This window comes from Staurois parvus, unplaced genomic scaffold (genome assembly GCF_062004578.1).
Source record: "Staurois parvus isolate SC_StPar_1 unplaced genomic scaffold, SC_StPar_1.0 ptg000298l, whole genome shotgun sequence".
NCBI lineage: Eukaryota > Metazoa > Chordata > Amphibia > Anura > Ranidae > Staurois > Staurois parvus.
The window spans coordinates 10,571,381-10,632,328 of NW_028318094.1; the positions used below are offsets into that span (position 1 = coordinate 10,571,381).

A 60,948-nucleotide genomic window follows, 5' to 3' on the forward strand; every position below is an offset into this window, starting at 1 on the left:
AAAAAATAAATTAGACTGTTGCTGTGAAATGTATCCTGTCCAGAATGTATTCATTTGTTCATTTTATTATTTATTCATGTATTTGTAAATTTACTGAAGATCCACTTTAAAAAAAATTACATTTGTATTTAGTCCACCAACCTGATACCTTATTAGTTCAGTTGACCTCCCCCATTCAGTTCTAGGGCTAATTTAATATTGGCAGATATCATGCACAGCTTTACATGACCTTTATTACAGGCACAAATCAATAGAGAATTTGCATTACAATTGGGCATGAAGCTGGTGCCAGTTCACCCCAATCCGCTGTGAGTCACAGGAAAACAAAATGGCTGATGCCGAGATAATTGTGCGTAATGATACATTCAAGTAACGCTGGAATTTTATGACTGGGAATTATTCATACGTATGCCAGGCTTCCAGGAAAAAGTCCCCGCAAGTACATTTTTGTTTTCCCACAGGAATTTGCCCATGAGGATTAATACTTTCCAGACAAAGCTGTTGAAGGGGGCTGCCTTCCTGATTGACCTGACAGCAAAGATGAGGTGTTATCCAAGGTGAAAAGTAATTCTGTTAAGGCAATCTAGTCTGGTATTCAAGTGATCTTTATTGATCTTCTACTGTATCAATAAATATACAAATGTATCAGTTTTGTTCCAGTCTCTTGAGAAATTAAAGCATGATTTTAGTTCTTAAAGTGTTACTAAACCCACAACAGTAAAATCAGTCTATATATGCAGTAAATCATGCTTGTAATACTCACTGTGGAACCTAAGGGGTTAATTCTCCACATTGTGTAAAAAGGATGTTTGATCCTCTCTTCTCTGATCCTCTCCTTCTTCCATTGTCCCCTAAATATCTCCTGATAGAACAGAGGTTTTGGAGTCCCTCTCCACATGCTCAGTTTGGTGTATATTGCTAGTTTTATTTTTCTTGGGAGAGTGCATGTGATCAGCAAAGGGCCAATCAGCACTGTCCAGACAGAGGTCAGGGGTCCTGTATTCTCCTAGAGGAGAATGAACACTCCTCCTACAAGCTTTAACCAGTGCTCTGCTGGACACTGATAGAAGTCACAAGACTGCTCTAACTGCTGATGATAAAAGGTGTTTCGCAGTCTATATTTACTACAATAATCATGTCCTGTGTGCCTGTGAGAGACTAGATATAGTGAATGCAGGGTCCTGGTTTTAGTAATACTTAAGTGACTGTAGTTCACTTAAGTATATATATATATATATACACACTTTATTAGGTAAACCTTGCTAGTGCCAAGAAAATATCCCCTACACCATTACACCAGCACCACCAGCCTGAACCGTTGATACAAGGCAGGATGGATCCATGCTTTCTGACCCCACCATCTGAATGTTGCAGCTGCAATCAAGACTCATCAGACCAGGCACTGTTTTTCCAATCTTCTATTGTCCAATTTGGGTGAGCCTGTGCAAATTGTAGCCTTCATTTTCCTGTTCTTAGCTGACAGGAGTGGCACCTGCGGTGGAGACATACTGTGAACTTCACCCATCTCCTGATGAAGCTATTGATGTGAAACATTTCCAGCATAAGGCGTCCTCCTATTAAGTTACCAGTTCCATTTTGTTGACATTGAGTCATTTTGACTATTTCTGTTCTCAATATAAATTTGTTTAACTGGTTCCTGATATTGCCTCTGTAGGGTGTTTACTACTTACAATTGATGTGCACCGACATACTTCATTAGATGTTTTAATTTATGTTTTATCTTTTTTTTGCACAAATAAACATATGGGTTTTTATCTAAATTTGATGTGTAATTCACTGACTGAGGAACCATACCTTTAAAGTTCAGCTTCATTTTTTCTGTTTGATGCTAGGGCCTAGCCCTAGCAGTTGCAAGGGAATGCAGGAAAATCAGGTACATAGGTTTGGAGGGCTTTGCAGAGACATGTCACTTTGCACCGCATGGTCAAAGTGCCAGTATCGCTTTGTAGTTGTTTTGACTATGCATTCTACACATAGCTGCAGATCACTATAGATTCCTGAAACCTATTGCAATGGCAAGTGTAATTCAATCACCTCTCTTTGTACGTCCAGATTTAGCTATGAAGTGCTCTTAGTGCTCTTGACTTTTACAAGATCAATCACTAGTAAGGTGGATTTAACCATCAAAAGGTATGCCTAGGTTTTGCAGAATAAGAAAGATGGACAAAAACGACATAATGTGGTGTAGTTTTGTGTCCCTCTAAAAATAAAGAATTATATCTTAACATACACTTAGCATAAATACCTGAATTTATCCAGAACCTCAGCCTCATGCGCACAGCATTACTTAAACTGGGAAAGGGAGGAGCAACACTGGGAGCCAATCAGGTTCTGCTGCACTGTACATGTGTTGACAGGGAACATGCTGACATAAGAAGAGAGCAGAGAAATGGCATATCAGTGCGTTGCTGCTCCTTCATGGTTCAGTCATCAGGCTGCAGGCGAGTAGGTGACACCAATGTATTCTGTAACACCAAGTTGTGCTGTGTGGCTAAGGAATATATGAATCACACTGCACTGAACTGCAAATCTATTGGCAGATAATACAGCTCATATTTAACCACTTTCCATCCAGCCCATGTACAGTGGGGCAAAAAAGTATTTAGTCAGCCACCAATTGTGCAAGTTCTCCCACTTAAAAAGATGAGAGAGGTCTGTAATTGGCATCATAGGTAGACCTCAACTATGAGAGACAAAATGAGAAACAAAATCCAGACAATCACATTGGCTGATTTGGAAAGAATTTATTTGCGAATTATGGTGGAAAATAAGTATTTGGTCAATATCAAAAGTTCATCTCCATACTTTGTTATATATCCTTTGTTGGCAATGACAGAGGTCAAACATTTCCTGTAAGTCTTCACAAGGTTGGCACACACTGTTGCTGGTATGTTGGCCCATTCCTCCATGCAGATCTCCTCTAGAGCAGTGATGTTTTGGGGCTGTTGCTAGGCAACACGGACTTTCAACTCCCTCCAAAGGTTTTCTATGGGGTTGAGATCTGGAGACTGGCTAGGCCACTCCAGGACCTTGAAATGCTTCTTACGAAGCCACTCCTTCATTGCCCAGGCGGTATGTTTGGGATCATAGTCATGTTTGAAGACAAAGCCACGTCTCATCTTCAATGCCCTTGCTGATGGAAGGAGGTTTGCACTCAAAATCTCACGATACATGGCCCCATTCATTCTGACCTGTACATGGATCAGTCGTCCTGGTCCCTTTGTGGAGAAACAATCCAAAGCATGATGTTGCCACCCCCATGCTTCACAGTAGGTATGGTGTTTTTTGGATGCAATTCAGCATTCTCTCTCCTCCAAACACGACGAGTTGTGTTTCTACCAAACAGTTCTAATTTGGTTTCATCTGACCATATGACATTCTCCCAGTCCTCCTCTGGATCATCCAAATGCTCTCTAGCAAACTTTAGACGGGCCCGGACATGTACTGGCTTAAGCAGGGGGACACTTCTAGCACTGCAGGATTTGAGTCCCTGGCGGCGTAGTGTGTTACTGATGGTAGCCTTTGTTACGTTGGTCCCAGCTCTCTGCAGGTCATTCACTAGGTCCCCCGTGTGGTCCTGGGATTTTTGCTCACCATTCTTGTGATCATTTTGACCCCACAAGGTGAGATCTTACGTGGAGCCCCAGATCGAGGGAGATTATCAGTGGTCTTGTATGTCTTCCATTTTCTAATTATTGCTCCCACAGTTGATTTCTTCACACCAAGCTGCTTGCCTATTGCAGATTTAGTCTTCCCAGCCTGGTCCAGGATGGCAGCCGTACTTCCTGGACAGGCGTGGAAAGCACATGTCGGGCGTGACATAACGCGTTTTGGAGCATGCGTAGACACTGCTTCCTCAGACCGTCCTCATAGTCTGAGGAAGGAGTGTCTGCGCATGCTTGGAAACGCGTTACAGCCCCCTTGACGTCACGTCCAGCGTGTGTGTTCCACACATCTCCTGGAAGTACAGTCGCCATCTTGCCCGTTCGTTCCACCACACTCACTACCGCTGGTCGGCTCAGTGTCCCCCCCGGCACTATACCTGATGAGCTTTTATCTGACTGCTATCTTGTAAGTGCTTTTAACCTTTTACTATTTAACAAAAACTGCTGCATACTGCACTTAGAGGTGCCTTCTTTGCAATTTAATCTGAGGGACTTATTTCTTTTATATTACAAAGAATACAACAGTAGGAGTGTAAATGCCCTGGTCATAAGGGTAGAACATCCAGGAATTACAGCAAGGACATCTTAATGTAAACTGGACAGCACAGTGGCTAAATGGTTAGCACTTCCGCCTGGCAGTACTAGGGTTGTTGGTTCAAATCTCAACCATGGCACCACTTGCCTGAAGTTTGCATGTTCTCCCTGTGTCTGCATGGGTTTCCTCTGGGTACTCCGGTTTCCTCTTACACTCCAAAGACATGCTAGTAGGTGAATTGGATCCTGTCTAAATTGGCCCTAGTATGTATATGTATGAATGTGAGTTAGGGACCTTAGATTGTACACCCCTTGAGGGTTAGGGACTGATGTGAATGTACAAAACATATGTAAAGTGCTGCGTAAATTGACGGCGCTATATAAGTACCTGAAAAAAAAAAAATAATAAAACTGGTCATGACAGAAGCTACTGTGTCAGAACTCTTCTGAAAATGCTAGTTGCCTGGCTGTTATGCTCATCTTCTGGTTATAATAACTATCCGAGTCACTGACCAAGAACAAGTTACATAGTAAGTCAAACTGAAAAAAAGACACAAGACCATTTAGTAAAATCAACAGAAAAAAATTACACCTGCGTACATAAATAAATTGAAACCCTTCACATACAGAATCCTATACCCAAAGTTGATCCAAAGGAAGGCAAAAAACGACCATATAAAGTGTGATCCAATTTGCTCCACTAGTGGAAATAAAATTCCTTCTTGCTCTCCTAAGGCAAATGGACATGCCCTGGATCAACAATCGCTGTTGTTATTATTTTATTAGATATTCTGTGCATTTAGGAATGCACCCAACTGTTTTAACAATCAACTTAGCTGGCAAAAACATATATGGAGATCAGGAGAGTAAAAATAGTCAGCGGTTCTTATCTATATAGTTATTCTAGGTAATCAAAGTACTAAAGATAGCATGACAGCCAGGCAGCTAGCATTTTCAGGTGGGTTCAGGAGTTTTTTTTAATGTTGAGTCCCTGAGAGCCAAAAAAGTGATTTCATGTATCAGAGTTCAGCCACAAGTAGAAATATTAGAAACCACTATGGAAATATGAGAACAGTAATCTTCTGACCCATATAAAGGGAACAAGAAGTTTCAGAGCTGCAATACCGGCACCACGGCAACTTGGCATTAAATGCTGTACAATTTGGCACAGGGCGGATATTTACCTAATAGTTTGGAGGATAGTTATGTTACGTTTAATAGTTCAGGTGGCAGTTTGGTCTTAAGGGCTATGGGTTAAAATAGTTAGGTCTAGGGTCAGAGGTTGGGCTCGGAAATAAAATAGATTTAAAGTGTTACTAAACCCACAACAGTAAAATCAGTCTGTATATGCAGTAAAGCATGCTTGTTATACTCACTGCGGAACCTAAGGGGTTAATCCTCTGCATTGTGTAAAAAGGCTGTTTGATCCTGTCTTCTCTGCCCCTCCTCTTGTTGAAATGACCACCTGATACAGACTGAATCCGTAGTCACATGCACATGCTCTGTTTGGTGTGTATTGCTAGAGAGTTCTTTCTTTCTTTCTTTCTTCGGTGAGTGCATGTGATCAGCACAGGGCCAATCAGCACTGTCCAGACAGAGGGTCAGGACTTTCACATCTTCCTAGAGCAGAAAGAAAACTACTCCTACAAGCTTTAACCAGTGATCAGTCGGACACTGATAGAAGTCACAAGACTGCTCTAACTGCTGATGAGAAAAGGTATTTAGCAGTTTATATTTACTAAAATAATAGCATTTCCATGTTGTGTGTACTGTGGGAGACCAGATATAGTGCATGCAGGGTCCTGGGTTTAGTAACACTTTACGTATTAGGGCTCACTAGGTAAGGTTTTAAAGTGACCCAGTGCCCAGACTATTCACATTTTCTTCATTGAACTATTTACAGTTTTCTGAGCAAGCAATAAAAGCCCTGGGCATTTCTAAGCTGTTAGATACAAACTAAAACCAACTTTAGAGTCTCTGTTGTGATCTTTGAGCAGGATTTACTTCACAGTACATGCAACTAGAGAGATCAAAGAGATCTTTTATAGATTTTTACTGCTTGTTAGTGAATATGTTAAATAAATATATATATAAGGGCCAGGGATTTTTTTTCCTCAGAGAATGGGTGCAGTACTCCCCCTTTCCACTCACCCTTTGTCTCCACCCTCTACCCACCTCTAAGCAGTTTCCCTTGATTCCAGCCCTACCCACCTCCAAGCAGTGTCCCTTGGTTCCAGCCCTACCCACCTCCAAGCAGTGTCCCTTGGTTCCAGCCCTACCCACCTCCAAGCAGTGTCCCTTGGTTCCAGCCCTACCCACCTCCAAGCAGTGTTCCTTGGTTCCAGCCCTACCCACTTTCGAGCACTGTCACTCAGTTTCACCCCCTACCCATCTCTCCACTCTTTTAGAGAAAACAGAACCAAGTATCATTTTGTGGTGATAAGTAATTTGTAAAACATTTGTTAATGACAGCAAGAGAGACAGTAAAATAGATCCCCTGCAGGAAGCAACAAATGATCCCCTCAGCAACAATGGACCCTCTTGCGACAAAATACCCTCCAACAACAATAGATCCATCCCAGCAACATATAGACCCTCACGATCAACAATAGATCTCCTAGCAGCCAACATTGATAGCCCATCCAGCAGTCAGCAACAATAGATCTTCCAGTATACCCCACCACCCCTCACCACTACAGACATGCTGGTGCTGAAGGTGCTGGAACTGCATTCCCCATGTTCCCGATGGAAAAAAGCCCTGATGAGGGCCCATTTACACTTCTGAGTTTTAATGCACACGTTATAACATATTTAAACTTTATGCCCAACTTCTCCATAGTTTTTTTCGGTATTTTATTGCATCAGCAGTCTCATTGAAGTCAACGACAACATAATCAAAATGCAAACCTTGGTCAATGGCTTTAAAACTCTATCCATTCTAACGTGAAAACACATTGGAAAGGCATGACAACACGCATCATTAACACATCAATGAGCAAAGGAAATGCATGTCCATGTGTGACTATGCATTTGCCTAATCCTACATATGTCCAAGCATAGAGGCATAGATCTAAATGGGGCCCTTAAAGTATATTTAAACCCTCACCTTGTAAAACATATATGTAATATATATATATATATATATATATATATATATATATACATATATTTTATTTTTTTTTTTATAAATGATCGCATTCCCTCTGTTCTCAGCTGCATGAGGAGCTCAGGGAAGAGAAACAGCAGCACACTGATCTTCCCAGTGAATGACTGCTCATGGAAAGGAGGGGCATATCAGCAGAAGTCCTATTATTGGAGGAAAGCATGCTGAGTACACAGCACAGCTACAGAATCTGACCACGCTGTGCTCTCATGCCTAGTGTGGTCAGTTTTTAATAGGAAAGCAGAGGGACTGTCAGGAACACCATGGATTTCATACAAAGGAAGCAATACAAAGAGAACAGGATCTTTCATGGTACAGCAGGCACATATCAGGAATATGCAATATTGGGTTTACAAATTCTTTAAAGCCCAAGGTCTAGGCACAGAGCCACTTTAAGGGCTCCCTTTAGGAGTTAAATGTCTGGAAGGGATGAGTGTTAAGGGCTCCATTTAGTGGTTAAAGCAACCCTGTCAGTCTGTGAAAAAATTGTAAATAACAGCTCCCTGCAATAGCTAGTATACTCTCCTGCTCATTTATTTCACGTTCCATCCATTTCAGTGCTGCAGAGTCTATAAGATTACTTTGCAATTAACATTTCTTAGATGCCTGGGTCCCAGAAGTGTTGAATGTTGGAATGGAGGGAGAGAGGAGACATAGGCATTCAAAGAGGTGAGTATAATTACTATTATATTGTTTAAAAAACTGACAAGATCACTTTAAGGGGTCTATTTATAAAAAAAAACTCAATGCACACTACACATCCTATAGTCCATAATCCATAGAACATTCCTACATACAATGGGACCATGGACAACGAACATAGCCACCCAATAACAAGAGGAGAGATCACAACAGCAAAAAAAATATTTTGGATATCTGGAGGAGTTTGAGAGCAATATACAGAACTTTTATAAGTTAAGAATACATACTTGAATAGAAGTTAAGCCAGAGTTTAGTGTCACTTTAAATATCAGAAGTTAGGATTTCCAAAGGAGAGTTCATCATTGTCAGCCTCCATGAACCTCTCATGTCTCTTCAATAATTAAGTGGGGAGCTCAGGAATCAGAATCCAGAGCTCAATTGCTGGTGTGGGGTATTTACCCACATTCTGGATATAGGATATACTTAAGCCGGCCATAGATCAAATCTCAGCCGGTTCAGCAAGGTACAGCCTGAGGGCAAGGAGGGGGTGATTGGGTTCTTCTAGACCAGGCACTGTGGACAGGGCGGCCCTCCAGCTGTTGCCAAACTACAAGTCCCATGAGGCATTGTAAGATTGACAGTTACATGCATGACTCCCAAAGGCAGAGGCATGATGGGACTTGTAGTTTCGCAACAGCTGGAGGGCCACCAGTTTGACACCCCTGGTGTACACTGAGTGAATAAGTCAGGTTCCAGTTAACCTTCAGTAACAGAATGATGTCCCGCAGGGCACCTACCGTGAACCTAATGCATGCACTTTGTTCCTCTTACTCTTCCATACCTGGTGGCTAAGTCAAGGGCCTCCGTGATGCAGATCTGCTCCCATTGCTGTGAGAGATGGACCACTGGGAAGGGGGCCCCAGAAGCAACCCCCTCTCTACCGGAAGACACCTCACCTAGCACAGGTACCACGCTTCGCAAAAGGCTGCTTGTACTGGATACTAGCCTACTAATAACTAGCCTAATAACTCTTAGCAACCACTTCATTCTCTTCCAAACCATGTTGACTCTCAAAGAGACTGACTTCATACCCCAATGTGCTGTCTATGTGTGTAGTGTCAGTTACTTTCATACACCGCTTTAGAATTACTTCAGACCAGGCAGGACAATGGTTCAAAAGGCTTTGCTGATAAAACTCAGCATAACAGTTTTAAAGGCAAGAGTCCTTTCCCTAACTAATCCTAACTGTGACTGTGGCTGCTCCAGCATACCTGCATAGGTAGAGTCCATAAGTGGTAAGCCCAGAATGTCAGGAGTCCTTGACAACGGTGTTCTAATGAGTCATTGTACCTCAGACCCCAAGTCCCAGCAGCCCCACTACATGGTGGCATTGCGAAGTCTCTGCTAGCAGAGTTCAGCTGCAGGCTTAGATGACTCTCTGCAGACCCTCTGGACTTGGAACTCTCTGACCACCTGAAGCTCTCTGTACTCAACCCCTTGCCCCTTTTATAAACACAAAAGACAGGGGGCTGGACCCAGAAAAGCCCACGAACTTAGCCCAGAGAAGGCGGCAAAAGCATTAACCCCTTCCTAAATTAAAATAACTACAGTAGGCAACCTGCCTACAAGCCGAGATTCAAACCATCTATGGGCAGGCTGATTGTATCCCATTTGATTGTTGTACGACTTGGGTACAACCAGCATGTCAGATTGTTACATGCAATTATTGCCCATGGCTGCTAGCAATAATCACTGTGTTCTCCTGGAAGGGATGGCTCCCTGCACCCCCCCCCCCCCTCTCCCGAGCCAGAACACAATAGCTCCCCAGGAAGGATTCCCTCCGTCAACACGTTATTCTTTCCTACAACCTGTAGTTACAGGAATGAAGATCGCATCATCTATGTCCTGTCTTAGTCTTGTACTCCCTGCTGATTAAAGTTATGTCTTCTCCAGACCCCTATTGTGAGAACAGGTATTCGTTGGTCAGTCATGTAGATCATCTGACTCATTTACACAGTTTTTATTGATTAGTTATACATATAAAATATGTGCTATAGAGGTTGTTGATTACATTTTAAAAGTAAAATGATCTTTTAAAGGGTGAGTGTATTTTGAAAAGAAAACCTAGTGTTGAAATCCTGCCCTGTCCACCCTGCTCTGTCCACTGTACTTACACCCTGCTGGCCTATGACATAGTGTGCAGGTATCATCACTAGCCTAAAAAAATAATGACTGTGTCCATTTAAAGCATGATGCATGTGTCTGGGTCTGCCATTATTTTCAATCGCTGGTGCATGCCTACTATTTCAGGGGTTTCTTATATAGAATATGCTGGTTCTTGTTGGTGAAGTTCACCGCTAATAGGTCTGGGCATGGGGCACCAGCAGCTGAGAACAAATGAACATTGTAGCTTCTTCCAGTTTTCCTAAAATAAAAAGTTTATCTTAAACCCATAACACATTGGGGTTGATTTACTAAAGGCAAATAGACTGTGCACTTTGCAAAGTGCAGTAGCACTCTGCAAGTGTAGTTGCTCCAGAGCTTAGTAAATGAGAAGCTCAGCTGACTTCCATCAACCAATCGTGCAAGCAAAAATGCTGTTTTTTTATTTTCCTTGCATGTGATTGGGTATTCTTGGCAAAGGGAAGCTTCAACTCATTTACTAAGCTCTGGAGCAACCGCTCTTACAGAGTGCTATTGCACTTTGCAAAGTGCACAGTCTATTTGCCTTTAGTAAATCAACCCCATTACCTTTAACATTCTCCTAAAATGAGCCTTTAACCTGTTCCAAAACAACTAACCCACCTCAACTCTTACACTTAGGGGTCTATTTATACAAAAAAGTTGTTGCATGAATGTCATAGCATATGACAGTAATATCCTTGCGTATGTTTTAATAGCTTGACATTTTTCACATACATGTTAAAATCAGCATTTTTTAGCGAGAAAATTACTTAGAACCCCCACACATTAAATATTTTCTGAAAGTAGAGGGCTTGAAGAATAAAATGGTAGTTTTTAAAATTTTTATGTTGCATGATAATTTGCACATTTTCAGGAAAAAATGCATTTAAATGAATTTCAGTGCACACAATATAATACTTACATTTTTGTAAGATATAAAAGATGATGTTGCATCAAGTAAATATATACAAAACATATCAAGATTTAAAGTTCTGCACTCCTGTGATGTGGCAACAAACTACGGTACCTAAAACTGACCATAGGCGACAGTTTAAAGCCTTTACAGGTTATCAGTTAGAGTTAAACATAAGCTATGGCACTTGAATTATTGTTCTCACTCCAAAGTTTTTGGTGATACTATACATGTGTGGTGCAATCACCATTTACATATGTGTGCCGGACCTATGTGAGCGTTTTCATTTTCACATTTTAAATGTATTTATTTTACACTTTAAAACATTTATTTCCTTTAACTTTATTGCTGTCACAAGGCACAAGATACCTTGTGATAGCTTTGGATAGTTTCACTCGACCTATTAAAAAAAAAAAGTCATTAGCTCCAAAAACTGTAGCTGCTGACTTTTAAAAATCAGCCACTTACCTGTCCCTCAGTCCCGCGGTGTGTCCCCTGCAGCTCATTTCACCAGCCGTCCTGGATTCCAGGAGGCCGGCATCTTCAGTGTGGGCACCCGGCTGTGATAGCTTGCGGCTACACAGCCGGGTACCCACTGCGCATGCGTGAGTAGCACTGCGCTTCGTGAATGGTCCTGTAGTCTTCTGGGACCTGTCATGTGTCCCAAAAGACTACAGGGAGGGAGGGAGGACACCTTCCATTTCCGATCGCCTAGTCGATCGGACCGGAAGTGGGATTGGGTACCTGTCACATTCGGGTACCCTCTACCCCCCCTCCCCCCCCGCTCCCCAAAGGTGCCAATCCTTAATGGGGAGCAGTCCTTAAAGCAGAACTTCCCCTTTTGGGTGGAGCTCCACTTTAAGTCTGTATGAAGACATCAGGGACCTATTAGACCCCTGATATTTCCCTTACCCTTCAAAGCATCTAATCAAACAGAGACCATGTTTGTTCAGAAGCTTCCAAGGCTCTAATAGCCAGAAAAAGGCAGCACTGAAACCGGATGTGACTAAATCCTCATCATTTCTGACTTCATCACAGAGAAGATCAGGGAACAGATGTTCCTTCATCTTGTCTGTGGGCATCCAACCCAACTGTTTACAACAGTCCCAGGCACCCTGGTGAAATGGGAAAGCCAGAGAATGGTGATGGGCAACTTTGGGGTAGTGGGGGCCTTCCAAGCACTGTAAAAGAGAGCAGGCGGGTGTAAAGCCACTCGCATCAATTTTACTGGGAAGCTGATCGCTGGCTGTAAAAAATGATACCAGGATCATGGTTGCAGCTGTAGTTATGATCCTGGTATAACCACTTGAGGTCCAGGCCATTTATATATACACATTGGACAACAAGTGTTTTAAATATGTGCAAAATGGTGTTTTCCTGGCTGTTATGATTATGCTTTAGCTTCAATGTTGTTTGAATAGCTAACCTGGTAAAAGTATAGAAATAAGGAGGTCTACTCTGTTGTGGCACGTATATAGAGCTTGGTTGTTCTGGGTCAGTGATTTAAAAATACATAAGTCACACAGAGCCAGGCAACTAGCATTTTTAGAAGAAGACCAGATATGACAGGCCCTATACTTGCCCCATGACAGAACAGAGTCTCTTTGAGAGACCTGTGCTAGAAAGGTTTCAGAATACCCAGGTGTTACTTCAGTGATAAACTCATGACTTCTCTAATGTATGAATGGGATTTATGGCACCATATCCATGTCTACTGCTATTGTAATACTGGGATGTGTAGCTCTGCATTCACTGTGTGCTGCTATTGGAACACTGTGTGGGGGGGCATTCAATTATATATCCAAAGGGATGTTGGGGCTAAAAAGTAGTTCTATATCCACTACTATTGGAACACTGGAACTTCTAGTTTCTTATCTGCTGGGTTCTGCTATTAGAACATTGGGACTTGTAGTGCTTTATCACTACTACAGTATATTTAGTGTGTGCTATATGAAAAATATTATTAAAAATATATATTTTTTAAATATATTCTTCAGATTTTTTTTTAACATATAAAAAAGTAATTTTAACATATATTTTACATATATTTGTAAATGCATTCCAAAAATGTAGATTTGTATTTTTAAAGACATACAGTATATTTGAAATGTATTTTTAAAAATATTTTTCATATATTATGTAATAAAAACACATTGCAACATGCAGTGTATGTTTATATATATATATATATATATATATATATATATATATATATATATATATATGTTTTGTTTTTTTTATTGACATATATTTTGAAATATATTGAACATGGCCAAAATTTCAGCATTTCAAATATATGTAAATATATTTGGGAAGAATATTTTTAAAATATATTTTTCTTCCATATGAGATATTAGCTGGAGTTTGACTTCAGTAAATGTATCTAAATCTGCAAGTGCATCTAACACTACTTTCCCCCCCAGACTAACAATGCTGCTGTCCAATTGTGCCACCTGTGCTCCTTCATCCAGAGCGGGAGCACCCTAAAACAGGTGTATTACTCGGCAGATCACTAGGTGAAAACAGGGGAAAAGGAAAACAAAGGCAGCCACCTGATCTAATGATTGGTTAATAGTAATACATTACATTTTTGGTTTGGGGTTTAATAGAGCTTTAAGCCTTCTATGACAGGGACTTGTGTTTCCAACACCTTCCAACAACCACAATCTTCCATCAGATAGAGCTGAGAAGTAGAAGGATTACAGACAAATGTCAACTTTTAAAAGTGATCCTTCAGGTGTGATTTTGAGCCAAGGAGCTCAGTTAACCACTTCATACCTTGGGTGGCCCCAGCAAAGCTCTCTGTACCATTTAATGGGTCCCCTCCGGCGAGGAAGATCATAATTAAAACAGACAATCCAAGTCCTGCCTGCAGCTGGCAGCGAACTCTCAATGCTTGCAGCCACTTTGCTGGGCTTTCTTTTGGACAGCTGCGCCCTCTAGTGTCTATTCCTATCCCTGCTCAGTCCTCGTGATGTCGCTGGTAAGAAAAGCAGCTGCTGAAAGAGATTTCCCCCGGAGATGGTTAGTGCAAGCAGCATGCCATGCCACTTACAGAGCAGAGGTCCCGATCTCCTGAGATCAAGCTTTCACTCTTTGGTCTCAGCATCTTCACGTGATCCAGAGGAGGACATCAACATCATCATCATCAGGACGCCTAGGGATTGAAGCAACTCTGCAAAAGTTGGGTATGAGAGTTTCCCTGGACTAAATGATGCTCTAGCTGCTGGTGGATTACTTGCTTGGTGATCTCCTGCTCCAGCATCCACATTGTAGTGCCTATGGATGACCTTTTAAACACAACTGTGGGTGAGAACTTTTCAGTTCTTCCCTTTTCTCCAAACTTCTGGGACAATGGAAGTTCCATAGTCCACAACCAAACCGATGCTAATAGGACTCACCTGCAAGTAGACTTTACAAGGGCTATGGTCCTTGGATTCACCTTGGGAGCCTTTATATCTGTGGCCATTGTGGGCAACATCATGGTTATTATCTCAGTGGTGGCCAACAGGCAGTTGAGGATCCCAACCAACTATCTGATAGTCAACTTGGCCATTGCTGACCTTCTCCTCAGCACCACCGTTTTACCTTTCTCTTCAGCCCTTGAGATTGTCGACGCTTGGGTATTTGGGAAGATATTCTGTGACATTTGGGCTGCCATGGACGTTCTGTGTTGTACAGCTTCAATTTTCAGCCTCTGCGCCATTTCCATCGACAGGTATATAGGAGTTCGCTACTCTCTTCGGTACCCTACTATAGTGACCAGGAAAAGAGTCTTGCTGGCTTTACTCTGTGTCTGGATATTGTCTATAGTGATCTCCATAGGACCCTTACTAGGATGGAAGCAGCAGACAGCTACTGATGAGTATGTGTGTGATATTACAACAGAGCCTTTCTATGCCATCTTCTCCTCCCTGAGCTCCTTCTTCATCCCACTTGTTGTCATTCTGGTGATGTACTGTCGAGTCTATGTGGTAGCCAAGAGGATCACCAAGAACTTAGAGGCTGGGGTGATGAAAGAAAGGATGGACTCCAAGGAGCTAACACTCAGGATCCACTGCAAGAATATGAATGATGGCATGTCTAACAATAAAAACAAAAACCAGCAGACTCGCAGCTCCTTGTCTGTGAAACTCCTTAAATTCTCCAGGGAGAAGAAAGCTGCCAAGACATTAGGGATTGTGGTGGGCTTGTTCATCCTGTGCTGGCTTCCATTCTTCACGTCTCTACCTTTAGGTAAGCATCAAATATAAAAGAAGTGTGCTCAGTCAACACTTACTCCAAAAAATACTGTGTATTTTTGTTTGATGCTAATGCATTAAAGTGGAGCTCTATATAAAACTTTTTTTTTTAGTTTTGGATACAATGAGGAAGGTTTAGATACTCTGTCAGGACTCGGTGACTGGTGGAAATTTCCCCAAAACCACATAGCTTGCTGTGATGGCAAGAGATTAGCACCTAGTTTTATAGTTCCCCTCCCTGAAATCTGTATATTACTATGGACAATCAGCTAGAAGTCATCAATCAGGGTTTTATGTGCCTCCTAATAGACTGTTCATAGGAATATATGGAGGGCACTTAAAGCAGACCATCACCCCCTTCAATAATTTAACATAACCCCCCCCCCCAAATCCTGTTACACAATTGGAATTTTGTGCCTCCTGGGATTCCATGTCTCGAATGCCAGGAAGATTTGGGGCAATTTCCACCACACTGCGCAATATGCCCCGCGCTGTGCATGCGCTGAGGCCATCAACATGGGGTGAGCTGCAAGAACCAGTAAGAGAAAGCCAGCCCCCTGATGGCGGTGCAGGGCACAGCATGCAGAAGTAGCTCAGTGGGTTACACCAGACAATGCTGGATTCATTGGGCATGTATGTGTTGTGGGGACAACCCAGCAGATAAGATTAAAAGGGAAATAAATAAAAACGTATGGAGGAGGGTAGAGTGAAGTTTCTTCTCAAGTGTCTTGACTCTGTGCTGTAGTTATGTGTAACAATAAAAACTTGGTTAGGGGTCAAACCGTTTTCACTTCAAAAGAAAAAGAAAAAAAAAAGAGGTAGAGTTTTGCTGTACTTATGACTGAGGTGAGAGATGAGCCAATTATATGGTGTCACGAGTCTGCATGTATCATCAGCTGTTTATTTAAATAGTATCTAAAGCCAAAACTTTATTTTACATTTTTAGTAGGGAAAGTTAAAGTGTTTTTTTTTTCGCTATCTTGGTCTCATTGTGGAGATTTTTTTTCAGAGACACAGCAGGAAGTGAGAGGAAATCTCCTCAAAGTAAGAGACAGTTGTTACCTGAACAGTAGTCCCTACTGAAAGATCTTCTGTTACCTCCCGTTCCTGTGACAGTCAAAAAATGTTCCATTGCCCATCAATGTCTGCTATTTTGCATCAGCACTTTTATTCCTTCTTTTTTTTTTTTGTCACTTGCACTCGCATGACAAGTCGTACCAGTATGACCAGGGTCTCAATGATTTTTTTAGGTGCCTAAGACCCCGGTCATACAGGTGCGACTTGTCATGCAATTTGATCGTTTCAATTCGCACGAGAAGTCGCACCCTATTGTCTTCAATTGAAGCGGTCATATCGGTGCAATTTTGGCTTCTTCTGAGTCGCACTGATTTTGAAACTAGCATGCACTACTTTTTGCAAGTTCAGGTGCGACTTGCAAAGACATCTGTGCATGAAGTCGCACAGCTGTCTTGCAAGTCACACCTGAAGTCGCACTGACATCCAACTTTGAAATCGTGCGACTTCAAGTAAAGTTGCACGATTTCAAAGTCGGATTCAGTATGACCGAGCACTTAATCACAGATAAGAATTGAATCTAGGATTCAAAGGGATTTGATTGTACAGGTAAAAAGTATTAAAGACCAGGGATATTTACAGGAACAAAACTGCACAAGAAAAAAAAGCTTAAGGCTGGCCATACACTATACAATTTTCTGCCATTAGATTTACCTTCAACTATGTAGTGCAAGGGTCTGCCTAACTGGATACAATTGAAAGTGTTGTTTATGGTTTGACCTCATATTATATGGTTTTTGGTAAATTTAAAGTTAAATTCTCAAGAAAATTGTATAATGTATGGCCAGCCTTAGACTGGCCTTGTCTGATTTCCTGGGCCAAGGGGAGAACAAATGTTTCTCAAATTTTAAATGCAAAGTTTTTACAAAATAAAGTGTCTAGAACTAAGTGGTCGTTTTTTTTTTTTTGACCAATACATCAACCATTTGGATAGATAGATAGATAGATAGATAGATAGAGTACGATAGATAGATAGATAGATAGATAGATAGATAGATAGAGTACGATAGATAGATAGATAGATAGATAGATAGATAGATAGATAGATAGATAGATAGATAGAGTACGATAGATAGATAGATAGATAGATAGATAGATAGATAGATAGATAGATAGATAGCTATTTTTATAGAATATATATATAATCTTTATTTTTTAAATATTTATTTAGCATGTAGATGTTTCCAAAAATTATTGGCTAAAAATCGATGATGCCTTTAGCATCCAATCCAAGCTCTCCTTTGTATCTTGTTATGGAGGAATAACATCTGGAGTTTGTTTGGTATGGGTAGCAAACACCTTGTTTTTTTTTTACAATCCTTTTTACAATCCTTGTGGTTTACGTTCATTTAGAATATCGATACATTTAGCATAGCTACAGGAAAGACAACCTCTGAGTTATGTAACAGGCGTAGTGCATGGAACAAGGATGTGCGATAATTCGTAGCAAAAGGAATTGAACTTTTATTTCGAAAAATGAAAGCAATGAAATTGCATGATAGACTGGCTACTGTAAGTTATTCTACTAAAATACACTTCACTGTTGGGAAAAGGAGAAATTTCACTGAAAAATATTGTTACATGGCATATATAAATATTGGTGTGGCAAAAGGCAGCTTTTTTTAATAAAATCATTTTTTCTGTTTATTTAAAAAAAAAAAAGTTTTCTCCTTTTAACCTCTTGCTGTCTGCCGAACATACAAAACCATCCTGGATGCAAGTGGTTATACCATAACTTATGGCTGCAGCTGCACCCATGAGCATGGTATATTTTTTATTTTTACAGCCAGCAATTTACTGTTCAATAAAAGTGATCTGGGCTGCTCAACAGCCACCAAATCACTTTTACTGTAGGGTGAAGGTCTGCATCTGCAGTCTCTGCTTGATTAGCTGCACTGGAGGGCAGGGAAAACATTGAGGGGTTAATAGATCCCTGATGTCTCCAGAAAGAGTACCTGTTACCTTCCCAAAACTATCACATAGGGAACTTGTTAGCCTCTTGTGATAGCAATAAAGATAAATGAAATAAATAAGCAATACGAAGTGTAAAAGAAAGACATTTTAATAAAATAAATAAAAATAGATGTCACTCTACTACACTGTGTTCACTGAGGTGGGATAATCTTTAGCTGTCCCATTTATAATTGAAGCTTACTGCACAGGAACACGCCTGGGATGCAAGTGGTCTTTCTCCTCATTGCTGAGTTATGTAATACATGTTTCCTCACACTGTATTCTGTTGTAGCTGTGACATAGTACAATGACTGGAATGCTTGATGTTATTCCTGTTATTCCTCTTCTTTTCTATGTAACTTTATATTTTTGTATTTGAAAAGGTTTTTGCAATAAAAAAAGAGATTATCCAAAAATGAAATAAATAAAATAAAATACATAAAAGTAATAACAAGCAAATCTAAAAGCACCAACTTCTTTGACTTGTTGGATATGTATTAACTTGATGCAACATCATCTTAGTTTACCAAAAAAATTGTGGTTTTTTTGTGTTTCTGTGCAGTAAAATTCATTTTAGTGTATTTTTCCGGAAAATCTGCATTTGATAGATGGCTGCACAAATATTGTGCGACAAATAACTCCAACAGTCTTCATTTCATACTTCAGAGCCTCTGCTTACAGAAAATATATATAACATTTGGAGGTTCTAAGTAGTTTTCTAGCATAAAATGCTGATTTTCCCATGTGTGTAAAATTTTAACGAATGCCCTGGAGTTTAATCAGCAAGTGGTTCAAGCAGATTCCCCTCCCCCTCTTCAAGCCACATTCCTGGTGCATGTGTTCTTCCTGTACCCCAGTTCCTATACCGCCATTTTTAGAATTAATGTCATCGGTGGCTGGTTTCTTCTGCATTTATGCTGCCACCAATGACGTTAGAGCCAGAACTATGAGAAAAGTAAGAGTGGTTTTTTTCCCAAGCCCCCGAAAAAAAGCCCATTCATTTTTTTTCTACCTAGGAGAAATGTTTTACCTAGGAGAGTTTCCTGGAAGGCACAGGTGACTACCAATACAGACCTCACTGGTGGACTTCTTCCAAGTAATTTGGACTATGCTTTCTTTCATAAGCATGAATCTAACAACTACCTCACTGGCTCAGTGGAGAGTGAAAGCACTCTCCCAGCCTTTGCATCTAGTTCAGGGTTTCTCAACCAGGGTTCCATGGAACTTTATGGTTCCCCCAGAAGTTGTTAGGGATTCCTTGAGCAATGAGCAATTTCACCCTCTTAGATAAGTTCCCACTGACACCATTGATCTTTTTAGCTATCTGTAAGTGGGGAATTCTTCCCAATGACCACAAGTGTAAGGATCATTCTTCCCAATGACCATCACACTAGTGTCTCATGAGTTGTAGATATAGTCATTTTTAGCAGGGGTTCCCTGAGAGCGGAGAGTTATTTAAAAGGTTCCTCTGTGTTGAATAGGTCGAGAAAAGCTGGTCTAGAAGATGAGGAGAGCCATGAGCCCCTCATGTTGAATAAGTATATCTAATGGGAAATACTGAAGTTTATGTATGAAAAAGCCCTGTGCCCTGGTAACCATAATTCATTACAGTATGTTGGATGTGAAGATACTTCGGGGGACTTTGTGGGCAACAGACCAAGTATAATGTTTCTTCCTTTATACATATTTTTTGTTTAAAGTACAATTAAAGGCAAAAACTTTTTCAGATTTGAATAGAGTGGTAAGGGGCTAGAACTACTGTCAGGTTTTTATTGTTGCTTGGATATTCACAATATCTAAGGCTAGGTTCAAACTGTAGCAGGTGGTTGCAGGTGCAGGAATCGCAGCTGTTTCCACACCCGCAACGAATTGCTCTATAGAGATGCATGGGGCTGCTATTCATTCATGGCACCATGAAATTTCCCTGCTGCTGCATGTTTAAAATGATGCAAGTACCTTTTTTTGGGGGGAAATGCAGGTACAGCATCCAATTCAAATGAATTGGCTGCCATGCCTATGCAAATGCAGGCCGCAGACCTGCAATGTGAACCTAGCCTTTCTGTCCTAATCACTGTTACCACAGGGAATGAAGGTGTGGGTAAATCCAAAATGTTGAGCTGTCACAAGAATAGGAATAGAAAGGGAATCTTCCAATGGGGACATGTATTCCTCACATCGAAAATATATCTTCTCGCCTACTGTTGAGTCTGCAGGACACGAAGGGAACCAGCATCTCTATAACAAGACACGGATATCTCATAAAAAAAAAAGAAAACAAAGCTGACAATGGTTTAACCCAGGGGTGGGAAACTGTGGCAGTTTTGCTGTTGGGGAACCACATGTCCCATGATGCATTGCAAGACTGACAGTTACAAGCATGACTCCCAGAGTCAGAGGCACGATGGGACATCAACAACAGTTGTCCATCTCTGGAAACCCACCCCTACTCCATTCATATGGAAACAAAAGTTTTGACTGTAAATATACTTCAAAGTAGAATTCTGGGATTTTACTAACTATACTTACAAACAATCCCTCCCTCTCCTTACAGCTATACTCACTTCCCTGTGAAGAAAGCTGTGTATACGTACCTATTCTCAAGATGCTCTGGACCGGTCATGCGATCTCCCCTGTGTCAGGCTGCTCCGGTCCAGTCATGCAATCTCCCCATATCAGGCTGCTCTGGTCCGGTCATGCGATCTCCCCTATGTCAGGCTGCTCCAGTCCTGTCATGCGATCTCCCCTGTGTCAGGGTGCTCCAGTCTGGTCATGCGCTCTCCTCTGTGTCAGGGTGCTTTGGTTCAGTCATGCGATCTCCCCTGTGTCAGGCTGCTCCGGTCCAGTCATGCGATCTCCCCTATATCAGGCTATTCTGGTATGGCCATGCAATTTCCCCTGTGTCAGGCTGCTCTGGTCCTGTCATTCAATCTCCCCTGTGTCAGGCTGCTCCAGTCCAGTCATGCGATCTCCCCTATATCAGGCTGCTCTGGTATGGCCATGCAATCTCCCCTGTGTCAGGCTGCTCCGGTCTGGTTAAGCGCTCTCCTCTGTGTCAGGGTGCTCTGGTCTGGTTAAGCGCTCTCCTCTGTGTCAGGGTGCTCTGGTCCAGTCATGCGATCTCCCCTGTGTCAGGCTGCTTAGGTCATCATGCAATCTCCCCTATATCAGGCTGCTCTGGTATGGCCATGCGATCTCCAATGTGTCAGGCTGCTCCGGTTCTGTCATGCAATCCAATCCCCCCTGTGTCAGGCTGCTCTGGTCCAGTCATGCGCTCTTCCCTGTATCAGGGTGCTCTGGTCCAGTCATGCGATCTCCTCTGTGTCAGGCTGCTTCGGTATGGCCATGCGCTCTCCCCTGTGTCAGGGTGCTCTGGTTCAGTCATGCGATCTCCACTTTGTCAGGTAGCGGCATAGTAAGCCTATGTGTGATGTCATCACTCAGGTATTACCAGCCATTGTTGAGTGCTCTTTCCTCTGCCCTGTAGCTGGCACTGGCTGACACAGGAGGGATCACATAACCAGGCTGGAGCAGCCTGAGAATAGAATAGAATACACATCTTTCTCTTTCTTCCACATGTTATTTAGTATAGGTGTTAGGAGGTGGGAGGGAGTATTTTTAAGCATAGTATAAGTCTAGAATTCTACTGTAACATATTATTTTTTAATGCCAGGACCACTTTACCTGTGCATTGTGGGAATGTGCATGTTAACGAAAAGTTCAACATTACATTCTACTTGCGTTGGTGCCAATCATTCTGAATGTCACCGCAACACAGCTTGCCAACGGGTGTATTGTGAGTTGTGGCCAGTGCCAGAAGAAGTGATGGTCTAATTTCAGGGCCATTAAGGTGCTTTGCGAGTGCATTCATATTGACTAGGCTGCCCAACGCAGCACTCATTAACCAAACGCAGTAATGTGTGACCGTATCTTTAAGGCATAGCTCCAGGCAAGGCTTGGCAGTTCTCCATGCAACTCCAGCGGTTGAGCTACAGCTCCATATCTTTTCCAGAAACCCTAAGCTCCTTGAAGCTCAAAAACACCCATTTCAATCTCCAGAGCTGCTCCAAAAATTATTTCTCCAGCTTCAAAACTGCAGTTCAGCTTCAAAAGCTATACTTTATTAGCAGCTATGTTGCTGAAATGCAAAAGGAAAGATACTTTTACATAAATACTTTTTGCTTTGATATAAATATACCAGTCTAAGTTTATCTTTTACACTTGAAAATTGTTTAATACAATTGAATTGTTTAAATACTGAAAGACAAACATTATTTTTTTAATACAATTTGGAAAGTGAGTAAAGTGAACAGAGTACCTAATAATAAATAACATTTAAAATGATTACAGTAGAACTGAATTGTTATAATAAGATGTATAAAAACTTAAATTAATGATTATTTAAATCTTTAAAAGTAATACTATATATTATATTTAAAAATTACCCAACGTAAAATGCAGTCAGTAGTACACTTTAACCCTGGCACAGAAACTCCTTTTCCTGCCTTCATCTGCTCTGCAGATTTCATCTTTCTTTCTTGTTTTAACTCTACATACCTATCAGCACAACCTCATTGACCGGAATCACTTTTAAACCCACCCATGTGGATCTCTGGAAATGTAGATACTTGTGAATGAGGGTCGACAACAAACTGAAGACACAAATGTATAACAGACCGATCATACCACTCCCCTCCAAACGCAGGGAGGTAGGTGGGTGGGTCATCAGCTACCATAAGAATAGATACACAGCCAGACCCAATCATATCAGAATACAAAATACAAAAATATAAAGATATTGCAGGGACAAATCAAACCTTTGCAACATAATATATATAAAAAATATAAATAGTATAAGAATAGAGGAGGGTAGAAAACACATACCACTGATAGCAAAGGTGGACCAAATGTTAACCCAAATGCAAATCAAGGTCCCACCTGAGGTTCAAACCCAGAGGTGACCTGGTACGCAATCGATTAACACACTAAGCCTCTCTCTGCAATAATCTGTGGTGTCTGTTTCCTCCTTTTTGCAATGCAACTCTTTATATGACACAAAATCTAAAAAAGTACTTGTCTCCTTCATGCACCTCTCTAAAATGTCGTGAAACACTTGATATTTGTTTAGCTTGTGAATTCATTGATTCTCAAAAATGTTCTCCAATACAAGTTCTTAAACGTCGTATTGTACAGCCCACGTACTGAAGGCGACATGTTGTACAGTATATCAGATATACCACATAATGTTATGTCTAATTTCAAAACATTCAGCTGTGGTCAAAGATTCAAAACTTTGTAAATAAGTTCAGTATACAAAATCTGCATGTTTTAGTACCACAGGCATAAGAACCTGTGCATGATAACCAGGCGGAAGATTTCTTTTTTGAACTAAAACAACTTGGGGAGAGAAGTGTACCTAATGTTGGTGCCCTGCAACTTGAAAGTATACATCCATGTTCTAAAGACTTCTCTCAATGTCTATTTATGCTGCTAGCATTAGTAAATAGATAGGAAACTATATCACATTTACTTATTTAAATTGTGTTTTACATTTCTTTAGTTACTTCCTGGCTTCCATGCCTAGGCAAATAATGCCATACATCCCAGGAGGCTTCAGGAGGGGAAGAGGGGTTTTCTCAACTAAGCACACCCTCCTACCTGCATGCCTGAGCTAAGGGCAGATAGATTCCAGAAAGTAAATTCTACATGAATCATCTGCTCTTACTCAAGTTGGCCATAGCCAGAAATGCTAGTGGGTGTTTTTAAAAATAATTTCTCAGGAAAATAAAGCATGGATGGATGATTGCGTTTACTTTGAATATTAAAAAATAAATTAAATAGTGATTTTGGTTTGTGCTGCTCAGATACAGTGTAGTTTAGCTTTAATTTTTACAATATGTAGACTTATTTGCTCATATTAAGTTTAGTGCAGAAAGTAAGAAAATTTTTTTTATCTGTTTAAATTGTTAGTTTACCTTTACCAAAAAGTTGCCTATGCAAATTAGGGGCACCTTAGATAAAAAACAAACTGTACAGCTTTGGCCAAAGTTAAATAATGTCCTTGCTATAGGTGTAGGCCACCTCCCGAAGTATGGCCAAAAGACTTCCAGTGATGGCATCATCCCATCCTGCCTTGTTGCTAAGACACTTTCAGCTGATTGAAATCCCCTTGCATACTCTTTCTCTGTCTCAGTAGCTCTGAGCTCGCCAATGCTGCAAAGGAGGAGACAGTGGACCACACATGTACGGGGGTTTGAGGGCTTGCTCCTGTGATGGTGTTTGTGAGCACATTCCTACATGCAGTGGGGCCACATTGAATGAACAAAGCCCCACTCTAACAGGGAGTTAGATCACAGCAGAAAACAAATGATCTGGAGGAGAGCAATATAATGTAATTTTTTGGAGTTAAAGTGGAACTGCATTGCATCTAAGTACCACAAACCAAAAATGCTATATAATTCATTTTTAATATTCAGAACAAGCTCCTCCATCCATCCATGTCTCCAAGCTTCATTTTGCTGAGAAATCATTTTGAAAAACACCTCCTGGGATTTCTGGCAGTTGCCATCTTGAGTAAGGGCAGATGATTCATGAAGCAGTTACTTCCTGGAATCCATCTGTCCTTAGCTCAGGTATCAGCTAAGCTAAGAACTCTCCCACCCCTCCCGAGGACTCCTGGGATTTATTACATCATCTGGATAGGCATGGAAACCATGAAGTAAATGAAGGAAGGTAAAAAAAAGGTTGAAATTAAATATGATGTACTTTCCTAACTTTTTACTAATGCTAGCAGCAGAAGGGATTACAAATGGTCCATGTTGATTGAGAGAGTGAAGTTCCACTTTAAGAATACATACTTAAATAGAATTTTGATGTTTACTGTCACTGTAACATTCCCAATGCCCACACCACCAAACACTGGTCGAACAGTGGAAACACAGAGTTGACAATCCCAGAAAGAATGGTCCCTGTGGACTTCTGGGGATGATATAACAAGAACCGTATTTAGAAAACTGGGTTAGTCAAATGATTACATATTCAAATGTAAAACTTTTTTCAATGAGTTTGGTGAAGGCTTTGAACCTTTGTCCAGGGAAGGGACATCTTCCAATGGGGACACTTGATCTGGTGAATAAACTTTGGAGAACTTTCTTCACTTTCAGTTGTGTCTACATGACTTGAAATAAAGAGAAATTTCTTGAATGGGACACAGATGACAAAAAAAAAGCAAAAAATAGACGGGTTTTTATCATTCCCTACACCTTTTGGTTTTAGATAAGCTTTAAGTTTGAACCAGAAATAATAACTTTAATATCATTTATTTATGCTGTAAAAGAAAAATAAATGCTAGGAAAATCTATCTTGGCAAAAGCTCCTAATTGAGGCCTCAGAACTCTGAATGTGTTAAGAATGTGTTAAGAATTGTAAATCAGTGCACTATTCTGACAAAAAAGGATCTATTCAAGAAAACCCAGGACAATCTGAAGAGCAATGTCCCAGAACTGGAGGGGTGTATCTATGATGCCTTAGTAACCAATCAGACACTACTCTACTTTCCGATGTGAATCAGAATAATGATTGCTAGGATACGAGTAGTTGCAAATTCTTGGCATGTAGTTTGCTGGTGTTTTTTTAAACCACTCGCTGTGTCTTCTGAATCTTTGCAGGATGAGCTGTTTTCAATGATTTTTAAGCTTACGTGTTTATCTCTTTAAAGTAACCCTCTCACTTTACGAAAGTTACAGAGCAAAAGTATACCTATAACAGAAGACAGTAAACACTTAAAACATCTCTAAACAACATCCTTATTCTCCAAAAATAATCCATGCAGGGCCCTGGTGCTGTCAGGCTAATTGTGGGAAGCCAATGGTGACTCCTTTTGGCTTCACAGCTGGCACCCCACTGCGCATGTGCGTGCCACGCTGAGCCTTATGAATGGTCCACGAGGATGTGGGCAGTGGGGGGCAACTTATGCTCAGATCACCTTGGCAATCTGGGTGGAAGTGGGAGTGGGTACCTGTCAAATCAGTTACAGGCTCTCTCCCACCAAAAAATAATAATCTGCCAAAAGTTGAAGAGGATTGGCGGGGAGTGGAGGCAGAAAAGTGGAACTGCCCTTTAGGGGTTCTGTTTTAACCCTATAATCTATTGTAAGGATGTGCTGCACTGTAATGTCTACATTTGGAAATGCCTCTAAATATATACGTAGATAGGCTGACTCTGAGTTCCAGTGCACCCTACAGTTCCTGAATGAATGTAACCACCTTCTAACAGGACGCTGGATCACAGCAGCATAAAAAAAGGAATGTGGAGGTCTGAAGGAGGCTGGGGGCAAAAGAATGGACTTTTCTGACTTAAAGTGATTGGCTTTGTACAGAGCAGCACCGATTCTCCTCTTCTCGTGTCCCCCGCTGGTATTCCTTTCTCCTTCCATTGACACAGGAGCATGGTTCAGCCCTGCCCCCCACTCTCTCCTTTTTGACTGTGATTGGCAGCAGTAGGAGCCCATGGTTTCTGCTGCTGTCTCTGAGCATATGAGGAGGGAGAGAGCTGAGAGAGCCACTGCTCTTGTGCACATCGCTGGATCTAGATTGGGCTCAGGTAAGTGTAAGGAGGAGCTGGGGGGGAGCTGCACACAAATGTTTTTTTTTACCTTAATGCAGGGAATGCATTAGGGTAGAAAACCTTCTACCTTTACAACTACTTTAAGAATACTTTTTTTAAATGAGAGTTTAGTGCACTTTAACTTTGCCGCTGCCTGTGCCACTGAACACAGGGCAGCCCAAAGGAAACATAGAGATAGAAACTGCCAGAAAAGTCCCTATGGACTTCTGGGGATGATATCACTAGCCTGGGGCAGTGTTTGGCAGCGCAAGCAGTAGGAAAAGTAAGTACAGACTTCCTTTACAGGTATACCTTAGCTTGGTAACTGTTGTATAGCAGTAGGGTCACTGAGAAAAGTAACCATGTGAAGGAAATCAATACAAACATATTTCCTTTTAGGTACAACTTTGCCCGTACAGCTGACCTTAAGTTTAAGAAAAAAACATTTAAATAGCTGTAATTCTCTTTTTCAAACCATAAATGTCCCCTATAATAGTTCAATTTTGTCACCAGATGTCCCCAGTTGAATGACAGCAAGAATAGTACAAGTTACTATTCATGGACCCGCATGCCCCCTGGGGTGGCATCATCACACAGCCCATTCGTTTTTTTTTTTACTTTCTCTGTATCTTGCAGTGTTGTGGGGGTCAGCAGATGGAATCAATGAAAACTGCAGGGGACCACTCCCTAAAGTTTTGGATTTCCCTGCAGAATTCAAGGGACAATTTCTCAGAATAACAGTAGCACTCAGTGGTGAAGGCAGTGGGTAAAGTAGGTATATACTCTTTTCGTTTACAGATATAGGGGACAATTCATTCAAGTATGCGGTCATTTACTGAACAGCAATTTTTTTAAAAAAAGTTGGCATTCACTAAAAAGCGCTCCTAAAATCCCGCATGAGTTAGTCATGCAGCATTTTATAAGTGAAAACATGCAGTAATGTAACGAGTCATCATCTGTCAGTGGGTTACCCGCTGACAGCTGAATGTAAAAAAAACAATTTCCATCAATTCAAAATTAGGAAATAAAACGGCGTGGGGTCCCACCCCATCTATACCGCCCGCTTCTTAACAACCACTACATACTGCATGCCTCGACCACTACTTAATTACCACATGCATTTAATTACTTACTTCTGTGAATTGACTATAAGGTCTTTCTATGTGGTATTTACCGTGCGTTTTTGCTATTTGCGGTAAATACCACATACTAGCAATAGTGAATTGACATGCGATATGTGGTCACCTGACCGACATAACACATGCAATAACCTTTAGTGAATTGTCCCTGCAGCATTCTTTGGGGATTTAGTACAGTGATGAGGTCACTTTAAACTCAGTAAAAAATACATAAATGAGACCAAAAAACACTGCTAAATTAATAGGCAGCAATGTGTACATTTCCATTTCATGCTGCTATTAAATAGTCCTAGTTCACAAAGCTTTTAACACAAGGTTAAGGATCCTCATTGTAGCTGTAATTTTGAAATCATACTGGCTAAACAATGCTGTTCCTTTTTGAAAAGAATCCTAATTATCATGGTGCGCTTTTTTAAAGCAGTAGTAAATTCTACAACCTTTTCTCTTTTTTTTAAATGGGAATCTTGCAGTGTTATGCTATAATGTGCTAATATGCACCACATACTAGCACATGATGGCAGACTTACCTTTAAAAGAGAAGTTTGGGAAGTTAAAAATCCAATATGCATACTCACCCAGGTCGCCGCCTCTAAGACCAAGAACTGAGCGATCAAACCACTGATTGTTCAGTTTTCAGCCTTCAGTGAGCAGAGAGTCACTGGTGTTCCAGCTGTGGAGGCGACGGAAAAGGCATAGTACTCTGCATTCATGGCACACTTGGCAAGAGCTGATGTGAATATCTCCTAAACGATGCAAGTTCAGGACATTTTCACAGTACCTTCAAGTAAAACTTACTATAAGCTCACCCATAGATACAAATTTGAAATCTGAGTTTTCTACAGCTTTAATTGAACTTCATGTTTAATAAGATGTATAGCGAAACATAATTCACATTTGTATAAAATAACTTGTTTACTTGGAGTTTAACCTTTTTCTCTCTGGAAGATTTACCCCCTTCAATACCAGGCCATTTTTTGCTATACGGTGCTGCGTTAATTTAACTGACAATTGCGTGGTCATGCAACACCGCACACAAATGGTATATTTTTTCACACAAATAGAGCTTTCTTTTAGTATTATTTGATCACCATTAGGTATTTCATTTTTTGCGCTATAAACAAAAAAAGACCAAAAAAAATGGGAAAAAAATTATGTTTTGTTATAAAACATATCACCATAAAAAACAATTCTTCATAAATGTAGGCCAAAATGTATTCTGCTTCATGTCTTTGGTAAAAATCCCAATAAGTGTTTATTAATTGGTTTGCATGAAAATTAAAGCATCTACAAATGACAGTATATTTACTGGAATTTTTATTTTTTATACTAGTAATGGTGACGATCAGCGACTTATAGCACGACTGTGATAGTACAGCAGGCATTCTGAGACTGGCTAACTGACACTGACATGACCAATGATACAGTGTCAATGTCAGTGTTAATAAAATGCACTGATACTGTACTAATGACACTGAGCAGGAAGGGGCTAACATCTGGGCCAATCAAAGGGTTAACTGTCCGCCTAACTATATGTAATGTGTTGACTGTGAGCTCTGAAAATCATCAGGTCCCAGCTGTGAATCATCGACTGGTACCCTCTGATCGGCTTGTCAGGGAAACAATGACAGCGCAGGTAGACAGGCGCATGCACAGGCCCCCTACCCAGAAAAGCAAAACCACACACACACGCACACACACATATATATATATACACACACAAGATTTTGCACAGCCGGCATGCACTTTAGCAGTAAAGCAAGCAGTTAAAAACTGAGATAATCCAAAAGGCGCAACCTTCCAAATGACGCTGTGTCTATCACAGTTTCAGCCCGCAGTTTAGTTTGGCATACTGGCTTTCTTCACTATTGTTGCTTCATTATAGGAATCTGTTACAGTGCAAAATACCTGTGTGAGCAGGAAGCAGTCATTGAGGTATATCTGTAAGCTCTAACTCGATGATATTTACAGTAGTTTCCCATGGCACTGTGTATCAAAAACCATTGCCATTTTTTTTTAAATCATAAAATTCTATTTTTACCTTTTACCATTTTGTTTTTTCTTTCAGCTCAGTGCTGCTGATCTTTTCCGATGACTTCTTGTCCACACGCGCTCGCATCAGCTTCAGCTGCATATTATTGCTCTGAACTGGATTTCTGATAGTGATAACAGAGAACCATGCCTGCGCAATCTGTGTTGGCGTTTCTGGTTGTAGTCTTTACCAGGGGCATGTGTGACATGGAGACAACGTAGGTGCACCTCGGTAGATAGTAGTCACCGTAGTACAGGAAGTGCTTGAAAAATGACCATCATGGCAGGACTATCAGGGAATATTTTGTTAAAATTCTGCAAAACATGGAAGACAATTGAAAACAATTTAGAAATTACTTTACTAGTGTAAAAGTTTACATAAGCTTTTATTGATTGGGTTTAGATCGGCTTTAAGGCCTCATTTACATGTGTGTTTAGGGGAAGACTGTGAATTCCTGTAGCAGACTCAGCAGGGTTCTTGCAAACAGCTGCGTGCAGAAAACCTCATACAAAGAGACTGACAGCACCAGCAACCATTTACCGTTGTTTGCATGTAATCGGGCATGCAGCGATTATCTGTGCATAATTGGCTCTGGAAGCCATCTGCTGGTAACTACTCTTCATATATAATATGAGATATAATATAATATATAAAAACATATGTAAATAAAATATACAAACCACTATACATTCCCTTTAAAACCTATCTTTGAGGAAACCATAAAACTTCCTTTGCAATGGGGCTTCCCCCACAATACAAGGGTTGAATGCTCACTTATGCTGAGGGGAACTAGAAACAAGCACTTTCCTAGTGCCAACATGACAGCATACATGTGGTAGTAGCCCTGCCTACTTCTGCCAACTTCTGCCAACAGCACCTGTGCAAGGCTATAAAGAGTTAACGCAGCCCATTCCCTTTTTTGTCCTCACAGAACTCACAGGCATTGTGAAGAGAAGAAACCCTTACCTGCCATCTTTGGTGGTTTTCCTTGCAGATTTAGCTTCTCCTGCAGAACAGTCCCTGACCTCGGGAAGCCAAATGCTGTGATAAGGCAGGGAACCACTTCTGTGGATCTTTTGAGTGAAATATTGGGTGCTAGCTAGCCTTGCATACCGCAGTGTAGTCAGGGCTATGTTCCTCAGAGGTGCTGTCCTTGTCTGGAACCTGCCTCTCAGAAGTGAGTAGATCCATGGAACTGTGGCACCGCATTTCCAAGACAAGTATATTTTCAAATTTTTTGGAATTTAGTTGTGAAAGTCCTCATGAGTTGTGTGTTACATTTCCTCTTGGGTGGGCTGCAGGTGCACTGTGTTTCAGTGTGTCTTCTAGTGGCAATTGTGTAAGGGAAAGCTAAGTGTCTACATTCAAGAGAATAATGCATAGTGGAGTGGATAGAGCTCACATGGAGACCATCTTTGGTTTGGGCAAGTATTCGCCAGTGGCCATCTTGGAGTTTGGCTTGAAAATGAACAAGATGAGAAGGTTGTCAAGAGTTGGAGGCAAGCAGAAGAATTGAGGAACATGGGTTTGAAGGCCCAGGGGCTAGCATATAGTGTGTTCACAGGCTAGGATGCATGCCAGCATGCCCATAGCCACAAACCCTGCATCACGGGCTATTTCCTGCTAGCTAGAAGATAGATATGCCCTTGCTCACATCTCAGTGCTGAATTATTATTATACTTAACTATAAAAGGCTAGAGTACAGATTACATGGTTTTTTTCTCCCGATAATTGTTAAAGTGGAAGTTCACTCTCTCAATCAACATCGACTATTTTTAATCCTTATGCTGCTAGTAAATGGATAGGAAAGTAAATGCATCAGCAAATGGGAGGGGGGTTCAAAGTGATTTCTCAACAAAATAAAGCATGGAGACATGGATGGATAAGTGATTTTGCTTTGAATATTAACAATGAATTAAATAGCATTTTTGGTTTGTGGTGCTCAGATGCAGTGCAGTTCCACTTTAAGAAGCATCTTTTCTCCACCTGGGGTCTCTGCATATCCTCTGAAGGTTCCTGGTCAAGGTGTTTCTGCCCCAGTTATGGTGGCAAACAGTTCACTGTCCAAAAGCCCATGGTGGCATTACCTGTTATGCATCTTGAAGCTTTTAGGGGCTGGGTTCAGATGCAAGTTTTCAATAGAAAAATACAATATTTACATTGCCTCCCTTCATCTGGGATACTTTCTGGCTTTTGTGGGCAAAAAAGATAACTAATGTTCCCAACCCCTCAGCAATTTCTTTGCCATGCTGTAGGACCCCTGCACTACCTATCTGGGGTCCTGCCCCTCGTCCTCTCTTCAGCATGTCATGTCATGTCATGTATTAGGATGTTGGACCCAGTACAAGCCTCATTGCCTTCCTGAAACATTTTAATGGTGGGATCCTTAGATGGTCTCCTGTTGGGGAATAATTGGCGTAGGCTTTTTTGAGCAACCTGACATGGTCCTCCAGATATCCCAGTAATTTGGATGGGTTCAGAACCTTCAGATATCGTCACTGGAACCAACTCACCATGGAAAAATCTGAATGGCCCTGCTCACAGCTCAGGACAGAGTGCTTTTCCACATTGATAACTTTACACACTCTTGTCTCAGATTCAAGCTGTCTGGACCACGAACCATCTGTACCTACAGTTTTGCATGAGAGGCCTACAAGTGAGGGTAGCCTCATGTGAGGCAATTCCTTTGGCATAGTTTGACCCCAGGCCTGTACAGACCATTGTTCTTTGTGGGACAACTTGACTCAATCTTTGGACAGTTGATTCCCTATTGCTGAGGTTCAGGGGTCTGGGTCTGGAGCAAGGACGTCTTCACTTCCTGTTGTTTAAGGGATCCCTACAGTGGGACACTTCAGACAGTGGATCGGTCTAGGACAGAGACCTGGACACCCTTGATTTCAAGGGACTTGGTTGTCATTGGCGTCTTGTTTCCCAAAGTAACATCCAGAAGTTTTGGGCTGTTTGACTGTCCCTGAAGTGATAGACCTCCCTAATAGAAGTGTATACAATCCGATTTCAAACAGACAATGCCATAAAGATGGCATGCATAATTTTTCAAGTGGATCCAGTGTTGCCGTAGCAAAAGAGATAGATTGGTATCCTTGGCAAAATGTCAGGCTCTAGCTTTATCAGGCATGAGCATTCCAGGTATAAACAATGGCAGGCAGACTGCATCATACAACAGTGCCTACAACTGTGAGAGTGATTTCTACCACTGGAGCTATTCCAGGAGGTGTGCCCCAGGTAGGCAACATCAGAGGTTGACTACCTGGCACCTGAGGTCAAACTAAAGGCTAAACAGTCTTGGCTCAGGTCCTGTGGTGGATGCTCCAGTGACTCCTAGGGATCAGTACTTACTTTGCTCGTTTATCTCGCATGTTTGTAATGGAAGGCATTCCAGTGTTCATCATTGATCCAGTCAGATGTGGTTCGCCAACCTAAAGAGATGATAAATAGTTGTTCTGAGGGATCTATTAGATCAGGATCATCTGTTCCCAAGGAATGTTTTTTTGCCATCCAGCTTCAAGCTGCCATAGATAGCTTGATGATTGAGATCTAAATTCTGAGAGACAGAGCTTAGCTGGGAGGTCTACTTCTTCTTGTTAAATCTATCCCTGGACATGTGATGAATGCTTATCTTGGTGTAGGCCTCAGGACTTTCTCACCAGGAGTGTCTTCGCTGTTCAAGTCCTCTTCTGCAGCTGGGCCTAGATCAGTGTTGTTGCCTGCGTGACTTGGTGGGATCTTAAGTAGTTCACTCTTAGCCCTCACTTGCTGAGGTGACTGTTTGGACTGGTGGCCTTATCTAACATGGAACCCTTCAGGGGTTTTGCATAAGCCAAGGTTGTTGGGACTCACTCCGTCCTGCTTGGGGTAGCTTCTACTTGTCTCCTCAAACATCCTTTTTCAGATCTTTGGTCTGCCTCCAGTCCACCCAAAAGAAGTTTCTGTCTCTTGGTTAGATGGCAACGAGATGGAGAGTCTGCCTTTCAGCCTTTACTTTCCTCTTGTTTTTCAAGATGGACCCTGTACTGATGCTCCGATTTCTAGCTCCACCATGTCAAGTTGACTCAGTAGACCATCATCCAACCCCGTGGTCTAGGATTCAGGTTCCATCCCATCCTGACAAAATGCACTCTGTTAAATCCATGATTGTTTCCTGAGCTTATGGCTGCAGATTACTGTTTCTCAGGTTGGAAAGGCTGCCACCTATGTTTCTATCCTTCCTTTCCCTGTGTTCTACAGGTGCTTGTAGCTGGATTAGTGCACTTGCTATGGAACCATCTGGGTTCTGTCTGTGGTGCTCTTTCCATCTGCGCTGGCATTTTTGGGGAATCGGATGTTGGTACGGATGGGGAGGGTATCATGGATGGTGCTCAATTGTTTTTCTACCAGGTGGACATTTGGCCTCATCTGATGCCATCCTCTAGTATAAGAAGCCTTGGGCAGGCTCTTGGAGCTGCAAGCAGTTGACAACTTTGCTGTGTCATTACATCAAGAGCCTGTGGGCATTTGTTTGCCTATCCCATAGTGGGATTGTTTTGACCATCTTTAGGTGAAGTACTCATTCAGTATAGATCAGTGATAGCACACATGTAATCAGACATAACAGCTATACCTATTTCTATAGAAATCAACAATGGTAGAAGGCTCCAGCACACAATCACCTTGCGATTCCTAAAGTTAATTCTAAGGGCCCACTATATGGCTGGGCTGCAGCCACCAAAAGTGTTTCCTGCACTTTCGACCAGCAGCATCTGGACATCGTGAATATCCTAGGCACCTTATGCAAAGATGTCAGTAAACACGATAGGCAGGACAGCCAATCAGGTTCTCCTATGGCGCGTTCCTTCAGCACTACTGATGCTCTTAATAGTCCTCACCACAGCTGTCTTTGGTCTTTGAAGCTGATAGCTTACTCACTTTCTGTAAGATAGGATTTGCTGAACCTTCCCACCCTGGAAGCTAGTTATTGATCTAATTGAAATCCCATAATTGAAAATTATGGGATGTCATGCAAAAAATTCATCTTCTAGGAAAAAATAATAAATGCACATATTTTTGCAGAGGCTCCCCCATCTGATACCACAGGGGAAGGGAGTCAGTGGAAGAGAGGGGCAGGAGCTGAAACATGATACTACCTAAATGTTCCATAAGGTGCACTTATTCTTTAAGCCTCAAACTGTGTGTGTTTGTGGCCTTAAATTAAACTTAGTGGACTTTAGCACATTTGCCAGGTTTGCTAGAAATCTCTAACACATAGAATAGCTACCTGAAATAGCTTTTTGCGTGTGGCCACTAAATGAAGCTCATATTACCGAAATTTAAGACAACCTGCACTTTACTGAAACAAATGGATTGAGTGTGAACAGAAAACACTTCCATATACAGAGGGAGCATGACACATATCTCCACTTCAGCCAACACAGCAAGGTAAATAACTGGCAGCCTGCAGATTAGGTTTTTGTTTCATGGTTCAGAGTGCTCTGTTTGGATACAACATAAAAAACAGATTATAACTACAACTCTTTGTAGGAATTCAAAGTTGCCCTTATGGTATCCATGTAATCTGGTGAAAAAAAAAGAACAAGTATTTGTTTGCAATTAACATTTTACTTTTCTATAAAATAAGTACTTTGTCAATGGAGGGTAAAACACCAGGTTCAACATAATCCCCCTTTGCTTGCTACATATACTCCCCCTACTACCATTTATTGTGGTGGGCTGCACTATCCAAAGTTGGTGCAGAATCATTTTCTAGCTAATTATGGTGTGTTAGGCAGCCTATTCACATGTGTCGGCTGCTGTAATACAATGAACATCATGTTCAATATAATGTATGTTGTTTACCTGTAAAAGCCTCTTTTGTCTAGAAATCCAAAAGCCCTGAGACTGATGTTGGGTGCTACCATCTTGGATGTGATGTCAGGCACTCCAGCAGGCTCAAAGATGCTACTCAAATGACACTATACTATTCCACTTCGCTGCACCCCCAGCTGCTACATAAAAGGTTGGGTAGGTAGAGGTGGAGGAGCTGGCTCAGCATAGAGAGTAATTAGACACTCCCAGAAAAGGACAAGGCTATGATGTGTAGGTAGAAAGGATGCCATGCTAGGAAATTAATTCTTCCTGCACTGTCAATTCCCATACACATTGCAAGTGACTAAGAAAAAACACCGCAAGTAAGCATTTCACATATTTGATTTAGTTGGTGGAAGGGACTTTTTAAAGTGAACCTATTTTGTCCTTGATAGGTCTGGTTTTAGGTGCTCATATATTTCAGATTATTGCCAGAGAACGGACCTTCTCTCTCAGTAACTGTCCCATGTGTAGGCCTGCTGATTTTCATTGCCTGGGTATGCCTGCCTGGAAATGAAATACCCAGAATGAAAGATGTGATTGATTGGGTACGGCATTAAACATGTAATAGCCCATATATGGTTATTCCTAATGCTCCTGGAAAATAGTAGACTCTTTGGATCAGGGCCTGGTTCATACCTCTGAAAAAACAGCTACCACATTTCATAAAAGTTATACCTCTGCTACTACCTCCTCTTTTTTAAGACGTTAATACTGCTCTTCATCAGTACATTCGAGACACTAAACTTGCTAAACTATCAAAGGAAGCTATAGCTTCCCTAGTGGCTCCCTTTACTGCATTCAGGATATCAGAGAATATTAGCTCCCTAGCCTCTGATAAGAGCCCTGGCCATAATGGCTTTGCAAGCCAGTTCTACACTTATTTGGGCAATACCCTAATGCCTCTGTTAGAAGCCACATTTAACTAAATCTCTTTTACTAAGCAGTCCTAGGAAGTGCTTATCACAGTCATTACAAAACTTATTGTCAACCATCTCACGACACATATTTCAGCTTTATTGCACTTATCTCAGGTGGGCTTTGTCCCACAAAGGGGAACTAGGGACAACACAATTAAGATGCTGACCCTGTCGGACTTTGCAAAAAAAAAACGTAACTCTCCCCTATGCCTTCTTTCAGTAGGTGCAGAAAAAGGCATTTGATCTGAACTGGAATATTCTCTGGGCAAGTTTATCCCAAATTGGCATTCCACCCATCCTGTCAATGAATCTCTGGCCTTTTATAAACCCAAAACCGTTTGGGTTAGAGTAAATGGCATTGCCTCAAACTCCATCCTCATTTAACACGGCACCTGCCAAGGATGCTTCTTGTTCCCTTATTTGTATGTTTTAGCTATGCAGCACCTGGCCAATGTCATTTGCAACAACATCCCTTTCATTAGAGGCCCCATGATCAACCAGCATGAATACAAACTTAGCCTCTATGCAGATAATCTTCTTCTCTGTATTGTGAACCCCACTGTTGCTTTCCCACCCTTAATACAGGAATTTAACATGTTTGGACAGTTTAGCAACTTCAAAACGATGAACAACTCAGATGCCTTGAATTTTTCTCTCCCACAAACGCAGGTATGTAGATAATTCCATCTTTTTTTCCATTTTCTTGGCAATCTATGGCTAATAAATATTTAGGTTTATATGTCCTATCCCATTTGGAACATCTTTTGGATCTCAGTCATAAGCCCTTCCTGACATTTATTTCTCAACAACTGAAAGACTTGTCCAAGCTTACACATACCTTGTTTGGTAGGATGGCCCTTTATAAGATAGAAGTTCTTCCTCACCTTTTCTACATGTTCCGAACTACCCATATTGATGTCCATAAACCCTTTTTCCATACACTGAAGTCCACACCAATATGTTATATTTGGACCAGCTCTCCTCCTTTTCGGCGTTATAATGTTTAAGTCAAGCCGAAACAGATGGGTGGCTCATGTCTTCGACATTTAGAATTATAACAATCTGAAAGAAATTTATTACAAGGCCTCCCAGCTGACTAGGTCAGTCAATTAGATTTTAACCCCACCCCATAAACAGTTGGTCTTGCCTCCCCATTATCAAAGATTGTGACTGTATGCATCCCACCATTACTCAAGATCTGAGATGCCTTTCTAAATACACAGAAGTTAAAATATAAGCATGTGTAGAAGCAATGATGCCACTGCTTTCCTATGGTTGTCTTGTCCTTCCTTTTTTGGATGGCCATCTTCCAAACCATTTTCTCTACACCACAATTTAAATACCATTGGCCTGGAAGCTTTCAGATTGCTCACAGAAGACTTAAGCAGCCCATAGATGATTCATTTTTTTTCCTTAAGCCAGTGGATTGAACAGAAACAAATTACCCAATTCCCCCATCCACACATTCCATGTGGATGGGGGAATCCTTCCACTGTGTATCCTAACAGCAGAGAGACTTCCTCACCGTCAGAATACACTGATCAGTGCTGCCAGCTATAGCCAATCGAGAGGCAAAAATCCGACAGGGTGGTTGTATAGAAGTCGATCAGTAGATTGACTTCTGTACAACCCTTCTGTCCATACATAGATTGAAATTCAGCTGGTTCTTGCTGAACCGGATGAACGTCGATCCACGTATGGTCAGCTTAAGATACCTCACCTGGGTGCTTGTTATCATATTTTTACCTCAGGAACTCCTAAGCCTACCTACGAACCCATGATAATTTACAAAGAGATCTCCTCCCAATTGAGTCTCTCAGCCTACAACCCTCTGTCTTTTCACATACTGTCTTAATTCTCTATTAAATGTTTTGATCCCAGATCTACACTGAACATCCAAACTATATGTAAGATCGGGAAAGAGAACCTGGTTGCACATTTACAGATGTAGAAGAACTGTAAAATACTTATAAGATGGTATAGATGTCCCCACCTAAAACATAGGATTTTCCCCAATGTTCCTGAATTTTGCTGGCATTTCCTAACCTCCACTGGCACAATGATCCACATATGGTGGAGTTGCTCCAAATTCGGTCCACTGCAAGATTTTATCTTGGCCTCTGATGTAAAAGGAGACTTTGATATAAGGGTAGACTCCGATGAAAGGGGGATTTTCACGGGGACTCCAAAGTAGGAGGGGATTCTGATGGCGGCCCTGATGTAAGGGGGAACTCTCATGGGCTCAAGTTTTCTTTGCTTTGCTTTCCTGAATTTTTGTTGTTGATATAAATCATATCATGTAGATTACGAAAAACACTCAAAGTAAAACGTATGTATTAATTTAAAATATACAATATGGCCCTCGTACTGAAAAGTTAGAAGACTCCTGCTACAGGTGACTCTCCCTTCTTCCCATCTTTCTTATACTCCCTACTCTATTCCATTTGTCTTCTTAACTTACCTTTCCCTTGTTCTAGTCCACTTTCTCTTCTGCTAATTCCTCTCTTCCTCCCTATATGCCACCAAACATGTCTATTTAGTGTGGTGCACATGTGGTGCCTCAACCCTTGACTTTTTAAACTTATACTCTCACTCTTTACCCCCCACCAAATCTCCGTTGCCTTATAATGTCTACCAATTGTTTATTAACTTTTCTTTTCTGCGTTATGTACCACTCAAAAAAATGATAATATTTCAAAACAATTTGACCAGTCAGTACTTGGCATGTGCCTCTATGCATCAGATTTTGCTATCACTGTAAATGATCAAATCTATTGTAGAACCCTGTAATAATTTTGTGCTTTGACTTGCACCCTGGGCCTATAGAAATTACAAAATTCAGCCCTTATATCTTTTGGCTTTCTATTACTGTGCCGTTGACCAGAAAATTAAATGTCATTTTTACTTGCTCATGTACTGTCCACTGTCTACTGTATGTGACACCAAAAAAAAATAAGAAGCAAGATGATACAAGTTGCCATAATAACTGCAAATGTTATGATAGTAAATTTTCTAAATAAATTGGATTTAGGTTTATTTTAGACACTTTGGCATGATATACAGGGAGAATAAGTAAGATCAAATGCACTTTAAACTATTAATAAAGTAAGGAGTTATAAATAAATTATAGGAATGCGGTCTTCATAAACTCTGGACTGTTAACCTATCTATTTCTGCCCTAACTGGGATGTGTATGTGGACATATATATACAATAGATAATCAGCATGCTGATCAGGTAATTATTATGGATCAGTTATGTTTCCTATATTCTTTAAAGAGAACCCCGTCAGTTAACATTAAAACAACAACAGTAGACTTTTAAATGTATTCCCTAACCCAGGGGTGCTCAAGCTGTGGCCCGCAGTGCCTTCTGATGTGACCCGCGACCTCAAACTGGTGAAGTGCATGCCCATGCTCTGAGATGGTGGATCAGCAAGCCTAGATCACGATCAAAGGGTTGCCCACCCTCCATCCCAGAGCATCGGAGTGCATGGAGCCAGCATCGGCAGCAAAGGCAGCTGCAGGATCAGGAACCACATAAGCTGATGCTTCCTCTGTAGCGCCAGCTCCTCTCACAGGAGGAGACACTGAGCAATAGACTTTTATTATAGTCTGTGAATTTGGTGCACTTTCTGAAGTGCACTGAAACTCCTGAATTCACGAGTTTTGGTGCGTTTTCAGAAAGTGCACCACACTCGCAAGACGTTATAGAAGTCTATGGCTCAGTGCAGCTAACCTGCAGGGTAAACCGCAGTACATCAGTGTGAAAGCAGCCTTATAGGGGGCTCAGAACAGTAAGGGCTTGTTTACATTTGCAGCTTTTGGACGGTAAAACCCCATAGCTCATTGTGGCCTGTAACTGGTTACCAAATTACTTAAGTGGCCCTCACTCTTCAAAAGGTTGAGCACTCCTGCCCTCATACTTACATAACCCTTGAAGTATAATTGAAGACAAAATGTTTTGTTTCTTTTTCATTGTAGAGTTATGACCCTCATCAGAATTTCATGCTATCTTTGTCCCACTGGAGAGATTTCCTTTCATTTCCTGTCCCGTAGCCAAAACAGAAAGTAATAGGAAATCCCCGGTAGTCACCAGAGTCACCATAACTGGTGTCCGCATTGGAAAACTTCACCTCTATTCCTGTTTTGGTGATCACTCAATCCAAAGCTCTAACCAAAATCTAAAAAAAAACTTTTGCCTTTAGTTATACTTTAACTGAACTACAAACAACAAGTTAAGCTAGATGTAAGAAAGAGTAAATATAAACAGACACCTGTCTAGTCTAAAAAATTTTGGTGGCCAGTAACCAGCAGAGTGAATGAAGTTGCAGTCATATAACATTCTTAGAAATCCATAAGATAAAGACCACATATTTAGGTTTACACCATGAAAGCCAAACTGTTTATTTACCTACACTTAAAAAAAATTTTTCCAGGCTTTTCCCTCCTTTAGTCATAGATTTTACTAAATAAAAAAGTTGGAAACACAGAAGTGCTTTGTAATTTTTGAATATGGTTTTAATAAGGAGCTATTGTTTGATTAATTCCTAACAGTGCACACTTACCGGAATGTTGGTGCCCAGATCTACCAATGCCAAGATCTTAAAGCCTAAAATTACAACTTATATAGCGAAGAGGGATGTTTTTTATTTAATAGTATGTCAGTAAACTCCTGTCCTTTTCTCTGTCTTTAATGTATTTTATTGAATTAAATATATACTGTAAGTTTTAAAGCTGAATTTAATATAGCAAAGAACACCACCGAGTGTAGTAATGTATCATATAAAAATAATCTGGTGTATTTTGTAAAAGAAAAGTTTGGGATTAAAAAAAACAGTCATGCTCACCTAGGTGGATGCAGGATCAGTCCAATGTTGAATCTGTCCCTTGCCTCCTCTAAGACTGAGAACTGATCGATCAAGGACCACTGCATGCTCAGTTCTTGGGCTTTAGTGAGCAAAGAGCCGTTGACTGTCAGTCATTGGCACTCTGCTCTGCCCCTACTGGGGAGAACCTGGCTGTGGAGGGGGCAGGAGAGGCTGGCTCAGGCTCGGGATTGGGATCTCTCCAGAGCCTGGACTGGCTCTGGTGCACTCCTGTAATCCATAGGAGAAGTGGGGCCAAAAGAGCTTTGACCCTACTTCTCTAATGCAGCTAGTATATATCTCTAAATTTTAAATGATTTTAAACATAATCCTTTGCACATAACTCAGACTACAGCTTCATACACATGTGCTGAAAAGAAACACAATTTCTAGAAGTCTAGAAAAGTGCATGATATAATCAGTCTACTGCTGCCCTTTCACTGTGAAATCCCAGGCTGTGCTGTTTAACTGCAGCTGAGAAAAATCTGGTCATACAGCCTGGCTGTACAGTCTGGAAGGGTATAAATCTTTTGGCAGGTAAAATAGAACCCATATATGTATTTCATTTGAGTACTTAGCTGCTGCCCTGAGTTCAGCTTTAGGTATTTAACGTTTTTATATATTGCAGTATTGCAACTAAAGGGATCCAGCTGTTTTTAACTGAATTTGCGTCACATCCGGGTACAGTTGTGAGAATCGACCCTGAAATACAGGTTTGGGTGGACTGACCCCTTATATATTTAATCTACTGAAAATGCTGGTCAGTTTAACCTCATGTATGTATATTGAACTATTTTTGGTGTGGAACTCGCATTACGTGCACTGGTTGGGATACATTTCAGGGAGAAGTAATCTCTCCTTCTAGGGTTATATTAGTGTTGGCTTCTCCTGGTTGACATTTGTCTGGTTTTATGATACATTGTCTGGGTAAAAAGAGATCCAGATAGAACATATTTAGCTTGAAATTCATAAGCTGTTCCAATGGCCAAGAACCACTATGTCCTGTTACAAAACACAGCAGCCTCCACTCATAGTCCAGGGCATACCATGAGTTCCTCCACTGCACACAGCCAACAGGTGAATTTTAAAAGGAACATTTTAGGGAGATAATATGGACGAGACCGTTGCTGACTTGGAGCTGTCATCCTTATGTATTCTTATGCTTGCTTAGTACTTTGTGAGTCCTGGAACATGTATGCAGCCAGTTAAGTGTCAGGACAGTTGATATCCACATGCTTATTCCAGGGCAGTGGCTCACCGAGTAGTAAAATAACAATAAACATGAAAGCCTTTTAGCCTTTGCTTGAACAAGTCAGCAATGGCAATTCCAATAATTCTGCCCTGAAAGGTTCCCATTAAAGCAAAACTCCACTTTTGCTGAACAAGTTATAAACCTTATTCAATTGCTCAACTAGTCATTTTAAATGGTAGCTGCTGTCATTTTCTAAAGCTGTTTAAAATCAAATGTTGCTTCCTCGCAAAATGACAACCTGGAAGTATACAAAACACCTCCAAAAAATCTCATGATTGGATCACAGTTTTTCCCAGAAATCTGTACTCAGATGCAAGTCAAAAAACTTCGTTTTTATACTTTCCAAGACATCTTCCACAGAAATGTAGAGAGTTATGGTACCTGGGCCTCAAAGTGGGATCTTGCAAGCAGCTGTTGAAGCACTATGCAGAAATACATTCTTATAGGATTTGGGATCCTCAGCTTTCCTAGGATCCTGTGTTGAGAAATTAATCTTTCCTGCTGCTTCAGTTGACTTCTCTCTCTGGGGACAACCGTGCATGTGTGCTCCCAGCCGGGACTAGTCCTAAGTAGGCTTGCTTCCATACAAACTACAAACACATAGCCTATGCAAGCCACTCCCATCCTTTCCCCTCGTTGAAGCTGACTGGCTGCTGGCACCTGCAATGTTTTGACCCAAAAGAAAATTAGAGAAGCTGTGCCGAAGAACCCAGATCCAGTGGCAGTAAATGTGGACTAGGTAGGTGTTTATGCCCACATACCATGTATGTTAACCACTTGCCCTCCTGAGTAATTACCCCCCTTCCTGACCAGGCCATTTTTTGTGTTACAGTGCTGTGTTACTTTAACTGACAATTGCGCAGTCATACAAAGCTGCACCCAAATTAAATTTGTCCTTTTTTTTTTCACGCATTGAGCTTTCTTTTGGTGGTATTTGATCGCCTGTGCGATTTTTATTTTTTGCGCTATGAAAAAAAAGACCAACAATTTTGAGAAAAAAAACAATATTTTGGACTTTTTGCTATTAAACATGTCTAGTAAAAAAATGTTAAAAATCTAATTTCATCATAAATTTAGGCCAAAATGTATTCTGCTAAAAAAAAAATCCCAATACGTGTAAATTAAGTGGTTTACATGAAAGTTTTAGCTTTTACAAATGGCGGTATAGATATGGAATTTTTTTTTTAATAGTAATGGTAGCGATCAGCGACTTATAGCGGGACTGCGGCGGGCATTCTGACAGGGGGGGGGGAACTGACTTGGTGTCTCTGACATCCCCAGTGACACAAATTTAGTGATCAGTGCTAAAAAAAAAAAGCACTGACACTGTACTAATGGCACTGGGCAGGAAGGGGTTAACATGAGGGGAGATCAAAGGGTTAACTGTGCAGGGAGTGTTTTACTAGGGGGCTGTGTCAGTGTGCTTCACTGTAAGCACACTGCTTTGGATGACTGTGCTGTGCACAGCCATCCAAAGCAGTGTACCCAAATTGACAGGGAGAACTGTTAGTAAACAAAACAGTTCTCCTCCCATTCGGAGATCATCGGACGTCACTGGGCATCAATGAGTAATTACCTGGCGATTGACAGCCACAGCCGCGAGTGGTGGCGCGGGTAGGACGCTCGTGAGGTATGCGCATGCCTCCTACCCGGAACTGCAAAATCATGTATATATATGTGATTTTGCACACCTGTACTGCCCTGCAGCAGTATTTCTGCTACAGGGTGGATGGGAAGTTGTTAAGTAGTAGGTTGTGTTTATCACACTGCCTAGCATGGATGAGAGACCCAACTGGGGGACCTTTTGGAGTAGTTTTAGTTCGGATTTAAGTCCATGTCTCCCTAAAACACATAGACTCTGAGAACTGGAGGACCCGGGTACAGATTTGGAGTCTCTGTGCCCAAACCAACATTGACTGTTTCAATACCCTCCTAGACTCAGAGATTCACAACAGATGTTAATATAATCAGCTCAAAACAATCTGATGCTGAAGTCTCTTTCTGTAATATGTTTATTAAGGTGTTATGTGTTTACTGGTGTGTCTTTGTCCCATTGTTAATTGTGTTAATTGAGTCACCTATTGTTTCTGCCTGTTGGCTAGTCCTCTTGGAGGTTCCTACATGATGGGACGGGTCTTGTGTCAACCTCACCTCGTTACCTATTCAGTGCGGGATGTATATGTAATATTTGTTTTAATTGTTCATGTGGGGACTGCCGTATTTTTAAAGTGTATAAGAACCTGTATTTCTGTTCAATAAAGAGTTCCAGTTGCACCTAAGCTGGTACCGTCTAGTTCTTGGGTGCAATGTCCTGTGTCCTAGCGGTGAGGAAGCAGTTCTCTGATGAAAGCACCCAGTCAGGGTGCCAGTCGGTCCATCACAGTATCCATTTACAGTAAAAGCAGCATCACCTTTTCTCTACTGAGCAGTTGCTTAGCAAAGAACATTTATAAACTCAGCCATGGCAAGTGGTCACCAGGGGCGGACTGACCATTTGGAAACTCGGGCACTGCCCGAGGGCCCGGAGTCAGTAGGGGGCCCCATGAGATGCCCCTGGTACCTTTTTCATAGGCTTTTTTGAGTTTGGGCAAGGACACAGGGGCACCATGATCTTCTATTGCCCGGGGGCCCCATGAGTTGACAGTCCACCCCTGGTGGTCACTATCACATTAGTCAGACCTTGACTGTTTCCTCACATCGGAAAAGTCTTATTATTCTGTAATGATTTAAGTAGACATTCACCAGCCCCAAACATATATCTGTCTGACTTTCACTATCCTGCAGATGTGTAAGCTGGTTGAAAAAAAATGACTGATGATCTGATCATTAGTGTTGGGACATTCAAAGATCCTTTTAGGTTTTATAGCAGACAAATATATTGGCACATTTTAAAATCCGCTAGATGCCATTTACAAGACAATAATTCAACTATTCTAAGTTTGTTAGGTGAAGTAATTTCTTGACAGGCTGCCAGACCTCTGGATAACGGGGTGAGTGTATATCCACAACAGTCCCACGCATTTTGGTCCTGTATAATTAAAAATAGCTTTAATTAAAACAAAGGTTTGAGGCATTTGATTAATGGGAAAAGGATTTGGAAAGTCTTGATTTTTTAGCTCAGCAAATAAACTGTGCAGCAGAAACAGAAACACAGAGATAAATCCAGGACAAGTCTTTATTTTAATAAGGGTGAAGGTGACACATGAAACCTCTGAATTGGAACTGTGATTCATAACGCCAGTGTAAAATGCTGCAGACGTCTGCCATACTGAAGTACCAATATTTGTGCTGGAAAATGGAATGCCAAAACCTAAATAAATTCTACAGCCCCAGGAATTTAACAGGTTTTCCTCTTTCACAGGAAGGGAAATCTCACCCCTGATACTGTCTGGCAGTAGGATCTCCCTGCTGGGAACCGCCACCAATAAAATTGTTGGGCAGCTTTGGTCAACACCACTGCTCATCTTATTGCTGAAAAATGTATTTCTTAAAAATCCCAGCTTCATTGTGCTGGCACAATGCCACCACCATAATCATTTTTTTAAAATTATTTTAAAGAACTACTTCCATCCTTCTCCCGATGAAGTGGAATGTTGGTCTAAGAAACATGACAAGAATTGTCTTCTCATCTACTATTCATATATAAATATTCTTTAACAAGGCCTAAAGTGACACTATACATTTAATGATTTCCGTTTTTGATTACAACAATATAGATGTTAAATAGCAATTAAATGTTGTGCTATGTGTGGAAGAAAAATTCTGTGTAAACAAACATAATAATCGTGTAGACAACTATAAATACACAATAAAATGTGCAAAGTGATACATATAAGTGATATCATATACGTTCCATGTGAGGAACAATAAAGTATTTAAAGTCCACGTGAGTGAGAACTTCCACAAACAATTTGTGAAAAAAGACATCCGTTTCTTGAATACAATATCATTAATGTTGATCTTCTTTTCATCCAATAAATCCATAAATTCTACTTTTATAGGAATCAGTAGTTCGCATTTATGTTGATCTGAACTCAAAACATGAAGATTTTCTATGTTATAGGGAACATCTAGAAATCTTAATTGTGCCTAAGCAGTGCTCTGAAAAATCAACCTTTTGTCTGGACATTTTACTGCAAAATAGCAGTGCACTTGCTGGTATATGAATGTGCCTAGGCACTCTTATGTCTAAAGGTGGTAAAGCCAGAGGAGATTTAAAGTGAGGTTTACTAAAGTCACTACTGTGCTGCTCACTGTTTTCCTTGCTGGAGGCTCTGATATGAGGAAGCAATTCCCTGCTCCCACCAATATGGCCCGGCTCCACACAGAGACACAGTGCAGAACAAGGTATGGTAAGTCAGTAATGGGGAAAGATCAGCTGTAGGGAAACCACAGGTAATACTGGTGACTAGTCCTTTTGCCTTCTGTTTGCCTTTTTTGGGGGTACACTGCTTCTAGAGTTTAGCCCCTCTTTGAAGTTAATTGGGTGTATTTAGTGATTTTATTCTTTGAGAATAATATGCCTCATTTCCAAACAACCAGTGTTTTTATTTCAGGACTTTTATCTTTGCTTACTTGCAGGTTCGATCTTCAAGACATTGGAACCTCCAGAAACAGTGCAGAAAGTCATCTTCTGGCTTGGCTACTTCAACAGCTGCATCAACCCAGTTATCTACCCCTGCTCCAGCAAAGAGTTCAAGAGAGCCTTTATACGAATTGTAAGGTGTCAGTGGGGGAACAGCAGAAGGCAGTCTGTTTTGCGGAGATCCCTGTACCGCCCTCGAAGCAGTAGCAACTCAACCCACTCACGTAAGGAGTCCATGGATGACAGACACTTTCTCAATGGTAGCCAGAGGACAGTAACATCCATCACTCCAAGCCCGAGCTACAAGAGCAGGTCACTGAGAAAAGAGAGCAGTTCTCGAGATTGTAAGCCTTCTTACATCCCTGTAGACTTGGATCAAAAACAGACTTCAGAATCCAATATGCAGGACAAATCGCAAGGTGTCTTCATTTTCCCGGGGGCTTCAGACTATAATGGACATGGCACTGACAATACAGAACAAGACTACAGTGGGTCTAAAGCCAACTCCAGTCTGATTGTAGGGCAGGATTCTATTCATTTTAGATAATAGCCATTTAGCAGGCTTAAATTTGTAAAATGCCACATACTTGTACTAGTGGGTGTTTATAGCTCTTTTGATAATCTGAGCTGCTTGGACAGGTCTGAATAGTAGGTTTTAAAGGGAACAAAACTCAGTGACTTTCAAAAACAGCAGGAGGTTTAATAAAAGTCAACTTAAAGCCCACTTGAAGTACAAAAATAGATATTAAAGTACTGTTTATGCCTATCAATTTTTTTGGGCGGGTTTAGATAGCATATGGAAGAATGAGAATCTCTGCCTTTGCTGTTATTTAGTATTTCCTTTGAGAGCTATCCTCTGACTCACAATCCTGGTGACTATGGATTTACCGAACTAGGAGCGAGGGGAAATCTCCAAGAGCAGCACAGACACAAATCAAAATTTTTTCAGTAGACTAGGGGGAAGGTAGAACCCCTGTCAGATGTTTTAGTACTGTCAGTGTCTTTGTTTAAGATTATCCCTCACTTCTTGTCTGGTGAATCCATTATTGCTGTGACATTAAGTGGGGGGAGTCTAATAGAGCACCAGATAAAAAATAAAAAATCTGACAAGGGTTTTAATCCCTCCCTGCTCTATTCAAACCTATAAAAGATAACGTTTTGGCCAGATATACACTTTAAGTCAGACAACCATTGTATTAACAACGTCCACTTTTAAAGTCTTACTGCCACTTTCCACTTATGGCCTCCTGCACACTGGGCGTTTAGCTTGCGATCTGGGCATTTATCCCTGGGTGCATACTGTGCTGGGTGTAAGCACCACTCGGTGCACTGTTCAGCCCCGTCCAGCTGCAGCAATTCTCAGCCTCTCACAGACACATTGGAGCTGGATGGTGCACCTGTACCTTCCACCTGCACCCAGGGGAGGACTGATAACTCATGGGCCCCTGGGCAATAGGAGATCATGGGGCCCCTGTGTCCTAGCCCACACTCAAACCACACCCAAAAAACCCTATGAAAGGTACCAAGGGCATCTCATGGGGCCCCCTAGAGACCCCGGGCCCTCAAGCAGTGCCCGAATGGTCAGTCTGCCCCTGCCCGCACCTAAACCCTGGAGTCTTATGCAGCAGGGATAAACATGCAATGTGCATAAGGCCTAAAACCTTTTATGAAAGTGTTCAAATATTACTGTGCAGTCCATGAGATGGAGCTCAATAATCAGCAATCAGTACCAGAACTGGTAAGACCATCCTCTTCTTTGTGGTAAAACCCTGAGTGAGGACACTTGTGGTGAGGAGTATGTATGTTACTCAGCAATGCCAGCACTGAGCACTGGAGTGTGAAGGCAAGAAGCAGCATTTTTACTGAAAACACATTTTCTTTCTCTTTCCAGTTCTAGAATTAGAATACCTCTTAGGGTGCGTTCACACTGATGCAGTGTGGTTTTTGCCACACTGAGGGTGCAGCGCAGTGTACCCATGTGTTTCTTACAGGTTACCTCTGTTTTGCCGTAGACTCCTATTGCATCGGGCGGTTATGATGTGTTTTCTGAAAGCACACCAAAAGACCTGCTTGCAGGCCTATGGCAAAGTGCAGGAAACCAGCATGAAACCCATTGGTATACTATGCTACACCCACGGTGTAGGAAAACCACACTGCATCAGTGTAAAAGCACCCTTAGCATTCAGACCTAGTTACCAAATGTTAAAATATTCAAATTCCAAACAAAAAATAACTATTTAGCTTGCTACATCAAAGTGAATTCCCAGACCATCATATGAACTGTTAATCAACTATTGGATGTCTGCCAAGTTCTCAGTATATTAAGCGCCAGTTCACAATAGAATGCAGTGCAGGAAAGCCGTCATCCGTGTGCATTTCCCACACCACAATCAAAGCGCACTGCCCTTACAATCTGCAATGGGTGCCAGTGCAATGTTAACAACACCCCAAAAGCAGTTTGCAAAAATTGCCTGCAACATGATACAAAACTACCGTGAGATCCAGTTGCAGTGTATTTCCAAAAGCAGTGCATGCTCTACTTTTGGTGTAATGCAGTGCGATTTGAGCCCATTCAAAATTAATGGGCTCAAATCTCACTGCACTTAATCATGTGTGAATTGCACAGGAATGTGCTGCACGTTCCTGTACAATTCATCGGCAATCTATAGGCTAAAAAGAACCATTTAATTATAACATACTACTAGTATTAAACCCACGGTTAGAAAGCACAAAAACTTCTCAGATGGATAGAATCCCATATGGCCATTTTAGATCCAGTAGACCCCAATATGTATATGAATCGGCAGCTCCTTTTTCTCAGTGAGATTTGATAATTCCCTGATCATCAAGTAATATGCCCCTGGGTTTCATAGCATTAAAGAACATATAAACCCCAGAATAAAAAGGTAATCCATTGCAGCTCACAAATTCTTAGATGTGGTAGCTGCATTATTTTTCAGTTTTAGGCTAAAGACATATTCAGTAAATACAGAAATACCTGCTGATCTTGCCGCAAAAAAGCACAGTCTTATTTTACTAGCAAGCTATCTTCTGTAAACATGTCATTCCCCTGGAGATAAAGAGAGAGAAGAAAGAGAAAAAGCAGCAGTAAAATTTTATATAAAAACACAGTAAATACTGATCTTAAAAATCTGAAAATTCCTTCGTAAATACCAATCAGAGAAGCAGTCTCATCAACTCTATGCAGTAAAGTGAGTGAACCTAGTCACCCTAGGATAGGATACTGGAAGTGTCTTATTCACAGGATTATCAGGTGCAAAAAAGGGTCCTTTCAGGGTGGTTTGCGTACCAACCAGCAGGGGATACCCTCACAGATCCCCTGCTGATTGGAACAGAGTGGAGCAGGTGACAGGTCCATGTCCATTCAGTTTCTACATAGCGGACATGGGCAAAGCCCGCTCGGCTCTATGGGCAGCTGGGAGTAAATGGACTCGGCTTCCTTCAATGCGGTAGACACAAGTCCATTCACATCCCCCGGTCCATAGGAATGTATGGACCATCCAATCAGGTCCCCCTGAAAAACTGACAGGTGAACCTGATTGGATTGCTCATGTGAAAGGACCCTTAAGGGAAAGAACTAATGTAATGGTTCGAATCAGTGGTGTAGCGTAGGTTGCCAGTGCCCAGGGCAAGGCAAGTATCGTGCCCCCTAACCCGTAGTCCTTTCCAACATATATATATATATATACTGTATATATATATATATATATATATACACACACACTATATTGCCAAAAGTATTGGCACAACTGCCTTTACACACACATGATCTTTAATGGCATCCCAGTCTTAGTCCGTAGGGTTCAATATTGAGTTGGCCCCGCCCTTTGCAGCTATAACAGCTTCAACTCTTCTGGGAAGGCTATCCACAAGGTTTAGGAGTGTGTCTATGGGAAGGTTTGACCATTCTTCCAGAAGCGCATTTGTGAGGTCAGGCACTGTTGTTGGACAAGAAGGCCTGGCTCGCAGTCTACACTCTAATTCATCCCAAAGGTGTTCTATTAGGTTGAGGTCAGTCAAGTTCCTCCACCCCAAAAGCGCTCATCCATGCCTTTATGGACCTTGCTTTGTGCACTGATGCACAGTCATGTTGGAACAGGAAGGGACCACCCCCAAACTGTTCCCACAAAGTTGGGGGTATTAAATTGTCCAAAATATCTTGGTACGCTGACGCCTTAAGAGTTCCCTTCACTGGAACTAAGGGGCCAAGCCCAACCCCTGAAAAACAACTCCACACCATAATCGCCCTTCACCAAACTTTACACTTGGCACAGTGCAGTCAGACAAGTACTGTTCTCCTGGCAACCACCAAACCCAGACCCGTCCATTGGATTGCCAAACAGAGAAGTGTGATTCTTCACTCCAGAGAACACGTCTCCACTGCTCTAGAGTCCAGTGTGGTGTGCTTTACACCACTGCATCCAACGCTTTGCATTGCACTTTGTGATGTAAGCCTTGGATGCAGCTGCTCGGCCATGGAAACCCATTCCATGAAGCTCTCTACGCAATGTTGTTCTGCTGATCTGAAGGCCATATGAAGTTTGGAGGTCTTTAGCTATTGACTCTGCAGACAGTTGGCGACTTTTGCGCACTGTGCGCTTCAGCATGCACTGACCCCGCTCTGTCATTTTATGTGGCCTACCACTTTGTGGTTGAGTTCCTGTTGTTCCCAGTTGCTTCCACTTTGTTATAATACCACTAACAGTTGACCGTGGAATATTTAGTAGCAAGGAAATTTCACAGATGGACTTATTGCACATTCTTTCACAAATGTTTGTAGAAGCAGTCTGCATGCCCAGTTGCTTGATTTTATACACTTGTGGTCATGGAGGTGATTGGAACACCTGAATCCAATGATTTGGAGGGCTGGCCCAAAACATTTGGCTATATATAGTGTATGTATGTGTGTATATATATATATATATATATATATATATATATATTAGGAAACTCTGTGCCTTACTTTACCCCTTCATTACAAATCCCTTCCCTTTATAGCACAAATCTCTGTGACCCCTCTTCCCCAGTCTGCCCTTCCAGCACAAATCCCCTCCTCTAGCACAAATCCCCCCTCCCAGAGCAAATCCTCTCCCCACTTCTAACACAAATTCTCCCCCTCCAACCCCCCTCCTTCTAGCACAAATCCTTTACCCTTCAACCGCCCTTCCCCCTTGCACAAATCCTCTCCCCTCCCAAATCACCCCCCCCCCCCAGCACAAATGCTCTTAACAATTCCCTCCCTTCCCATCACTCCTCCCAGCAATTATCCTAACTGCCCCCCCCTCCAGGTCACATGACCCCCCAGTGCAATTTTCCCTTTCCGAACCTTGAAACAGACCTTAGATCAGTGTTGCTCAATACAGGGGGACATCCATTCTCCTGCTTCTACTCTTTCTCTTGTGCTTGATATATTTCAGAGCTGAGCCTGGCAGTCATACCTCCAGGCCGGTCACAGGTGGGGATCGGTGCACAGTGTCCAGAGAGCGGTGCTCATTGCAGGGTCGGGCTCTCCTCCTAAACCATATCCTGGCGCTCTCAGTCCACACTGGCTCCTCAGGGTGCCTCCATGTGGTTTCCCTGTGCCTGGTGAGGGAGGAAGGGTGCCGGGATCGGGCGATGGCACACAATGAGATCCAAGTATGCCCTGCGGCAGCCTTGCTGTGCACTCCCTGAATGCTTTGTGATACAAGGGACTGCAGACCACAGCGGGACAACCCACCCACCTGAAACTTTCAGTCAAAGGCAGCCTATAGCAGCAGGAGAGGAATTTAACTCTTGGAGGGCTACAGCTGTTGCGCCTTGGACTTGTGGCCTGGCAGACTGTGCCACTCTAAATGTTGCGCCCGGGGGCAATGGCACCGGCTGCCCCCCCCCCCCCCATGCTTTGGATAAACTTTAATTTTTCTCACATTTGTTTGTCCCATTCAAAGTGTGTTTTTTTTTGTGAAGTAATACTTTTTTACTCTCCAAACAATCCCCATTTGGGGATCCCGCTCAGGGTCAGAATGGCAAGAATCTCCTGATGTCTCACTGCTATCACCAGATTTTTAAAGGGACTATATTAAAGCATTTCCAAGCAATATTCAGCCAGAAACCATGATATGCAGAGGTGCTAAACTATAAAGATTTAAAGTGTGAGGCTTCAAGTGGGCTTTAAATCAGGGCTTAGCTAATACAGGAGTCAGGCACTTCATGGACCTAAAATACTGTATTTATAAGTTGTTTTATTTGTATTTAGAACAAGAACCTGCTCACTGGCTCCTAAATACTAACTGACTTCAGGGTGCTTCTTTAAGGAGGAAATTAATTTGGGGTGCTGCGCCCAAAGGACAAGCAAGGGACTAGTCACCCGCATTGCCTGTGGTCTTCCAGCAGTTGATCTTTCCCTTTTACAGACTTACCATGTCTTGTTCTGCATTGTTTCTCATGTTGGAGGTGACTATCTAGGTACAGGCAGGGGTATGCTTCCTCAAGCTAGATCCTCCAGCAGGGAGAACAGTGAGCAGTGCACTAGTGGCATCACCAATCTCCTGAGACTAGCAGTCAGAGGTAGCAGAGCCAAATCTCACACTGCAGATATATAGTTATCAGGCTTTAGGCATAGGAGTGCCTAAGCACACTCATATACTGGGAAGTGCACTGGGTTTTCTGGAGGAATTCCAGCCAACAGGTACTATTTTCAGGGTACTGCTTAACCACAATGTTCCCTGTAATATAGCAAATCTTCACTTTTTGAGTTCAGGTTGTCCAATTTACTTTGTTGATAGCTGACTTAAGCCCAGTGACAACTGTTATTAGGAAACATGAATTATAAAGGAAGAGGAGCATTTAATGGTGTTAAATCCCAAAGCACATACTTCATGAGTTCAATGTGAATAACCTTTTTCTGCCAGCAGGTGGCACTGTTGGCTTTTATTTTGTAGGTCTGTGTGAAAATGTGGCACTTTGTACTGATTTAAAATCATAGGCAGTAGTGAAATCCCTATGAGCAGCTGGATGTAAGCAGATGTGCCCCCGCCTTAAATCAGGCCTGGATGCAAATGCCTTGAGTTCTGTCCAAGGAATCTGAATGGACCAGATGTAAATGGATGCACATCCACTAAAATCCAGCTGCCCATAGAGATATATTGCATTCCATTTTTGATCATGAGTCAAAGATGGACTGATGGAATGCCCATGTAAAATGGGCCTTAGCCTGTTACAATTGTCTCCCTCCTCTCTTTGCTTTAGGCCTGGTTTACACTTGTGGTTGGGGGGTTGTAAAAACAGATGGTTGAGCTGCATTTTTACCACCCCATCTAAGCTGCAAAGGCAGCTGTACAGGGTTATACACATGCTGTAGCAAAAATAATCCTCCCTGTTGCATTTGGTGAGCAGTACAAGTGAATGGGGATGCACCCATAGTGCAGGATTTTAGAGGTTAAAACGGGTAGTGAGGTAGGTACATAATGCCTCCTCACCTCCTTTCATGTGTCCTCTGAAAAATAATCTACTATTGATCGCTCTTAACAGGGCAAACATAAGTGTAAAGGAGCCCTAAAAGAAATTCACCATGATGAGCACCCAGTATTTCTAACTATGCAGAGTATGTTGCTCCCCTTACTCTCATGTGACAGCATCACTCCTTAATGATTGGCTGTAAGTTGGTATTCAGTGCTGTCCAAAAATGACTCTCATGTGACAGCATCACTCCTTAATGATTGGCTGTAAGTTGGTATTCGGTGCTGTCAAAAAATGACTGTTTAGGGATGGCCCCAGTTAACACCATTTTCTTTTTCTTTGTACTATGAACTTTTACAAAGCCCTCTAGTAATTCATTACTGATATCCCAAACAGTAATGTGGGGGTCAGATAAGTTGTTATTCTTAGTCAAGAGTGAATAAAACGGCATAAAAGGTTAATATAGAACAGTGACACATACCTATTTTACCTAGGAAGGTGGTGTAAAAATGCAGCTCAACCATCTGTTTTTACCACTCAAAGACAAATTCTGGCCTAGGCCTCAAAGACAAATGTTGTTGCAAAATTGTCACAAAAATGTGACACAATAATTAAACTCGTGAAACAACAACTTTCTCCAACATGGAAGAGGTCTTATTTACCTGAGCATCGATATGGCAGTATTTCTTCATGAATTGGTCACAACAATAGCACCATAAAGTAAACGTTTCCCAAATAAGAACTACTTGATTTTGTTGTACACTTTGGTAGTGACAATGAAAATGTTGCAGGGTTTTCATGAATCTGGCTACATACACACTGCCAGAAACGTGTTGCAAATCCCATATTGAACCTCCCCCATGGTGTGGACAGTTTTCTTATTTATTACGCTGGTTAAATAGTGACAGTTTCCTAATGGGACATCTAATGTAATGTTATTGAATATATAATCATCTATGTGTCATTTGTTTGTTTAATGGGTTTTCTTGTATAAATTTCAAATTTGTTTGCCCACAGTGAATAGCCTAAAGGTATTTATATATAACTGCATTGTAAATATGATATCTTTATGACACTAATAAAATAACAAGCTTTAGGTCAGTGTGCATGAAATATTTATTTTTATATATATATATATATATATATATATTTCCAGGGCTGCTGTTAGAAACCATACAGTCTCATACAGCCAACCTGACAGGGCCCCCCCCCCTAAAGTTTACTATGCTTCAGTTACGAATGAACAGTTAGTGATCGGTACTGATCACTCGTCGTGTTCATTCAGAAAAGGAAGGAACTTGTAAATGTGCCATATTTACTGGAACTTTCCCACACTTTCCGTCCTGAAGGATCCTATTGTGTGCTTGCAGCTGGCAGTGGGAAGGAGAGGAGGGAAGTCGGAAGCACTGCGGAGGTGGGGGGGGGGCACACAGGCTGGCCTGCTCAGCAGGGGGAAGCATATGGTGCACAGGGAGGGCGATGGGTGCAGCAGGGACAATTACAGGAACTGATCCCCTGTGTGACTCTCTCTGCAGCAGCTGAAAGCCAGTCTGAGGGAGAGGAGAAGCCAGTTTTCAGCTGTTGCAGAGAAAGCCATACATGGGATCTGTTCCAGTAATCGGTTCCAGTAATTGCCCCCACACACACACACACCCACTCACAGTGCTGATCACCCTCCCTGCCCACATCCAATTAACCTAGCTGCCTGGGCCCCCCTGCTGGCCTGGGCCCCGTACAGGGTACAGGAGGAGAGGTAACCCCTTCTCCACTGCCCTGTATATTTCTATAGGATACCCAGTGGCAGAACCTGTTGATTGTTTTTGTTTTAACCCATCAGTCTTCAGGTTTCTTGGGGCTGAGTGGTCCTCACTGATGCAGAGAGTGGTGCTGACATCAGGACCTGAATACTGTATGATTAAAGGGGACCAAGGTGATACTCCCTCATAGGACAGGGCAATGACACCCTGCACTCCCAGGCTGAATGACACTGGCCAACTAAAGACATCTTGTGGTGAAAAAGAGGTACTGCATGGGGCAGCTCTGCATTGAAGGTAAATACAGCACCTAGGGCTGCTTTTTTTTCCTCTTAAAACAGTGCATGTTATTAAATAAATAACAATTTAGTCTGAAATTGGAATTTTATTATTTTTTTATTCTTTTAATAACTTAGGGAAGGGTTAAAACCAGGACAAATAGAGGGGTGAATCTCTCTAATACGGACCCAGATATCAATAAAAATTTGACAGGGGTTCTAAGCCAGTCTTTGGATTCACACACTTCTGATACATTGCACAGATAAGATGTTCAGATATAACAGGCACAAATTAAATGGGATTCACAACCATTTTTCATTAGTTAGCATGCTGACACCAGGATCTTAAGCCTATTGGAAAATTTTCTTGGGTAAGGAAAGCGCTGGATTCCTTGACAGGTCAGCTACAGTATTTGTAGCTGCTGACTTTTAATTTTTTGGGGGTAGACTGGAGCTCCTCATTAATGAAACTCTGTATTCACTAATACATCATTACATTTATTTATTTAATGCAACTAATATAAGTATAAATCTGGCACCACAGCATCTCAAAAAATAGAAAAATGCCATTTTATTTCCTCCATGACATAACAGAGGAATCAATGCCAGTAACCTGTTTTATGTGATGGATGAAATAAAATAGATTTTTTTTTATTTTTTGAGATGCTGTGGTGCTGGATTTACACTTTAACACTGACTGTTACTATGCTATAGTACTGCAGTTATCCATGCACGCTGCTCTCTATCCCATCCTGATGATTGCTGTGGGCTGTTGGAGTTGCAGCTCTATTCCCATTTCTATATAAACCAATGTAAGTACCTGAGTTTGATCTGGTTCAGCCTCTTGCAGTCTGTTTACAGCAGAGCTCAGACTACGGGAAGAAGAAGCAACAAAAGAAGCCAAACAGTTATGTAGCAGACCAGGGAGCATGCTGATAAGAGGAGACAGAAGAGTGACAGAGAGATTAGCTCAGTAGTCCTCTGCTTATCTTTTCACTGTCCACTAACAGGCTGGAGGAGGCTAAGACTTGTAAGTGTGGCTTAACTGTAGCAGACAAAAGTCAGGTCAGACAGGGCTATGCTGTGTTGTATAGCTGTGTAAATCTCTAGAGTGAATGGACAGAAATATTAGTCTTCTGACAGGTAATACAGCTGTCATATATGTAATTTAACTGTGTATTAGATTGTAAGCTCCAAGGAGCAGGGCCCTCAAACCCCTCGTGTACTGTTTTGTTACTGTATTTTCTCATGTTCTTTCCCCCACTGTATTGTACAGCGCTGAGCAAACCTTTGGCGCTATATAAATACTATATAATAATAATATTTAGCTTCTTTCCAGGAGTTTAGGTTTAAAATTGGCTATACACAAGGTTTTTTTTGTGTTCAACGGAAAAAAAACATTGAACAGATTCCTCCATCCATGCTTCTACAGGTGCAATCTCCCACTGCAGATATTGTTTTCTGAATGCCGGCACCAGCGGCCAATAATTTTCTGTCTAGCTCCTTCACTTGTTCATTGGAAGAATGTTGGGCAGGAATGTTGCGACAGGGCCACCCACTGAGCAAATTTTGACCAGCTTAAGTCTGATGTCTAATCGCTGCCTGGGTCACCTTCCTGATCGTTAAAGGTGATTATACTGAATCAGTGTGCAAGAGCAGACTGGGTGCACAGAGGTGACAAAAAGGCTGCACAGAATTGAAAAAAAAAGGAATTTACCTCTTTTGCTGTGCAGTATGGCAAAGAGTTATGTATCACAAGACAAAGTACCATACTGTATATAGATTGTGTATTTCATTTTTGTCTGGCGTTTCACTTTTCTAAAACACAGAGCATTGTTGTAACTAATCAAATTTACCTTATACCAATTTACAATCAACTCCAATCCTAAAGTGGTTCTAAAGTCATAAGGTTCTTTATTTTAAGGTAAAAACTAGGGATGCACCAATACCAGTATTGATATCGGTGCCAATACCAAGTATTTTTATGAGTACTTGTACTTGAAAATACTCCTGATACCTTAATCGATACTTTTCAGTGCAATTTGTGTTAATGGATGCAAATTGCACTTCAAAGATTAGCATGCAATTTGAACAGGAATGAGATTCCTGTCCAAAGCGCATGCGGTTTGTCTACTGTTCCTGTGTGAACCCATGCTTGTCATAGCCCAGGTTCACACAGGAGAGGTGCGGGAAATCTTCCCATAGGCATCCCATGCTGAGTGTCAGTGGGATGCAGCGATGACAGTTCGGGATAGACGGCATCTGATTGGTCAGCAGCTCGGTATTGGCGAGAACTTGACCAAAAGCGTACTTGGCGATAAAAAAAAATGATATCGTGCATCCCTAGTAAAAACCCTTTCAGTGCCTGTTTCTCCTCCTCCCCATCCCCAAATACTTACCTGAGTCCTTACCTGAATATCGATCCAGTGCTCTGCTTGTCTGTAGGACTTCTCTCCTTTCTCTATTCACTCACAGAGCTGGCTCCTGCTCCTGTCAGTCAAATCCAGTGAGGAGGGAGCAGGGGGTGGGGCCAAGCTGCGCTGTTTGTTTTAATGGACACACACAGCTCGGGTCAAGATTGAGCCTGCACGTGTGCTACCATAGGAAGCAATAGGCACACTCAGAAGAGGAGGAGCATAGAAAACAGGCGGGGGGACCCCAAAAGAGGAGGTTTGGGGCTGCTCTTTGCGATACCATTGCACAGAGCAGGTAAGAAAAACATGTTTTTTTATTGTAGGAAAGAAATTAACTTGACAACCGATTTAAAGAGTAACTAACAGCAAAACTATTTTTTTTTCTGTTTTGGGTAGACTAACGAGGGATTAGAACACCGGTCAGTTTTTATTGCTGCCTGTGCCTCTCTCTATTTGTCCTGTTTACTATTATTATCAAAAGTGATAAGAAAAGAAAATCCCAAATTTTGAGTTGACATCAGAACACTAATCGAGGGGAAAACTTCCAATGGGGACTCTAGTTCTGCTGACCCTGGTGATACACAGTGTTCCCCTCACTTTGGAGAGATTTTCTCTCACTTCCTGTTTTTTCTATGGGACAGAAAATTAAGGGAAACCTCTTCGAAGGATACAGATGGCAAAAAAATCCCTCCCTTACTCTATCCAAAATGAAAAAAAAGTTCTGCCTTTAATTACACTTTGCAAAGTTTCTCAATTTTAGTTAAAGTGTGGTGTTCAATTCTCAATTGAGTTATTACTGCTGTCCAGGTCCTAGGTGGAAAGATTTATGCCCATCCCTGGAACAGCTATGATAAGCCAAGCTACCATTGTCACTGATTTGCATGAGTTCTCCATATCTTATAGAGAATCTATTGGAGTCAAAATAATACTGCATTTTTAAGTCCTGATCCATCTTGAGAATTCACCACAGAAGACAACAGTAGCCTGAATCAAAACAAGCCAAACTTTGCCTGTGAATGCCAACGCAAAGGGAGATCTCAGCACCGGTTCATTACAGCCACAACTCCTCATTTAGGTTTGGATGGGGATACCTTTGAAAAACAACGACGTATAGTTTCTGGTTGGTTACTGTAATTCTACTTTTTTCAATTTCTGTTAAATTGGTGACCTTTTCTCCAGCACTTTGGTCTGTGGAGCTCAGAATCTGACACTGCTAGTTCTTGGAGTGGAGGCTTTTGCAACAAAAACAATTTTAAAATAAAAGTGCACCCCCCCATCCTCGATACCTCCAGATCCATAATATAACTCTTAGGTTAAATCTAGAACTTGCATCTCTCCATTGTAGTTTCCAATTCAAGACCGTGTGACAACAAAATGATGAAGAAATTGGGAACCCTGGA

The 60,948-nt window shown here is 41.5% G+C and overlaps 1 protein-coding gene across 1 annotated transcript; it reads left to right on the top strand.

Moving 5' to 3' along the window:
* Window positions 1–14,090: 14,090 nt before the first annotated feature.
* Window positions 14,091–56,198, top strand: ADRA1B (adrenoceptor alpha 1B). The gene is made up of 2 exons (XM_089682863.1): window positions 14,091–15,358; window positions 47,638–56,198. Exons 1-2 carry the CDS (start codon window positions 14,404–14,406, stop codon window positions 48,186–48,188), a joined length of 1,506 nt encoding a protein of 501 aa, XP_089538989.1. The 5' UTR covers window positions 14,091–14,403; the 3' UTR covers window positions 48,189–56,198.
* Window positions 56,199–60,948: the final 4,750 nt, after the last annotated feature.

Bases quoted from the DNA above. Each gene is read 5' to 3' on its own strand.
- ADRA1B (XM_089682863.1), top strand. From the start codon at position 14,404: ATGGATGACCTTTTAAACACAACTGTGGGTGAGAACTTTTCAGTTCTT. The intron at 15,359-47,637 runs GTAAGCATCAAA...GCTTACTTGCAG, and splicing joins CTTCACGTCTCTACCTTTAG to GTTCGATCTTCAAGACATTG.